At 33.0% G+C, this 72,089-nt stretch overlaps 3 protein-coding genes and 1 long non-coding RNA gene across 5 annotated transcripts; 3 read left to right on the forward strand and 1 right to left on the reverse strand.

The window, feature by feature from the left end:
• Window positions 1–20,115: 20,115 nt before the first annotated feature.
• Window positions 20,116–20,487, reverse strand: LOC105767230 (uncharacterized). Its single transcript, XM_012586738.1, has one exon. It carries the CDS (start codon window positions 20,485–20,487, stop codon window positions 20,116–20,118), a length of 372 nt encoding a protein of 123 aa, XP_012442192.1.
• A 9,059-nt stretch (window positions 20,488–29,546) lies between these two features.
• LOC105767765 (uncharacterized) lies at window positions 29,547–31,049 on the forward strand. 2 transcript variants are annotated; one of them, XR_008195439.1, is made up of 3 exons: window positions 29,550–29,997; window positions 30,089–30,225; window positions 30,619–31,049. It is a non-coding gene; the product is annotated as an uncharacterized LOC105767765 (long non-coding RNA). The 2 variants fall into 2 exon arrangements; XR_001125602.2 differs by having other exon boundaries at window positions 29,547–29,997; window positions 30,089–31,049.
• Window positions 31,050–35,169: 4,120 nt separating this feature from the next.
• LOC105767764 (germin-like protein 9-3) lies at window positions 35,170–35,736 on the forward strand. The gene has a single exon (XM_012587331.2). It carries the CDS (start codon window positions 35,170–35,172, stop codon window positions 35,734–35,736), a length of 567 nt encoding a protein of 188 aa, XP_012442785.1.
• Window positions 35,737–55,356: 19,620 nt separating this feature from the next.
• On the forward strand, window positions 55,357–57,861 carry LOC105767229 (uncharacterized). The gene is made up of 2 exons (XM_012586737.1): window positions 55,357–55,408; window positions 57,299–57,861. Exons 1-2 carry the CDS (start codon window positions 55,357–55,359, stop codon window positions 57,859–57,861), a joined length of 615 nt encoding a protein of 204 aa, XP_012442191.1.
• Window positions 57,862–72,089: the final 14,228 nt, after the last annotated feature.

A 72,089-nucleotide genomic window follows, 5' to 3' on the forward strand; every position in this document is an offset into this window, starting at 1 on the left:
AGGCAAGGAAATTGGTGTAGTAATGGTGGCTAATGGTGGTGGTGTGGTGGCCAAAATGTGAAAGGTGGTGGCATAAGTGGAAGGGGAGAGAAAAAGATGAGAGGAGAGAAAGAAATGAAGGAGAAAACAACATAATTGTTTCCCTTAGTTGTTAGGTGGAAACACGAAAATATACACACTTTTTCATGCCCTTTTTAACTCAAATTTATGCAGTTTTGATAAATTTTTTGTCGAAAAATATATAATAATTATAAAATAAATAAATTGCATTTAAATTCTTAACATGTTGAAGTTTAATTAATTTTATAATAAATTTTGATTAATTTTGATCATTTTTCGATAGATTCGCACAAAGGGTGAAAATTGGCTCGGCAGACACTACTAGAAGCGCAAAAATGAGAAGCGATTTTGAAGCGTCAAGGAAAATTAATTTTTCAGCATAAAACAGTCCAAATTATGAATATTAATTCATAATATAATTATTTTAATTTTAATCCAATTTACTTTGGGTTAAATAAATTATTATTAATTAATTATGAAAAGAGGCCTAGTTGAGCTGAACCGAGAAAATCGATCCAACCGAGCACTGGGTAGCCCAAAATCGTCCCACATGCTGACCCAATCAGCTTGTTTGGCTGATTATTTTGCTTGCAAAATAGCACTTTATTACCCCTTCAATTTTCATTCAAACCCCTCCACTATTTATGCCTTTCTAGATTTGCCCCTACCTAAAAATAGCATGTTTGAAACCTTCAAACATGCCACATGTGTGGCCGGCCATGGGGGGACTCTATGGCTGCTAATTTTTGCTAATTTTAGCAGCCTACTCAACCTATAAATACCTCATTGGTTGCTCATGTCAAACACATCTCAAAAGCTCTCATCCTTTCACTTTTCTATCACTTTCTCTTTTCAAATCCCCTTCCTTTGTTATTCATTTTCCTTCCCATTCCCTTGTTGATTTCACCTCTTGAAAAAGAGACCTTCAACCACCATTTGTAGAAGCATTTAAGTGTTCGTGGAAGTCTCGGTTCAACAAGAACAAGCGGAGAAGGAGGAGCGGAGGAAACTATTCAAGCCTCGAAGAAACATCGGATTTGATTCTTGTTCCTTATCTTTTTAATTTTATTGTTGTTGTTATGAACATGTCTATGAATAATTGTGATGTTGATATGTTTAATTTAATTAATATGGCTTAAATTTAATTTGTGTTAGGTTGATTGCATTTTGTCCACTTAATTTATTTAAATTGTGCTTTTGTTGTTACAGGCCTTGGTAAGATGTTTGATTAAGTAAAATCAGGATTAAGTTATTCTTGCATTAAAATTCTAAGGTAACTAATGAATTAATTATTTTAACGGATTGAAATTGTAATTAATTGACACGATACTTAATTAGTACGTGTTTAATCATCTAAGGTAGCTGAGGGTTGAATTAGCAACGGTATCTAATGATACATTAGCCTTGCATAACTTGCAAGATTATTGTGATTAAACTATTTCAAGGTAGGAATACATTGTTACCTCACGTAATCTGTTATGTGCTTATGAGATTGAAGTAATTGTTTGAATTGGCATAGATATATGTACAAGAGATTATTTTTAATTTCATAACTATGTATGTGCATTAATGCATTTGCTTATTAAAATGTGTTTAATCGATTGAATTGCCATAGAGATATAGTCAAGAGATAAATGGACTTTGGTAGGTGAGTATGTTCATAAGTTAGTAAATTACCAAGTTGCTATGAAATTATTCGTAACAACATGAACATGAGTTTAGTAATTTTAAGTTAAGAAATATAATTAATCTAACACAATTATGTCATCTTTTTAAAACCATCTTTTGAAATCGTGCATTAGAACTTTTATTTTCTCTTTATTTATTTTACTTAGTTAAAAATCTAAGTTTTTAATCACCTCCTCAAATCAAAATATTTTTCTTCACCAAAGTGTTTTTAATTGCATTCATAAATAATTCTTTTCAAAGACTCTGTGGGCATGATAACTTGACATTTACTTGTCACTTTATTACTTGTTGCAATTGCGTACACTTTCATATTTCCATCATTCTAAGTTTTTAGCACCGCTGCCGGGGACTGTTTTAAAAAGTCATTATTCGTTAATTTTTCATTTTGGTTTATTTTTCTATTCAATTTTAACTTAATTAATTTTTTGTTTGTTTGTTTCAGTTGTTTATGAGTATTGATCGAATTATCGATTTACTCCTATTAGACCCTAAGATTGAAAGAACTTTTCGACAGCGAAGAAGACAAGCAAGTCAGAGAAGGACCGAAGAGATGAACTACGAAAATCCAAATTAAGGAAATGGAGCAAACCCTGCTCAAAATCCTATCCTTATTGCAGATGATAGGGATAGAGCTCTAAGATAGTATCCCGTGCCAGTGTTTCATGACCCTAATTCGTGTAACAGCTTATTTACAGTGAAATTGGAACAGTGGTTTTGGGACAACAAATTGAAAGTCAAAATTTATTTTATGATTATTTTATTGCCTACAGTATGATAGTAGTACCGTATAAAAAATTTTGTTAAGAAATTTTACTGTTTACATGCTCAATTTGATGAAAAGGACTAAATTGTGTAGAGTGCAAAAGTTGAGTTCTAGTGGCTAAAAGTATTAAGTAGCTATAGAACTATAACACCCCTAACCTGTATCCGTCATTGAAATAGGGTTACAGAGCATTACTGGAGTTTACATTTCAGAACTATCAAATATTTTAAAACATTTAATTCATATCATCAATCACAGCAAAACCAATCAATAGCATACATTTTGTCCCTTATACGAGCTCTCAAGGCCCTAAAAACACATTAGAAACAAATCAAGACTAAATCAGAAACATATAGAAATTTTAGGGAAAAGATGAAAATTTACAAACTGCAGGGGTCACATGGCCGTGTGGCCAGGCAGTGCGACTTACACAGCCAAGAGACACGCCCGTGTGGGCATTCGAATAGGGATACGCGACTGTATCCCAGCCCGTGTCCATGCCTGTGTAACTCACTGACTTGGGTCACACGGCCAAAGTATCGAAACAGTATCGATAGCAAGAAATTAAATATCGATACCGACTTTAAAATGTTGAAATTTTACAATCAACCCTATTTCATGCCTAGATTTCAAGATTATGTACATAAAGATTACAAATTATTATATTTGATTGTATGTGATTTAATTATAATTAATTAAGATTCTAATTAATAAGTTACATGTAACTTGTTTGGTTTTCGTTCGTGGCATCCTATTACTCGGGTCCAACGATCGAACCGGGTAAGGGGTGTTACAGATTATACTACCCAAACCTTGCTACACCGAAAGCCTTGGTTGTTGATCTTCTAAATAATTTTTTGGGTCATTCTAGTCTTTCAAAGCTTCATAAGATTGTTCATGGTCTTTTGAAATCATCTTCTTTAGAATGTGAGTCGGGTCCACTTAGAAGACGTAGTCGTGTTTCCTTTCCAAAGCGAATAAACTCTAGAACTTCCTTTTTATTTAGTATTGTTCATTCAGACATTTGGGGTCCTAATCGTATTAGTTCAAATTTGGATTTCAATTATTTTTCATCTGTGTTGATGTTTTTTCTCATTACACTTGGTTATTTCTTATGAAAAATAAATTTAAACTATTTGATCTCTTTAAAACTTTTTATAACGAAGTTCAAAATCAATTTGGTGTTTTAATAAAGATTTTATGTAGTGATAATGCACGAGAATATAATGTTTTTATTCCACTACAAGCATTCATGAAATCTAAAGGGATCATTCATCAAACAACTTGTTATTATACCCTTACAAAAAGAGAGTAGCTGAACATAAAAACCATCATTTCATTTAAAGAACTTGAACTATGCTCATTATCATGGACAAAAGGATATACAACATGATGACATTATCATGGAAAGGTTATCTCGAACCACGACTTCTTGTAACTTGGTTACCAGTGGTGCATTGCTAGATGCTATTCACTATTTGTACCATAAAAAATGTTCTAATATTACTGCCAACGTTTCAGTATCCTAAAAGGTTACACCCTATGGTTAAAACAATTGGAATATGTAGAAAGATGAGGTTATATTTAACTTGTTGCTTGAATTTTATTAATTATAGAATTGTTCTCATAATTAATTTAATTCGATAAAGTTAAATATTAAACACGATGTATGTGCACGCTTGATGCATACACGTAGATAATCCAATTTAAATAGTGAGAAATGGGCTTCAAATAATCTTAAATTTTTAAATCCTATTACCAAAATCACTAACTATAGTTAGTGATTTTGGGGTAAGGATTATTTTAAAATATTTTAAAATATAGATATTCTTTTAGAAAGAATATAATTTTATGAAAATCCCTTAATAATTGTTATGCGTGATTGTGAGCATTCAAAAAATATTTTTTTGAATAAAAATGGAAAGTTATTTCAATCCTTTATCCCAACCCCTTTACTTACCCAAATAAAGCCACAACTAACACTTATGTTATTCGAATTTTAGCAAATCTCTTCACCAAGGTTTTTGAGAAAAATTTCTGCTATGGTTGTTGGGTGGATCATGTAGAGGTTGGGATAGTTTCATTGTGACTGAGGTTTGCAACATCGACAGATGTTTCAAATCCGCACCGATTTCCATATTGTTTAAGGTATATGTCTACCTTTATCAACCTAAATTCATTACTTGAACATGGATCAATGAGTTTTGATGGTCAAAGTTATTTTTTCGTTGCTCCACGGGGCCTATTGGGAAATAAAATGGTAACTAAATAAAAATTAAATGGTTGAAATGATTGAACATGAATTGAATTTGTAACGCCCCTAACCTGTTTTCGAGGCCAGATTAAGGTTACAGAGCATTGTTGTTCAAATCGAAACAATTGACATCACATGGAAATAATTTACCAATTTAAATTATTATCGTTCCATTTTAACATTTATTCAAGGCATAAAAACCTTCACAGACCTTAAACTGAGCCTATGGGGCCTTAAAAATAGTTTGGAAACAATTGGGGACTAATTTGAATCAAAGCAGGAGAACATGAAAATTTTGAAAATTCTGGAAACTGAAGTCACACAGCCGTGTGAATCAAAACATGGACATATGGCCAACCGTGTAACATTTGAACTATGGGATACACAACCATGTCCTAGCCCATGTGCACGTTCATGTGGGTATTCGGAATACTATCACACGACTGTGTTGAAGGCTGTGTGTCAGACCGTGTGTGCATTCAAAGTAAGGTCACACGGACGTGTCGCCAGGCCGTGTAAATCTCTGTGACCGTGTGGAACAACCTACACCTGAAAATCAATAAGACAAATGGTTATGTCAGTAGGTCGTGTGTGGCACGCAGCCGTGTGACAGCCCATGTCGCAAGCTGTATGCACCAAATATGCCTTCCAAAACAAGTCCAAAACAATTTAATTTCATAGGTATCAAGACATAACCAAAAACAACCACTTTCATGCATTTAAAACTCAATCAAACAAACATATACCATACCAAGAATCCAACCTAGGTGCCTAACCAATATGCCCTCATTGACACCACAAATTAAACATTCAATCAAATCCATACACAAAGTTTACTTGACATTACCTTTAAGACATACTAAAACCTCTATTTCAACATATCCATTTACCATATATCAAGCTAATCACAAAAGGCATTTAGCTAATGACCAAAAGCACTTTAAGACTCAAACATAACCCAAAGATACCAAACATAGATATATAACTACAAAGCTTAGTCAAACTAACTTATAAACAACATCATTATAAATAAATTAACTTAAAGGCTCCTAGTACATGCCATTTACAACCTAACAACAAAATAACTAAATCATCTTCCAAAATGAAGAATGGATAGTGTGAATATACTCTTACTAAATTCCAACCGATCGAGCTTTTCGATGACCTACAAGACAAAGATAACAACTTCAGAAACAAATAGTGCTTAGTAAGCTCATATAATCTTAAACTTTCACTTGCCAAAAAGGATGTAACTTAACCATTTTACAAGATAATTCAATATCTCGGTCGTAAGTTCATTAAATATCTATACACATCACAAATCTCACACGGTTAGTGAGTTCATATATAATACATGTAAATTTATTGTGTTGTCAAATATATATACCCAAAACACATTTGGTACATAACTTAGCCATCACATATTCACTTAACATTAATATCTTTTATTCAAGTATTCATGTCAATTATTCCTTTCCACATATTTATATTCCAACAAATACTTCATATAAAAACTTCATACCATTCATATATCTATTTCTATATAAACATTTTGTATATTCGTTTCATAAAACCATTTATCACATAAGCATTATGTATAAATTAATTCATTAGAATATGTATATATATTACTATTCTATACATACAAACCTCACAAGGTTAGTAAATGTAACAATGAAATATACTATTTCCAACAGATCATAGATCCTATAATAATAAATATGCCATGTACACATTTCATTCTACATGTAACAGCTTAATCATCACTTTTCCGTTTAAAGTGTTCCTACCATCATATTCCAACTCACATATATAAATCATATAACCTTTATACTTATTTATAAAACATACAAATCATGAAACTAACAATTGTTGCCAACATAACATGGTTTCAACTTTCTAAAACATTTAGTCCTGGAGAATTCTTATCATTAAAATACCATATGATAAATGATCATAAACCAAGTCATCGTTATAATAACATCTCATTTCAGATAATCGAAAGGATAACACCCATTCGAGTTAACTTTAGAACTTTAACTGACTCACGATGCTGCTCACATAAGCTTCGGAGCATCTGCAACACATGTAGGATCTCAAGCCATCACTACAATCCGTATCATCGGTACATAGTACCTGCTAAATATTCACCGGCTCAAAGCCATCTAAATAAACACCAGCTCAAAGCTGCTAAATAACCACTGGCTCAAGGCGTGCTAAATAAACAATGGCTCAAAACTTGCTAAAGAAACACCTGCCCAAAGCCTACTAAATAAACACCGGCTCAAGGCTTGCTAAAGAAACATCAGCCCAAGGCCTACTAAATAAACACCGTCTCAAGGCCTACTAAAGAAACACAGTTCCAAGGCTTGCTAAATAAACACCGACTCAAGCCCTGCTATTCAAGTACGTCACGTACTAACTATTTTTCATTTATTATTTATTTTCTAATCATTCACTAGGTAAATAACAACATTAAATATATTATAATAAAGCATGTAATAAGTAAAAATCATTATAAGCATAGGAATAGTAGTACGAACTCACCTAAACTATTCTGCAATAAACACGACTCCAAAGTCTAATAGGCAATTTTCTTCTTTTCCACGTTTGTCTCGATTGGTCTATTTCATGATCTAGATAATAATAATTTTATTAAATTAACCAATTAAACATCATAAAATACTACAATTCATGTATTTAACCCTTAATCATCATTTTACACTTTCACCCTAAAATTTTACTTTTTATTCAATTGAGTCCCTAAACTCGAAACTTTCAAATTAACCAATTTAATCTCAATTCATGCTAGCCAAATTTGCTATAATCCCCATTCAACCCATATTTAAAATATTTTACAATAATTTCATATGATTTTACTATTTTAACAACTTAGTCCTTAAACTTTAAAATTAATTAAAATCACTTTACATAATAGTCCTATTTAATTATCAAGTTTACAAAACTATCATAAAAATTCAAAAATCTCAGAAATTCAACAATGACACATGTCAAAACATTTAACAATTTTGTAATTTAACACCCGGGTTAGCTGCACCTAGTTGCAATGATCACAAAAACATAAGAATTACAAGAAACGAGATAAAATTGCACTTCCATGCACACCCAAAAAACTTGATTGAAGCTTTTATGTTCTTCAATAATGGTTTTCAGTTCAAAACCACAAAAATGAGGAAGGTGATGATAATGACTTTTGTTTTATTCATTTATTAATATTTTAACATCTAATATTTTAATTAAAACATTTAACACATAATATTTCTTATTTTCCACCCACTAACCGACCATCATGGAAATTAAGGTCTATTTGCACTTTAAAACTTTCATCTCATACTTTTATAACCATTTAATACAAATAAACCTATAACGATTAACTTTGACAGCCTTTACGATTTAGTCCTTTTTCTTAATTGATTATCAAAACATCAAAATATCTTAACCAAATTTCAATATATCTATATAATCACTCCGTAAATATTCAGTAAAAATATTTACAAGCTTGGTTTACAGAAACGAGGTCTTGATACCTCATTTTCGAAAACCACTTGACTTTAGGAACATACTACTTGAACCTAATGATTCTTTCAATTAACAAAATTTGTTAAACTAAAATTTCAATAATATTATACTTGACTCATAAATATTAATTAATAATATTTTCGTACTCACTCGTCAGATTTGTGGTCCCAAAACCATTGTTTCCGACACCACTGAAAAAGAGGTTGTTACAACTCTCCCCCTTAGAAAATTTCGTCCTCGTAATTTCTTACCTGAAAATAATTCTGTTACTGTGCTCTAAAAATCTCTTTCATTCTCCACATCAAATATGTTCCAACTAGTTTGTTCTCACTCTAATCTGTTCAGCGTAACAGGGTTCTACGTTCCGTCCGTAAAAAACTTCAAAAAATATCATTTAATATATGACTGATAATTGTTATTATAATCGAATTCAACTAACTGTAAACATTTTCCCAATTACCATATAACACTATATTATGTCTTCCAGAATTTGAATTTCTTGTGTTCGACTGTCTGTTTGTTGGCGTCATAGCTTCGTGAAATTTACTCCGGAATCTAGGAGTAAAACTCAAATACATGCAACTCAACTAGCTTTTCAAGTGAGTATTCCGTTCTAACTAAAATAAAATGAGTCGACTTCATCAGCCTGATAATAACAATTTATTTCAAGTCTTCCTTTCTCATCGTCAAAGGTAATTCAAATTCAAAATCTACCGTGACTCGCTCTCATTCCCATTCAAAAATCATAACATACTGTAATAATTCAAACAAACTTGATATTTATCTTTGACCTATTGACATATTAGTCATCTCGGTACAAAATTTGAAATTTCACATTTTATTCACGGCTATAAGTAACTCTGTCTCAAGTCAATGCTTGATTTAAATCAAATGGACGCTGCTAGGAAACTTGTATAAGATGTCTTATAAATAATCTTTCTGAATTGTTCAACATACAAATTCAATTCCGAAAATATAGACTATCATCATAATAATACTAAAATTAGTGATCTGATCATTCTGAATATGTTCCCGTATAGCTAAAAAATTCAAATATGTTCTCTGTAACACACGAGTTCACTGAAGAAATAATGATTTAACTCTCAACTCTGTAATAATCAAACTAGCATAATTTAAGATCATCTAAGTGAAGCATTATGTTAAATAACGAATTGTTCTCCGGACTTAGGCTGAAACAGTTGTCTGTTTTGATTTAATTAATTCACCATTTTCCTGTAATAGCTTCGTTATCCTCATTATAATTATCGAGAAATTCCTAATGAATCATCTGTCGAGATATGGCCAAAACTTGGATCATTAGATTCATAAACGTTGCAGGGTATTAGTTAATTCATAAAGCTTAGTTAAAACTCATAATATCCACAAAAGGTTCCAAATGTTGTTTCCAGCACATCCACATTTGTAACTCACAACTGATAATAATCAGATCGGTAATTTGTCTTCGAGAACCTTATACAATTTTCAACTAATGGAATAGGTCTTCAATATGAAGCAACAAATGTTTATTCTTTATCGTGACTTTATTCAACTACTAGAATTTAAATACAAACTCATTGACCCGCCTTTCATTTTCACAATGCAGTGCAAGTGTGTCCCAAAGTGGTACACTTAGTCGAAAACCTCATAGACTTGTAACTATCAGTACCTGATCAACTTTTATTTCTGATACTCTGGAATCCAGGACATACACAAAAGAATGCATCACAACATTTTCAGATTAAATTCTATATAGATATCACTGAAATCATTTTCGAAACAAATCAGACTTAGTTATCACTGAAATCATTTTCGAAACAAATCAGACTTAGCAAATTCAACTGGAACTAATTCACCATTCTAGCATCTCCAATCAATCCATTTCTGTCAAGAATTTACCATAGCATCATGAACAGTCAATCAATTCATTCCTAGGATAACATCAAATTCATTAAAAAGCAGCAACATCAAACTAACATAAAAGTCATAACCTTGAATTTTTAGTGGACACTATTTGTAAATCAGGTCATCTATCAATTGACTCAACCAGTAAACTCTTTTCTGCTACTAACATAGTGCATATATATACAAATGTGTCATGCTAGTGTCAATTAATGCATACATAATAACATCAGAGATAGAAAAGGTACCAGTAATATCGTCAAGAACCTAGGCTTTCTCGCACACTTTGAGTTCTTTTACATAACCGTAACCTTTCCTTTACATCATTGCTCACACGAGCTGTGAAATGGGCCTGCTCACACGAGCTATGGAGTATCCGTAACAAATGGAGGACCTCAACCATCGGTAGAACATTCAAGACCAGCACCCAAACATGAAATCCCTAATGACCTGTCATTTGTATCCTACGAATTCCTAAGGTTCAACCGGGACTCGATAATTTTCATTGCATTGATTTAATTATACATCGATCATTTAACAGTATAATTAACATAATAACATATATGTAAATAACATGAATGTAACAACCGTTCATACGAACTTACCACGATAGCTAGGGGCATAGAAGTTAAAATGAGCTATTCCGAAGTTTTAGCTTTTCCTCGATCTAGGTCTGGACAGGGTTTATCTTGATCTAAACAGATAATTATATTTAATTAAGTGCTTCAATTAACCTTAAACATTCAATTCAATCCACATTTCACATTTATGAAAAATTACCATTTTGCCCCTAACATTTTATCTTTTTTACAATTTAGTTCTTAAGCTCGTAAATTGAAATCTAAGCGTTTTAATCCCCCATTCAAGCTAACTGAAATTATTAGGGACTTATATCAACCCAAATAAACCATCATTTCATAAATTTAACATGAATTTCTAGCATTTTTACAAATCAATTCCTAAATGCAAATTTCATCAAAAATCACTTTACAAAACTTGTTTATTTATCAAAAAAGGCTCATAATCTTGAATTAAACATCAAGAATCATTCAAGAACATTCATGGAATAACCCCCAATCGTTAACAATTTTACAAATTAATCCTCGGGCTAGCTAGATTAAGCACAACTATCTTAAAAACATAAATACCAGTAAAAACTAACCTAAAAAATGACCACATGCAAGAACAATGCTAGCTGAATCTTTAAAGCACCAAAAATGGTGTTTTTCTTCAATAATTCAGTGGAGAAAGATCATTGAGAAAGATGATACCATCTTTTCTTTGTTTAGTTTAGATTTGTTTATCTATTTACTAATTTAACCTTAGTGTAAAACTTTAAAAATCACTTAAACTATGTCCATATATGTCAACTAACTTTAAGAATGGTACAATTACCATTTAAGTCCATTTACTTCCATTTCCATAGTCATTTAGCCCTTTTAACTAATGAAACTCTACTTTTACACTTTTTACGATTTAGTCATTTTCACGTAATTAATCATGCAAACATTAAAATTTATTAACGAAATTTTAATACGGCCTTAATAATATCCGTAGACATTAAAATAATAATAAAATAAGAAATTTACTAATCAAATTTGTGGTCGCAAAACCACTATTTTGATATCACTAAAAATGGGTTGTTACAAAATGACTATGTCTTTTGTTCCACTTCTACTGATTCTAGTTATGTTTCAAATTCCTAGCCTTCTGCCTCTCGTAGAAGTAACAATAAGTATTACATTCCAACTTTTGTTCAATCAACTCGATACGACAATCTTACTCATAATAATCTTTAAATCTACAAATGAATTAGAATCCATCTTTGAAATGTATACACAATTTCTTTCCAACCGGAACTATCATTATGAGCATATTTACAGAGCTGAACAAGCACTCTTTCATATTTTACAACTGATTTGTTACCTAGCTTCAACTTAAGAAATTCCTTCTTCTTCCTGTCTAAATATCATTTGTTGACATATTTCTTTCAGAATTCAATTTGGAAGAAATCCTAGTTAATTTGTTTTGTCGATACCAAAGTAGTTAAAGTCGATTACTAGTGAAAAACCTACTTCTTTTAACACTGATACAACACATCTTAGTAAATCTTCGAGAAGACCAAACATTTCATATCAAACTCTTTATATAATTTCTAATTAGTACTTAGCTTTGGTCGAATCATCACCCATTTTACCTCTAAAATCTTCTGCTCCATACTCTCAGGCTTTGACAATAGAAATCTTGTGAATATTCTATTATAAGACTTTGAGGACGAGGGGATGGAAGTCGTAGAACCACAAAATTGATCCTCACACACATTAAATATATTATTCATTATTAATAAAAGTACTATGAACCTTTTTCTCCATGCTCTTGAAATTTTAGCACATTAAGAATAACCCTTTGATCAGAGGCTTGAACATTGCTCTCAACTTCATTGGAATTAGCTCGGTTGGATGACATTTTTTATCTATGTGAACAATAAAATCCACTTGAGTCAAGAGACATCACACTATCACAGGTTATAAAATGACATGTATTTCTAGACTCTATACATGCTACGTTCAGTCCGAGAACTGACTAAATCGTAGCTCTGATACCACTAAATGTAACTCCCCTAACCCGTCTTCGTGATTGGATTAAGATTACAGAGCATTATCGCTCAAATTGAAATAATTGACATCACATGGAAACAATTTACCAATTTAAATAATTATCATTCCATTTTAACATTTATTCAAAGCATAAAAACCTTAATAGACCTTAAATCGAGCCTATGGGGCCTTAAAAGTAGTTTGAGAACAATTGGGGACTAATTTGAATCAAAGCAAGAACACATGAAAAGTTTGAAAAGTTTGGAAAATGGAGTCACACGGTTGTGTGAATCAAAACATGGTCGTGTGGCCAACAATGTAACATTTGAACTATGGGATACATGAACATGTCCTAGCTTGTGTTCTCGCTCATGTGGGTATTCAGAATACTATCACACGGTTGTGTCGTAGGCCATGTGTCAGACAATGTGTGCATTCTAAGTAAGGTCACACGGTCATGTAACTCTTTGTGACTGTGTGGAACAACCTGCACCTGAAAATCAATAAGACACACAACCGTGTGAGTAGGCCATATGTGACCGTGTAATAGCCCGTGTCCTAGGTCGTGTGCACCAAATATGCCTTCTAAAACAAGTCCAAAACAATTTCATTTTATAGGTATCAAGACATAACAAAAAAGAACCATTTTCATGCCTTCAAAACCCAATCAAACAAACATATAACATACCAAAAACCCAACCTAGATGCCTAACCAATGTGCCCTCATTGACACCACAAATTAAGCATTCAATCAAACCCATACTCAAAGTTTACATGACATGGCCTTTAAGGCATACTAAAGCCTCCATTTTAACACATCCATTTACCATATATCAAGATAATCACAAAAGGCATTTAGCTAATGACCAAAAGCATTTCATATCTAAAACATAACCCAAAGATACCAAAGGTAGATATACAACCACAAAGCTTAGTCAAACTAACTTATAAACTACATCATCATAAACAAATTAACTTAAAGGCTCCTAGTACATGCCATTTATAAACTGACAACAAAATAAATAAATATTCTTCCGAGATGAAGAATGGATAGTGTGAATTACTCCAACTAAATTCCAACCGGTTGAAATTTTTGATGACTTACAAGACGAAGATAACAACTACATAAACAAATAATGCTTAGTAAACTCGTATAATCTTAAACTTTAACTTACCAAAAATTATGTAACTTCACCATTTTACAAGATAATTCAATATCTCGGTCGTAAGTTCATTAACTACATATACACATCACAAATCTCACATGATTAGTGAGTTCATATATAATACATGTAACTTTATTATATTGTCAAATATATACCCAAAAACACATTTGGTACATAGTTCAACCATCACATATTCACTTAACATTTAACATCTTTATTTCAAGTATTCATTTCAATTATCCCTTCTCACATATTTATAAATACTTAGTATAAGCACTTCATATAACCGTTCATATCTCTATTTCTACATAAACATTTCATATAGCAATTCTGAAAACCATTTATCACATAATCGTTATGTATAAATTCATTCATTAGAATATGTATATATAGTACTATTCTATACATACAAACCTCATAAGGTTCATAAATGTAACAATGAAATATGCAATTTCCAACATATCATTGATCCTGTAATAATAAATATGTCATGTACGCATTTCATTCTTCACGTAACAAATAAGCATCACTTTTCTATTTAAAGTGTTCATACCATCATATTTCAACTCACATATATAAATCATATAACATTTATACTTATTTATAAAACATACAAAGCATGAAACGAACAATTCTTGCCATCATACCCTGGTTTCAACTTTCCGAAACATTTAGACCTGGATAATTCATATCTTTAAAATACCCTGTGATAAATGATCATAAACCAAGTAATCGTTATAATAACATCTCATTTCAGATAATCGAAAGGATCACACTCATTCAAGTTAGATTTAGAATTTTTACCGACTCACGATGCTGCTCACACAAGCTTCAGAGTATCCACAACACATGCACGATCTCAAGCCATCGTTACAGTCTATATCACTGGTACATAATACCTGCTAAATATTAATCGGATCAAAGCATGCTAAAAAACACTAGATCAAAGCCTGCTAAATAATCACTGACTCAAGGCCTTCTAAATAAACACCAACTCAAGGCCTGCTAAATAAACATCAGCTCAAGGCCTACTATTCAAGTACATAACCTACTCACTATATTCATTTATTATTTATTTTCTAATCATTCCCTAGATAAATAACAATAATAAATCTAATTATAATAAAGCATGTAATAAGTAAAAATCATTATAAGCATAGGAATAGTAGTATAAACTTACCTAAACTAATTTTGTAGCAAACACGACTCCAAAGTCTTGTCAACAATTTTCTTCTTTTCCACTTTTCTTTATCAATTAATCAATTCAATATCATAAAATATTCAAATTCATATATTTGACCCTTAGTCATTATTTTACACTTTTACCTTAAACTTTTACTTTTTAAGCAATTTAACCCCTAAACCCAAAACTTTCGACTTAACCACATTCAATCTCAATTCATGCTTGCCGAATTTCCATAATCCCTGTTCAGCCCATATTTAACAAAATTTACAATAATTTCGTATAATTTTACTATATTAACAACTTAGTCCTTAAACTGTAAAATTAACTAAAATCACTTTACAAAATATCCCTATTTAATTATGAAGTTTACAAAATTATCATAAAAATTCAAAAATCTCACAAATTCAACAATGGCACATGTCAAAAAATTTAACAATTTTTTAATTTAACACTTGGATTAGCTAGACCTAGTTGCAATGATCATAAAAACATAAAAATTACAAGAAACAGGATAAAATTGCACTTCCTTGCACAACCACAAAGCTTGACCGAAGCTTTTATGTTTTTCAAAAATGGTTTTCGGTTCAAAACCATGAAAATGAAACAGGTGATGATAATGACTTTTGTTTTATTCATTTATTAATATTTTAACATATAATATGTTAATTAAAACATTTAACACATAATATTTCTTATTTTTCCACCCACTAACCGGCCATCATAATAATTAAGGCCTATTTGCACTTTAAAACCTTCATCTCATACTTTTTTAACCATTTAATACAAATAAACCTATACCAATTAAGTTTTGCAACCTTTACAATTTAGTCCTTTTCCTTAACTGACTACCAAAACATCAAAATTTTTTAACCAAATTTCATTATACCAATATATTTACGAGCTCGATTTACAGAAACGAGGTCCCGATATCTAATTTTCTAAAACCACTTGGCTTTAGGAACATACTACTTGAACTTAATTATTCTTTCAATTAACAAAATTTATTAAACTAAAATTTCAAAAATATTATACTTGAATCATAAATATTAATTAATAATATTTTCAAACTCACTCGTCGAATTTATGGTCTCGAAACCATTATTTTCGACACCACTAAAAAATAACCTGTTACTGAATTATTTATGATTCCATTGAATATGAATTGGATAGTATGTGATATAAGATGGAATTGTTGTATATGTATAAGATTTGGGTTTTAAGTTCTTGTTACGCAATTGAACTAACCTACTGGTTATACGGTTGAATTGTATATGAAAGTATAAGGATGCCAAAGGATGTCATTTTATATACCAATGTGTTTTAATTGCTTAATTTGTTTTAATGTCAAGGTAAGTTAAGTAAATTTCATATGGATTTACTAAGCATTCAATATGCTTACTCCGTTGCCTCCCTTTTTCCATGTAGATTGCCAACCTGCAGAACGTGTCAAGCTGATCAACGAGAAGCTCACATTATCCTGTTTTTGACTCGATAGTCTTTCAAACTTTGTAAACCTCAATTTTGTGGAATGTATATAGGTGTTAAGTAATTGTTGGATCTTGAATGATAGTTTAGTTTCAAACCTTTCCAATGCTTGATTTTAGCAATGTGAATGTTTAGTTGAAAATGGTATGATTTGGTAAATGGTTTGGTATGAGTATGTAGCATTTGAAATGGACCTTGTGAATGTAAATTGGCATGTTTTGAGAAGCTTTGAGTTAAGTAAATGTTTGATAATTTTTGAGTGGATTGGTTCAATGCCATGGTACTGGAATGTTATGTTTAATGATTGAATTGGTAGTATAGTTGATATAAAGATGATTGTGGATGTTTATACATGTTCTGGTATGTGTTTGTAATGATATTTGTGCAGGTGGTGTTGTGCAAATATGAACCAAATGTGAAGTTTGAAAGGTATGCATGAAATAGGTACCAAATGACCTAAATTTTACCAAAAATAGGGTCTACGTCTCGGCGAGCAATCTTCCTTGTCACAATGTCGGCTAACAATATGTGATGTTGCGATGTCGAGTGGCCTGACGTCGTGATGTGACAATATGTTTGGCAATGTCACGACGTAGTGGAAGTGACATCACAACATCAACCCTAAAATTTCAAAACTTTATAATTTGGTCCTATTTCATGCTTGGGTCAACAAAAGAGCTTTTGTAAACTCAATTAAGGCTTGAATTTAATTGCATATCATAACTGAGGATGTATTTATGACATGTTTGAATGTTTGATTGATTTATTTACGGTATATTTGACAGTAGTTGCTCTAACAATAGTTATGGCATCTTGTAGCTCAGACTCGGCGATCGGGTCGAGTAAGGGGTGTTACATCTAATCATTCTTTGATAACAACCTTCAACTGATCACCAATTCATGACATCAAATATCTCTTCTTGATTGTCAGCTTACTCAGTTGTTGATAATCAATACACAGTCATATCGACCTATATTTCCTTATTTTATTGACAAATAACATTAGAGTTCCGTAAAACGATGTACTCGAACGTATAAAGTCACTGTCCAAGAGATCTTGTGATTGAATTTTTAGCTCTTTAACTCTGTTGGTTCAAATGATATGGGGCAATAAACACAAGAGTTGTACCCGAGTAAATCTTTATTGCAAATTCAACCTCACTATTAGGACGCAATCCTGACAATTCTTCTGGAAACACTTACGGGAACTCACATACTATCTAAATCTGGCTTAGTTGGCTTCGATCTAAGTTCAATTTAATAACATAAGCTAGATATGTTAGACAACCTTGATTCAAAAGCTTTTTAGCACGAACTGATAAAATGATACGAGTAGAACCACTCGATCTTATGCCCCTGACTTTAATAATATTACTTTCAGGACTTGGTTAGAGACCAAACCAATTGATTTGGAACCTATCTGGAATAAATGACTGCATTACTACCCGAACAAATAATGTTTTCAATGCCTTTATTTTCTTTTGGATCTTAATTGTTTTTGTGTTTTATCCTAACTTTTTAAAGTTTTTTTGCAAGTGACTTAAAAGAGGGTACTCTTTTTCTTATTCTAATATCTCACATGGGTTAACCGATGAGATATACAAGGCTAAAATGATTTTTTAAATATTTTTTCTAGTTTTTAGAGTTAGGAAAAAATTGATAGATTTTGTAAATGTTGAGGTCCAAATTGATTGAAATTTTAGAATTAGAACTAAAATGACAAATTTTGTAAACATTGAAGGCTAATTTTGTTACTAAACCAATAAAAAAGCCCGTATCCACTCGAGTGACTAAAATATTTAATTTTGAAAAGTTTAGTGACTACATAAAAAATTAATAGTTAAGTGACCAAAATAAAATGAAAGGCATAAGTGGATGACCATTTCAATAGTTTACCCTTAAAATAAATAATATTTTATGAAGGAAAGAAGTTTGTATCATAATTTAAGTTAATAATAAAATACAAAGTAAAAATAACAATATATTGTAGTTAATAGTAACATTATACTTATTTTCTTTGTGCACTTTCAAATTATAAAAAAATTATAAAATAAAAGAAAATATTAAAATGATATTAAATATCTCTTTGGTGCTTGTAGTTCTAGTATTATTTGATATTTCCGCTTTCAAGAACTGTTACTTTAATGCTCCATTTTTTTATTAATACTAAAATTTTTTACTTATTTTTTACCTATGATTTTTCTTAGATGCTATTAATGGATGTAATTTATAAATTTAAACTTAAATTTTAATTGATATATAACTCAAAGACTAATTAAATAATAATTAAAATAAAATAAATATCTATTATATATTTAGACTTTTATTCAAGTTATAATTTTATCTTATTACATTAATAAATATGAAAGTAGAAAATTTTACTTATAAAAGAATAAAAATAATTCAGAATTTTAAAATATTTTTACCTTATTGGTAATGAGTATGTTTACAGTTTTATTCAACTTTAAACTCTATTTTAGAGTCAATAAAATTATCACAACTTATTTTTAAATAGAATTATAATTAATAATTTTAAATTAAATTATAAATATTTTTAAATATTAATTTTATAATGTAGTAAAAACAAATGATATTGTCGTTAGTACATTTATATTTCTATATCTATAGATTATAGATATCTACACAATGTTTGCAAAATGTAATTTCCGCCGAATAGTGTTTTACCAAAAAATAAAATAAAGAAACAGCTTCTTAAGAGTAGTTTTACGTATTAATTCCATGTTTAATCCATCCATTTTTTTGAATGAAATATCACTTTTACATTTGATCTATTTATTTTAAAGACTTAATGTTCAATAATGTTGTGGTAAACTTTAAATAATTTTTTCATAATAAAACCACTTATATTATCATTACAAATTATTTGATAAATTTATTTATGTGATTTCATATACTATTGTTATTGAAGTAACTTATCCAATTTACAAAAGTATTTTATTTTATAATTTTTTCTTTTAATTATTTGAAAGACTCGTGGATAATATTATTATTATTATTATTATTATTATTATTCAAAAGGTATTATTAACTATAATATACTATTACAATATTAATATATTTTATTTTATTTTTACTTTTACTTTTTCAAATATTATACGTGTGATTATTTAAAAAAATAAATTCGCCACTTTATTATTACAGTAAAACCTCGATAAATGGATATTCAATAAATTAATAATCTCGGTTAAATAATAACTTTTGGGTCCCGACTTGGACCAAGGGATAAAATAATAACCTCGTTAAATGCATAAAATAATAATTTTAGAAAAATACTTAAGGGCCCAATGAAAATATAAAATAATAATTAATTAAATATATTGAAATTTTTATATACAATACATCAAACTAAAGTGCTTTCTAGACAACTCTTATTTTTTCAATTTTATTCTTTACTAAAATATGCATCTATAGTTAACTGCTTCTTCTTTGCATGTGAATCAAATACAATTTCATCTTTAACTTTTAGAAGGGCATAAACCAAATCTGGTTAAATAATTCTTCAAGGTATCCATAGCTAGAAAAGCCTCTTTTGGAGAAACATGTGGTAAAACTCTACTGTCATTTTGATCTTGCTCGTCATCAGCTAGCACATCCATTACTCCTTGAATAATTTCTTCATCCGTAGGTGACTCCATCAAAGATTCATTTTCACTTGGATAATTCAAAATCTGCTCAACATTCATGACATTTCTATAGTGTAAATCAGAAATTACTTCTTTTAATTTATGAATGCCTTCAACATCATCAATTTCTTGTTCGAGAGGCATATCTTTCTCAGATCGAATTTTGCAATGTTGGAAACAATTTGCAATAGTTGTAGGCTTCATATCAATATCCGAAGCATCATTAATAAAATGGATTGCATCCAATACATTAATCTTTTCAGGATTTATTCCTCCTTTCTCGTAAGCTTCCAAGATGCAAGAATAAAAGCGACAACGGTAATAAATATTAATTGCTCTAATAATTCCAGCATCACATGGTTGAATTTTTTATGTTGAATTTGGAGGCAAAAAGAATAATTCAACGTTTCTCAAGACTTCAATAACCTTGGGATGGTCTGGGTAATTGTCTACTAGAAGCAACACCTTTCTACCAGTCATTCTAGCATCAAACCAGCGAAGAAAATCTTGAGTTTGAATGTTACTGCAGGGGTTTCTCGATTTCTCATTAACTGTTCCTTTTGCTTTCGTTAGGCGAAAATCCTACGAGGAGTGTTCCTCCGACAATTTAATTTTGGTTTAGGGGTCGAACGATCGTTGGTAAGTAAATGTTCTCCGTTTCGAGGTTTCTGTGTTGAAGTTTTTGACATAGTTTAATTTGACTGTGAATTAGCGTTTTGGTTCAATTAAGTTGTTAATTGAGTTATTGAATGGTCGTTTTAGGATTCGAGAGTCTTCTACATTGTTCCTACTTCGAGACTACTTCAGGTAAGCACCGAAACCCGATTTTCTAAGAATTTTAGATGCTGGAAAGCATGGTCATCGACACCACACGATCATTTAGTAAGCCATGTGAACCACACGACCGTGTGCCAAACTGTGTAACTCACTGTAGGACACGGGCGTGTGTCTAAACCATGTGTGGGAATGTTTTGTGCAGGGCTCACACGAGCCAAGGACAGAAGTGCATGTCCAGGTCGTGTAACATATTATTTGTGCATTTAGACCATGTGAACAAGTGACACGAGCGTGTGAGGCACACAGACGAACACACAGGCGTGTGCTAGGCTGTGTGGAACCACACGGGCTAGATATTCAGGCCGTGTGAAACCACACGGGCATGTAGACTACTACTTGGAATTTTCCCTTGGTCTACAAGGGTCGTATGACACGAATAGAGGCCTTTTATAGGTCCGTATGAACTGAATTAAAGTGTTTAAACTATTATTCTGTGATTTGAGACTGAGTACTAAAAAATTCGTATGTGTATTACATGTGAAATTCATTAATGATATTGATTTATCCTGTACAAGTATGAATAATATCTGAATGGTCGTATAGATCTTTGTATTAACTAACATTTGAAATCTGCATCTACATTTGGGTAGGAATATGTATAAAGGAGGAAGTGCTCTATTCTGAATCATTGATTAAACCACGATATCTGCAATCTTATCTGGCAGCTAGCCTGCAATTTCTGAAACATGTCATACCAATAATATGTGTTGCGTAAGGCTGGATGAGTTTTAATTACTCATTTTGGTATGTTGGGTTGGTCGGAGATGGTGTGTAGCGGATGAAGGTAGGATAATTGCATTTGTTCTAATCTGTTTTATATTTTACAATGATTTGACTTGTTATCTGTTTGGTCTGTTCCAGTCTATTACTTGAATGAATTGCCTTCTGAGTTTGATTCAGAATTTAAACTTGGAACTTTATCGATTACTCACAGCTCTACTGAATATGCAATTATTTTCCTTATTGCATTGCTAATTTATTTTGTCTATTAATTAAATTACATGTAACACACAGACTTGATCAGGTTGGCAGATCAGGAATTCGATCACATTATGTATTAGTTTTTATTGTCATCCATATTAGTGGTTTATTTTCAGTATATTCAAGGAATTCGACTTACTAAGATGATGAACTCAGATTAAACTTTATGTTGTTAAATTCCTTTAATTTATGGATGACTTTAAAAAGACTAAGTTTCAGGAGTTATGTTTTGAGAAATATTCGATGTAGCTCTTCAGACTTGGCCTTGTCGTCTAGGCCAGGTATGGGGTGTTACATTTAGTGGCGTCACAGCCAAGTTCATCAACACTTGGGTTGTGCACTGGGCTCTCAATTGGTGTAATAGGGTGTTTAAATGAAAAAAAGCTATCTAATTAATTATAAAAACTGATTTTATAAAGGACCAAGTCTCCAACGCCAACCTTGTAAGTATTTCTATTCAAATTGTATGATTAGTAGCAATATTGTAGTAATTGAACTGTTGTTTTGTTAATTATTTTAATATAAACTGACATGAGAACTATAATGAGGATTTTAAACTGATCTATGCACTTCTGATATTGTAGTTAAAGTGGAAAATGAGTTCACACGGTAGTCGTTGATGGGGTACTCATGGATGCCGCGGGCGTCGAGGAGGAGCTCAAGTAGAGTCAACCTCTATGGGCAGTATGCCTAATCTAGAACTGACGAGACTGTTGGTACTCATACTACTGAGACTGGATCTTAGACCCCGATAGCTGGGGACGATACATTGTCCCAGGCTATGATTCAAGCATTAGAGATGGTTGTTAGGACCCATTCTAGATATAAACGTCAAGTGTCGGATATTGAGCGACTCTGGTCAAACAGTGCTGAATTATTCAGGGATGTCATTGGAGTCGCCCCTACCATGGTCGAGTATTGGTTAGAGGCCACAAAGCATATTATAATTGATATTGACTACACTCCAACTCAAAAATTGAGGGGTACTATATCTCTATTCGAGGACGAAGCCTATCAGTGGTGGCCAATAGTTGAGCAGGGTGCTTAGCCCGAATAGGTTAATTAGGACCACTTTAAGAATGCCTTCAAGAGTAAGTATGTGGGGGCGAACTACATGGAAGCTCACTGATGTGAATTTATGAGTTTGGTGTCGGGTGAAACATCTGTGGTCGAGTATGAGGCTGAATTTATGAGATTTAGCTCTGTAGAGATCTGCAGCGACTGAGGTTCAGCTCTGTAGTGACTGTAGGAGGTGCCATCTGGGCGAGTGCTGGAGAAAATCAGAAGCTTGCCTCCGTTGTGGGTCAATGAAGCATCGTGTTCGAGATGGCCTTCATCGACCAGATCAAGTGCCTACCATAGCACAAACTCCAGCTCCGGGTCCTATTCAGCCACTGAAAGTAGCTCAGCAATCACCTAGGGGTCGTGGTATGGTTAGAAGTGGTAATGGTTCGGGTAGAGGTCAGAGAGCACTAAGTCAAGGTGCGAGTCAGACTGAGGCACGACAATCTGTGTTGGTTTATGTGGTGAGACGTCATGAGGATAGCAATGACCCCGACATTATAGCGAGTACGTTCTTTATTCACTCTGTTCCGTATTTCGCACTAATTGATATTGGGTCTACTCACTCCTATATAGCTAATACTTTTTTCACAAATCTAGGTATATCTGTTGAGAATACTACTAGAGAGTTTTCTGTGACTAGTCCTTTGGGTTAGTTAGTCCGGGTTGATAAAATATATAAACGGGTTCCATTAGAGATTCAGGTTGTGGTATTTCTGGCTGACTTAATAGAGTTACCTTTTGGTGAGCTTGACTTGATTCTAGGTATTGATTGTCTCGTGGAACATCAAGTCAGTCTAGATTGTGCCTCTAAGAGGGTTACCCCAAGAACTGATGAAAACAATGAAATTTTTATGATTGGTGAGTGTCAAGATTACCTTTCTAACATAATCTCCACCTTCATAGTTAAAAAGCTAGTTTGAAAAGGTTGCGAGGCATACCTTGCTTATGTGTCTGATTCTACACTTGCGAAGCTTTCTGTAAAGGATATGCGTACTGTAAGGGAATTTTCAGATGTATTTTCTGAGAAGTTTCTAAGAGTACCTCTGGATAGAGAAGTTGCTCCTGTGTCGATTACACCCTATCGCATGGCACCGAAGAAACTTGCAGAGCTAAAAGCTCAACTCTAAAAACTTCTCAATCGAGGGTTCATTAGACCGACTGTGTCCCTATAGGGAGCATCAGTTCTGTTTATTAAAAAGAAAGACATATCAATGAGAATGTGTATAGATTATTATCAGATAAAGAAGATGACAATAAATAATAAGTATTCGCTACTAAGGATCAACGATTTATTCGATCAGTTCTAAGGAGTATATGTGTTCTCTAAAATTGACCTCCGTTTCGGTCACCATCAGCTTAAGGGTTAAAGAGATTGATATGTACAAGACTGCCTTAAGGACTCGTTACGGACATTACGAGTTCCTGCCTATACCTTTCGGTTTGACGAATGCTCTAGTTGCATTTATAGATTTAATGAATCGAGTATTCCAATCGTATTTTAATTTTTATTAATGAAATTTTGATTTATTTCAAGACCGAGTCTCAGCATGATGAGCACATTTGTATTGCCCTGTAGATACTCCGTGAAAAGCAGTTGTATTCTAAGTTTAGCAAGTGTGAATTTTAGTTGTAGGAGGTTTCCTTTCTGCTACATGTAGTGACTACCATCGGTATTCAAGTTGATCCCAAGAAAATTGAAGTTGTAGTCGAGTGGAAACAGCTAAAGAATATGCCTAAGCCCCGGAGTTTTCTAGGTTTAGCAGGTTACTATCGGAGGTTTGCTGAAGGATGTTCTTTGATTGCGTCTCTTCTGACTAAGCTATTGCGTAAGAACATCTCGTCTGTGTGGTCTAGCAAGTAGCAGTCGAGATTTGAAAAGCTCAAGTTAGTTCAGACTCAAGCTCCTGTATTGGTTCAATTTGAGTCGGGTAAAAAGTTTGAGGTGTATAGCGATAGATCACACGTCGGTCTGCAATGTGTTTTGATGCAGGACAGTAAAGTGGTAGCTTGTATGTCGTGACAGTTGAAATTGCATAGGGGTAACTATCCTACTCACGATCTTGAGCTAGCTGTAGTCGTGTGTGCTTTAAAAATCTAGAGGCATTACCTGTATGGTAAGAGGTGTATCATTTACACCAAACATAAGAGCCTCAACTACCTATTAACTCAAAAGGATTTAAATCTTAGGTAGCATAGATGGGTCGAGTTGCTTAAGGATTACGATTCTACGATAGAGTACCATCTAGGTAAGGCTAATGTGGTGGCCGATGCTCTTAGCCGTAGAACGATGATCGATCTGAGGGCGATGTTCACTCATTTGAGTTTGTTTGAGGGTGGGAGTCTGCTAGCTAAACTGCAGGTTAAACCAACTTGGGTTGATCAGATTTGAACTGAATAGTTGAATGATGAATCCCTAGTTCAGCATCTGCGACAGATTGATACGAGTGAAACGTTAGATTTAAGTTCAAACGGTGATAAGGTCTTATGTTTTAGGGGTCAAATTTGTGTGCCCAACGAATAAATAGTTGAGGCGATCGATTCTACAAGACGCGCATAGTAGCCCACATGCTATGCATCCTAGTGAAATAAAATGTATTGGGACCTCAGAGAACTTTACTGGTGGCCTAGTCTGAAATGGGAAGTGACTACCTTTGTGTTACACTGCCTGATGTGTCAAAAGGTAAAGGATGAGCATCAGTTACCTTTTAGGTTGTTTCAGCCAGTTAAGATCTCTTTGTGGAAGTTGGAGTATGTAACGATGGACTTTGTTAGTGGGTTATCTTTAATACCCACTAAAAAAATTTAGTTTGAGTTATCATTGATCGATTGACCAAGTCTACTCATTTCCTTCTTATCAAGACAGATTACTCATTGTAGAAGCTCGTTAAACTGTATGTTTCTAAAATCGTAGGACTGCACGGAGTTCTAGTCTCAATTATTTCAGACAGAGATCCATGTTTTGCTTCTCAGTTTTGGAAAAAGCTTTACAAGGTGCTAGGCACTCGATTAGATTTCAGTATTGTGTATCACCCTAAGACCGTAGACTGTCTAAACGAGTTATTTAGATTCTGGAGGATATGCTTTGGGGTTGTGTAATTGAGTTTTGGGGCAGTTGGGAGGGTTATTTGTCGTTGGCTAAATTTGCATACAACAATAGCTTCCAGTCTAGTATTCAGATGGCACTTACAAGCCTCTGTATGGTCGTAAGCATCGTATTCCTCTATGTTGGACTAAGTTAGGTGAATGTCGTGTTTTGGGTCCCGAGCTAGTTTTTGATACTGAAAATACCATTAAATTGATTCGAGACCATCTTAAAGTCACTTCTGACCAATAGAAATCATATGCCGACTTAAAGAGAAAAGATATCAAGTTTTTTGTAGGTGATCGGGTATTCTTAAAAGTGTCTCCGTGGAAAAAGTTTTCCGATTTGGACGTAGAGGCAAGTTGAGCCTCAGGTTTATTGGGCCTTACTGTATTCTAAAACATGTCGAACTTCTTGTTTATCAGCTAGAATTACCGCCTGAGTTAGATCGAATTCATAATGTGTTCCATGTCTATATATTGAGGCAGTATCGGTCTGATTTGTTACACATCGTTCCTATTGAGGAGATCGAGGTTTGACCAGATCTGACTTTTGAAGAGGAGCCTATTCAGATTTTAAACCGAGATGTCAAATCATTGAGGAAGAAAATTTTCCCTCTGGTTAACGTATTGTGGTGGAATCATGGCACCGAGGAAGCCACTTGGGAACCCTAGGATTCCATTCGTCGGTAATACCCTATTTATTTGAGTCAAGTAAATTTTGAGGTTGAAATTTCTTTTAGAGGGAGAGAGTTGTAACACCTCAAAATTTGAACGTTTCACTGCTGAATTTTGCTGTTATTAAATCTCTGTATCTGTGGCTATGAGTTCTGTTTGTGTGTTTGAGATCAAGGGTTAGAGTTTCGTCTTTGAGAAGTTTTGTTATTTTAGTCTAGGTTAATCTCTATTTTTGATTGACCGACTTAAGTTTAATTCCTTGTTAATTTGTGTCAAGATGAGCCTATTGGTTCACTAGTTAAGCATCTGTTTATTCCCTGATCTAGTGTTAGAATCTCTACGTAGTCAATAGAGAAATAATCTTTTGTGTGTTATATGTTAAACATTTTAAACCTTTTCTTAGTTGATTTTTTATATTAACATTCCTTCTTCTTTTTTCATTTTATTTTCTTTTTGTTTTTCCTTTTCTTCCATTTCTTTTTCTTTCTTTTTGTTTGATTACCTTGGTAACTTTGATACCAAGTTAAATCAAGGTTGTTGTGTTGTTCATTGTTTCAATTGAAGGGTTCTAAGTAAGTTTCTTGTTGTTTTGTTCTGTTTTCGTTGTTTTCATCGTGGCATTGTGAGTTTGAATGTTATTGTAGGGGTTTCTCAAGTTCTTGTTAACTCTTCGTTTTGCTTTCGTTTAGGCGAAGATCCTGCAAAGAATGTTTGTCCGATAATTTAATTTTGGTTTAGGGGTCGAATGATCATTGGTACGTGAATGTTCTGCGTTTCGAGGTTTTTGTGTCAAATTTTTTGACATAGTTTAATTCGACTCTGAATTAGCGTTTTGGTTCAATTAAGTTGTTAATTGAGTTATTGAATGGTCGTTTTAGGCTTCGGGAGTCTTCTATGTTGTTCCTACTTCGAGACTAGTTCAGGTGTGCACAAAAACCTAATTTTCTGTGAATTTCGAATGCCGGAAAATATGGCCATCGACGCCACATGGTCGTCGATGCCACATGGCCGTGTAACTCACTATTCATGAATTCGAGACTCACGGGCTAGGACACAGACGTGTGTCAGACTATGTGTGGGAATGTTTTGTACAGGGTTCACACAGGCCAAAGACATGGGTGTGTGTCCAGGCCGTGTAACACATTGTTTGTGCATTAAGACCACATCGGCAAGTGACACGAGTGTGTGTTGGGCCTTGTGAGGCACATGGGCGAACACATGGGCGTGTGCTAGGCCGTGTGGAACAACACGGGCCATATATTCAGGACATGTGAAACCACACGAGCAAGATATTTAGGCCATGTGAAACCACACGGGCGTGTGAAGTAATATTTGGAATTTTTATCTCGGGCCACAAGCGTCGTATGACATGAATGCAGGCCTTCTATGAGGTCCATATGAACTAAATTATACTGTATAAAGCGTTATTCTGTGATCTGAGACTGAGTATTGAAAATTTGTATGTGTATTGCGTGTGAAAATCATTAAAGATATTGATTTATCCTGTACGAGTATGACCTGTGTATATCTATGTATGAACTGATATTTGAAATCTGCACCTACATTTGGGTAGAATTTGTGTAAAAAGTGCTATGTTCTGAATCAGTGGTTAAACCACCGGTATATATAATCTGATCTAGCAACTAGCCTGCAATTAATGAAATGTGTCATATCGACACTATGTGGTGTGTAGGGCTATATGAGTATTAATTACTCATTTTGGTGTGTTGGGTTGGTCGGAGATGGTGTGTAGCAGATGAGGGTAGGATAATTGCATCTGTTCTGATCTGTTCTATATATGACAATGATTTGACTTGTTATCTGTCTAGTATGTTCTATTCTGTTAATTGAACAAATTGCCTTCTGAGTCTGATTCAAACTTTAAACTTAGAACTTTATCAGTTTACTCACAGCTCTACTGAACATGTAATTATTTTCCTTATTGCATTGCTAATTCATTTTGTCTATTGATTAAATTATAGGTAACACACAGACTTGATCGGATCGGCGGGTCAGGAACTCGATCATATTATGTATTAGCTTTTATTATCATCCATATTAGTGGTTTATTTTCAGTATATTCAAGGTATTCGACTTACTAAGATGATGAACTCAGATTAAACTTTATGTTGTTAAATTCCTTTAATTTATGGATGACTTTAAAAAGACCTTTCAGGAGTTATGTTTTGAGAAATATTCGATGTAGCTCTTCAAACTTGGCCTTGTTGTTTAGGCCGGGTATGGGGTGTTACAAAAAGATTATATGAATTTCAATATTTTGATACTTACATGTGTTTATTTATAATAAAATTTTTAATTTATCCAATGAATATATACATATTAGATTTTGAAAACGTTAACTCTTTTTCCTTTTTTGTTACATGAGCCAATTAACTTTGATTCATTGTACCTACATGCATATTAGATTTTGATAAAAACCATGCATAAAGTATGAATATTCTCTAAATTAATAAATATTAATTAATAAATAAAATTTTTTTTAGGTTCCAAGGGTATTATTTTATAGAGGTTTTACTCTATAGGGAAAGCCAAGTAATAAATACAAAATCCTAAAAAGTAACCCTAATCCACCTACCATTGCCACCTATCGTTCTATAACTGCAAACCTTGGGTTGTGCCTCGGTTTTGCATTTCCTAAAACTTGAAACCAGGCCCCTAACTTCTGCAATGAGAAAGTAAAATGTTTCTAGATAATACTAAAAAAAATATTTGAAAAAAACCCTAATCCTAACTATCCCTTCCCCTTTCGTTCTGTCACTATGTTGCTGAATCTTTGCTCGTCGATGGACCTGGTAACCATAATATTTCAATCTTCATCCTTTTTCCCCAAATCCCACCATTTTCGGAGTTCCTCGGAGCTCTAATCACACCTTTACTTTCTCCGGGCTCAGTTCACCACACCATCGATATTACTCCCTCTAAACAAATCAACGTTGTTCTTTTAAAACTATGGGCTCAAACTCCAACGACGTTTCTTCTAACTAGTAAGTCAGATAGATGCTTCATTTCCCCCAAGCAGCCACCTGTGCACCGCCCCGTTGGCTTCCCATGGTACGCAACGAAACGCAAAATGTTTGAAGTTTCATGTTTTTTCTTGTATATCGTTTATAATACCCCCAATTACTAATCTATCATATTCCAGATTTTGTAGCTTTTTATGACGGTCCTTGAATCGCCTTGAATGATAACTTTGTCAAATCCCATTTCTCTTTCAAAAACCACTCATTGGAGACATGCATAAGCTTCAGCGGTTGTCTGGTCATGGATATTATTTATTGCGTAAGTACTTGAACCCATAACTAGCCCCATACGATTCCTGATAATTTTTCCCGGAACTACTTTGTTGCTCTGTTCGTTAAACGTGATATCAAAATTCACCTTTACATGACTTTCTGTCAGGGGTTCCCACTGTGTTTTCTCCATATGAATTTGCATGTTGTTGCTTCTTGCAGCATGGCAAGCTCTGTAATGTATGCTTTAATAAGAGCCACAATCTCGTATGAACTTTGTTAAATACCTTCGTAATAGTATTTGTTTTTGTTATACCATATTGCCCATAGTGAACTGCTAGACATGTACAACTGTATGCATTGTTGATATTGAAAGCCTCAGCTAACCACTGTTTCCATGTTTGATTGACATGTGTGTGCCACTGTTATTGCCATTTGCTAGAGGACTCGTTTCGCAAGGGTGCAATCTCTAAATAGATGGCTAATTGATTCTTCTTCTCCGCATAATGGGTACAGGGCATCATACCTTAGTCTACGAGCTTTTAAATTACTTATTGCTTGCAATTCTCCATAGATTAATGGGTACCTTGTTGGGGACTTTTAAGCTCCATACCTTTATATAATATTTTCTAGTATTTTCCGAAAATGTTGTAATTTCATTCCCCAATAGGTGTAGTTCTTCTGTAACACATTGTTTGTAATCATTTTCTACCGTATACTCCCCTAGTCTGTCCCCTCACCAAATCTTGATATCTGGTTGCAAAGAGTTCCCTAGGGAAATGGACTCAATTATTTTAACTTGTTCTTTTGGGAACAACCTCCTCAAGGTCTCCTCCCTCCAAGTATTAGATTCATGGTAAATTAGATTTGCAACTAATGTGTACTTGTAAAACAATATTTTGAAACTGTAACTTTTCTTCTCTAGGGAGCCAAGGATCATTCCATATATTAATTGACTTTCCATCTCCAATTCTCCATCTCATGCCCGATTCTAGAACACTTCGAGTGCCCCATATGGTCCTCCAGATAAATGAAGGGTAAGCCCCTAATTCGGCATTAAGAAAATCACTTATTGGGTAGTATTTAGACTTCATTACTTACGCGAGTAAACTTGTGGGGTTGGTGATTACCTTTCACCTTTGTTTTGCCAACAAGGCTTTATTAAAACTCGATAAATCTCTAAAACCAACCCCCCATTGCGCTTTAGGGATACATGATGATGCCTAACTACACCAATTAATACCCTTATTTGTTTTCAAATTTTGCCACCAGAATTTTCACATAATGTTCTCTAACTCTCGACATAATAAAACTGGTAATTTGAGAACTTGCATAGCATGTGGAATGGCTTGCAAAAAATTTTTGATAAACATTTTTTTTCCTCCAACAGATAAATTACAAATACTCAAATTTTGTACTTTTGTTAAGAGTTTTTCTTTAATTTCAACAAAGGCGTTTCTCGTCCTCCTTCCCACCGTCGTTGGAAGTCCAAGGTATTTTTCTGGGTTGTTGGTTATTCGAACCCTCAAATCACTCCCTATCTACCTTTTGACCGCATCGTTAACATTGTTACTAAAATAAATTAATGACTTCTTGAAATTTACCATCTGACTTGATATCTTTTCGTATTCATTGACCATTGACCTTATGACTAATGCTCCCTCCACTGTTTCTTTTCCAAATAAGATGCTGTCATCAACAAAAAATAAGTGGGTTATTGATAAACCACCTCTCTCAATTCTTGCTCCTTTTATTCTTCTTTCCCTTCGTGCATTATTTAGAAGTCTTCAGAACCCCTCCGCGCAAATGATGAAAAGATATGGGCTTAAGAGGTCTCTTTGCCTTATTCCTCTAGAAGGTTTGAATTCAATCCCTTTCACACCATTAAACACAACAGAATATGAGACACTTTTAATGCAACGAATGATTAAAGAAACCCACTTCTCACAAAAACCAAGCCTTCTCATTATGTTTTCAACGAAAGTCCACTTACCCTATTGTATGATTTGCTCATGTCTAGTTTTAGGGCAAAATTTCCAATCCCATATCGTTTCTTCTTAAAGGAATGCAACAATTCGTATGCCACTAATATGTTATCAGTAATCTGTTTACTTAGGCAAAAGCACCTTGTGTTTCTTCAATGCAATAGCTATGAGCCTTTCTATATTGACGATAGTTTTCGAGATTATTTTATATGCTACATTGCAAAGGCTGATTGGCCAAAATTGGCTCACTTTTTTGGATTATTGACTTTAGGGATTAGAACTATGTTGGTATTGTTAATAGTGCTTGGCTCTTTCTCATTGTTCAAAATTTCCAAACAAAATCTAGCTACATCCTTCCCTATAATATGCAAATATTTTTGAAAAAAGAGAGTAGGGAACCCATCCATACCTGACGCTTTTAAAGGAGCCATTGTTTTTAAGGCTTCCCACAACTCATCTTCTTTAAAGTTAGCTGAAAGCTCCTCATTAAGATGTCCAGGAATGCAAGGTTGAACTTCTGCCCTTAAATTTTAGCAACCTTGCACAGGTTTTATGGAGAAAAGATCCACAAAATATCTTGTTGCTAAATTTAGCAATTCGTTATCCCCCTTAATCCATCTGCCATTCTCATATTCAAGCCCTTTAACTGTGTTCCACTTCTTGCGATAGGATGCATGGTTGTGAAAAAACGCTGTGTTACGATCACCCATTCTGAGCCAATTTGCCCTTGCTTGCTATTCCCCAAAAATTTATTCTTTATCAACTTCCATATTTAAAGCTAGCTTGACTTCAATGATCTCTGCTAATTGCTCTTCAATGACGCAAACTTTTATTGGTTTGGACCCATTCTTTTAAGGAATTACCCAAATTTATACGTGTGATTATTAATGTCAAATAAACTTTTTCAATGAAAATGAAAAATAAATGAAAAATATATAAAAATAAAAAATCATCAATTTTATGTAATTAATCATTTTAACTTATACACTTAAAATTTTCAATTTTAATTTTATATAATTTTGAAATTTGAATGTTGCATATGCTGTTAACTAATGAGATCATGCTAAAAACAACCGTGTACCCTTATGCAACAAAATATTTATATTATTAAAGCACAAATTTAGAGACTAAATAGAATATATTTCATTGTTAATTAAATTATTAAATTGACATTAAAAAATTGATTGTGGAGTTAAATTTTAAAAAAAGTAATATACTTTAAAAGTCTTATAATTTAATGTATAATTTTGCACTTGATAAATTAATATATAATATAAGTGAACTTAAGTACTACAAAATTATTAAAATAATAATTAGATAAATCTAAATCTTAAACCCTTCATAAAACCAACTATATTATTTGTAAAAATAGAATGTCGATAATGACAATATACCACAAAGAAAAGAGAAATAAAATAAAGAACACGCAGATTTTTACGTGGAAACCCTTTTGGGAAAAAACTACGGGGAGAGGAGAAGAAAATTCACTATGTCGAATTCGAATAATTACAAGAGTAGTAGACTATGTCTATCTATAGGCTTGTAAAACCATATTCTAATAGGAGTGTAGTAAGATTGAAACACCTTATTCTAACCAATATCAAATAGATAGAGTTTAATAAGGTTTAAAAACATTATTCTAAAATAAAATAAAAGAAGTATAGTTCTATAGAGATTTTACTTTTATTTTATTTTACCACTGTATTTTATTTAAATAAGGATTCGGTCACTTAGTTTTAACATTATTAGTATTAAATCAATAATAATTCATACAAACTAAATAATTACAAAAATAACTTCAACTTAATTAGTTTTTCCCCAATACGTTTGGTTTTGCTTTTAGTAAAACTTTCACCAATATCACTTTTATCTTTTGAATTGAAAGGAATTCACAATTCGTCATAGCGGGTTAATGATAAATATAATCCTTTTCACAAAAATAAAAATAACTTAATTACCTTTTGGTGCCATGTGGCACATAAATTAAAATAATCACATTCTAAATAAAATGCTAAATTTCTAATTAATATTCAAGGATTTGTATTAATTATCCTTTAAAAAATTTCCTAATCAAATTATTAGCAATTTCATACAACATCAATATCTCAAAATCATTCATCTAATAAAAATCTATTTTTTATGTAAAATATTTGATCTACCACAGGCAAAGTCACCATCTTCATTTTTAGAGAATAATTAAAAAGAAAGAAGAGTTGTTACCAAATTAATGAGATATATTTGAAAGTATTGAAAGTTTAATTATATATTTTGTAAAATTTTTAGAGATAAAGCATAAAAGAATTTTCTTTAAAGAAGATAAAGATTAAGGCAGATGGAAAGAGAATAATTTAATTTTATATAAGATTCTTATTTTATAAAATTATTAGTGATATAAATTAAAATTTCTTTCATAAAGAAAATTTTTAAAAAATTATTGACCCCACAACCACCGGATAGAGTGGAAACCCCACATTTGGTTACAGTTTTTATTCAGAAATTATGGAAATATTTTTCTTGTGCAGCAGCAGCTTTGTAGTGTATACCTGTTTTCTACCCGAAATTGGAATTCTACTTTCCTTATATCATTAAAAATTGTGACGAAACCTTAATGTCATTTTATCGTACTAACTACATTATTTTAAATCACATTTTTCCAACATTTTTTAGTCATAGTTCGGCATCCATGTCTTCCTTTGATCGTCTTACTAGACCGTATCATATTCTTAAATAGACGCTTCAGTTAACTGTCTTGATGCATATGGAATATCATAAATTTGAGCAAATTGGCTTGCAATATTTGATCCTTTGGTGAAAAGTTCAAGAAATTACATACAAGACAAATATTAGCATTGTATTTCTTCATAGCTGCCGGCCATTTGCATATGGTGAAGAATTTGTCAAGTTACTATTAAGCTTCAGCTTCCTTTTTAATATATACAATCCTTTAATAACTAGCTTTTGTTTTACCATCTTTTATGTACTTATGAGATTATCTGAAAATTGCAGGTATGGGTATCATATCATGCATTCATTCCATTTTATTTGTACTAATGGTTGCCCAGGTGATACATGGTAGTGAGATAGACCTTAAGCTTGACTCTGTGATCCCTCCAAATATCACCACCGATTATGCAAACTTCTTCACACACTCTGCCTTTCGTGTCCTGATCGGGGCCGATCCACCGACAGCTTTCAAGTTTATGAAAGTGAGCGAGGCAGAATTTCCAGCCTTAAATGGTCAGGGTGTTTCTTATGCTGTTCTGCAATTCCCTTCAGGCTCCTTAAATCCGTCCCATCGCCATCCTCATTCCGCCGAGCTTCTTTTTCTTCTTATAGGCTCTCTTAAAGTCGGATTTGTAGATGCAAATGATGTGTTACATACTAAGACACTTCAAGCTGGAGATCTTTTTATTTTCCCCGTGGGAGTTGTCCATTATCAGTACAACTATGGGCGGGACTTGGCTTTCGCGATTTCCGCCTTCGGGAGTGCAAATGTTCGAACCATAACTACTCCGGGTCTGTCGAAAAGATTACCAAGTCTTGCAAGATTGATGCATCAAATGTTGAGAAGATGAAGGCTTCTCTTATAGCCTCAAGGACCATAGCAGATTGAAACAACCTTGTAATATTTAGGTTTTTCTCCTTAATTGGATTGGAATTCAGTTGCCTTGCATCTTGCAATTTTGATTTCCAGTTCCATTAAATACTCAGTTCTTACTGAAATTAGACAAATTAAATGCATATACACCTGAGGCAGATGAATCTTGCCATACGAATCTCCTAAGAGAAGAGGTAGTTTTCTTATATAATAGGGGATGAAACTTAATATAACGAGGGTTTAGTAAATAAGACTGTAAGACCCAATTCCCTGAGCTAGTAGCTAAATCCGAGTAAGGAATGCTACATTTCAGTATAAATATTAATATTTTTTATACATTTTTAAAGTCATTTAAGATTTTATAAAATTTTTCTAGGTTTTTTCTAAAGTTTGATTGCATTTAGAGTTGGTTCGAGATTTTTTTGGATAAAAAACAATAAGGTAGAGGAAACAGGGCCAGTGTTGCGACATCATGGGGCCAGTATCATGACATTAGATTTTCTAATGCTCATGTCGAGACATCTTGTGGCTAGTGTTGCAACTCTAAATCCTTTTATCCTAAACAAGTCAAGACTTCTTTATATTTAAGTAAAGATCAACACCACATAATCCAACACATGTACCATTCAATTTAAATCCATATAATACTTCAATTTATCAATAAATATCTTTTTTAATTCATCATATAACAATTACAAACTTAGGCTCCGTTTGTTTTACTGAAAATGACTTTCAGAAAATGATTTACGGAAAATAACTTACTTTTTGGAAAATCTAATATTTTACGGTGTTTGGATGAATCATGTAAAATATTTTTGTTATTTTGCGATTTCTTGAAAATATTTCATAAAAGTTGTTTTCAATTAAACAAACATACATTTGATATTTTCTTATTTTTCATTGTTTAATTGAGTTTATTTATATCTATAAATAATTCCTAATTGTGTTATAAAAAACAAATATTGAATAATAAATTATTTTCCAAACCACAATTAGTGGTATATAATATTAAATTAATAATATTTTCTAAGTGCATAATTAGTAGTATACTACATGATGACTACAATATTTGTTTGAATAATAATAAATTAACTTCAAAAAAAATTGTAGAATAAATATTAAATAAAAGCTAATTTATTATTATTCAATTAATAGAAAAAGGGGCTCAGATCTATGAGAAAATCGTAAAAAATGAAGATAATTAGGGAGACGCCATTCTTAGGTATCTAAGCTTTTAACTTCAAAATCTAAGTAAGTCTTTGGTTATTTTCTTGTAATTTTTATAGATTTGAAGTCATGAGAGCTTGATTTAACTAGCCCATGTACAAATTCGTAAAACTGTTAAAGTTTTAAAAAGTTGTTATTATTAATTTCTTAAAGTTTTAGGTGTTAAATTGATCGATTTAAAAGGTTAGATGTGAGAAACGACTAAATTGTAAAGCTTAATTGATAGTTTCATACACTATGGACTAAACTGAATAAAATGTAAAATTGACTGTAAAAATAAGAAATAGGAGTCCCTAATGTATAATAATGAAATCGAATTCAATTTGAAGCTTTAAATCAAAAGTTATGTTAGTTCCAATTTTAGGGACTAAATTGAATAAATTACAAAATTTGTATAAATTGATAATTGAATGTGAATTGTTTGATTATTGATAGTGTTATATGTTTTATGTTAATCCATAGTTAATGTCGATTGGAAAATATCTTTGGACATTTTGGTAAATAGAGCCTTATTCGTTTAGAAAATGTTTTATCAAAAAAAATATTTGGTAAGACATTTTATAGGAATAAGGAGGTAATTTTATGTTGACTGGAAAATGTTTTACGTTGACCATCCTATTTTACATGAAACAAACATTAGAAAAGATTGAAAATATTTTCCGTAAAAGCTTTTACGTGAGACAAACGGAGCCTTAATGTTTAAACAATTTCGTTTAAACTTCTTACATATTAGCATTTCCCTCACTTCTATCAACTTCTTTGCATTATAACTCTTCTATTATTTTCCTCCTCCTCTCCATTCCACATCCTATATGAACATGTATATATATATGAGAATCTTTGGCTTTTGGTATAACATTCCTACATGTAATATTAATTATTCTTTCACTAATTACACATACTTTTAACAAGGTTGTCTACTTGAGTAGCAGTTCCTAAATTATGTATATCATTATTTAAAAATTCAAATTAAGATCTACTTGTTGTTTTTGAAAGCAATCTCAATGGAATTTTTACCATAAAAATTTAAGAATTTTCACATAAGCCGCTTAATACAAATTATTTTCTTTATTTCTTCCCATGTTCTCATTGCTAGGTAGTTCGATCCTTCTTCACTAATAAATATTTATCTTTCAAGACAAGATTTTTATAACGTTTCCATTTGTTTCTCTTGAAAATAGACTCATTAAGATTTTATACATATAAATTTCACCCTAAATTTATTTGTACAAATTTTCAAAGCCGTAACAAGGAAACCTAGAATCAATATGATCTTGTCTTGCTTAAATTTATTTATCTCATAATCTACAATTCCATTGCTTACACTGTTTCTTCTATACAAAATAACTAGACTTAATAAGCTTTTAATTTCATATTTGGTTCAAGCTCTATCTCAATTTCTATAATTTTTGGTTAATTTTCAAAGGCGAGTTACAATTATTGTCCATAAACTGTTTTAGTAAAAATATTTACTTTTCCATGATTCTTTGCATTAACTTTCAATTGGATGTATATAATCATTATACTTTTGATTATTATTCAATTTAGTCATATAACATTTCTTTGTACCTCAAGGTCTAGAGAAAGGCCTATCGTTGGTGGCTGTTTGTGGTAAGGGGTACGCAAATTGAACGTATAAATTAGGAATACCTCCAAGAGGCCTTCCAGAAGAAGTACGTGGGCACTAGGTATATGGAAGCCCAAAGGCTCAAGTTTTTGAGTAAATCCAAGAAATAAGACCGTGGCAAAATACGAGGTTGAATTTATGAGACTCAGTCGCTATGTGCAAAGAATGATCGTCACAGAATAGGATAAATGTGTGAGGTTTGAAAATGAGCTGCGATTCAACCTTAAGATACAAGTTGCTCCACACCAGGAACAGGTGTTTGAGGCCCTAGTGAAGAAAGCCAAAATTGTTGAGGAAATCAAGCAGGTGAATCATGAACAATGGGAAATGAGTAAGGTCTCGATCAAGAGAGATTCTGATTCAATTAGCTCGAATGCTCATCCCATAAAATGAGCTTGAGAGGGTATACCACAGTAAAGGCTTTCTATGGGTAAATTTGGGGATAAGACTTTCAACTTTGCACACTGTGGTAAATGCTATTTGGGCAAGTGTTGGAGAAAATTGGGTGCATGATTCAGTTGTGGGTTGAATAAGCATAGGATTAAGGATTGACCTCGACGAACCGAAAATACAAAAGCTCTAGCCCAATATTAGGCCCAAAATTAGAGAGTGGGGAAGCTACCTCCGAAAGGCCATGGGCAAAATAGAGCTGCCAATGTTGTAGCAACTAGAGCAAACTAAATCGAGGCTAGACAACCTACCCTTATTTATGCCATTAGGGGTTCTATAGACAGGGATACATCCGATGTCATTGAAGGAGTTGAACTTGATGCAACATATGTGGTTAGAGCTATTAAAATATTATGATTGTGTAATTTAATACCACCCCGAAAAAGCCAATGTTGTAGCAGACACTCTAAGTAGGAAATAGATGATTAATTTAAGAGCAATATTTGTTAGGTTAAGTCTAGTGGATGATGGAGACTTGCTAGTCGAACTACAAGTGAAACCCACCTTAATCGATGAGATCAAAGTAAAAAAAACCCTTAGATGTATCATTGTTGCCACAGATTAAGAAAGTGGAAGATGAAAAATCTAAGGATTATTGGTTCAATAACAACAATATTTTGTGCTATCATGGAAGATATTGTGTACCAAACGATGTGGACCTGCGATTCGACCTCAAGATACAAGTTGCTCCACACCAAGACCAAGTGTTTGAGACCCTTGGTCTTGATCAAGAGAGATTCTGGTTCAACTGGCTTGAATTCTCGTCCCATAAAATGAGCTTGAGAGGGTATACCGCAGCAAGGGGTTGTTATGGCTAAATCTGAGGATAAGACTTTCAACTTTGCGCATTGTGGTAAGTGCCATTTGGGCGAGTGTTGGAGAAAATTGGGTGCATGATTCAGTTGTGGGTTGAATAAGCATAGGATTAAGGATTGCCCTCAACGAACCAAATATACAGAAGCTCTAGCCCAAAATTAGGCCCAAAATCAGAGAGCGGGCTAGTTACCTCCGAAGGGCCGTGGGCAGAATAGAGCTGCCAACGCTATAGCAATTGGAGGAAACTGAACTGAGGCTAGACAACCTGCCCTTTTTTATACCATTAGGGGTTGTAAAGAGAGGGATACGTCTAATGTCATTGTAGGAATTGAACTTGAGGCAACAGATGTGGTTAGAGCTATTAAAATATTATGATTGTGTAATTTAATACCACCCCAAAAAAGCCAATGTTGTAGTAGACACTTTAAGTAGAAAATAGATGATTGATTTAGTAGCAATATTTGTTAGGTCAAGTCTAGTGGATGATAGAGGCTTGCTAGCTGAACTACAAGTGAAACCCACTTTAGTCGATGAGACCAAAGCCAAAAAACCATTAGATGTATCCTTGTTGCCACGGATTAAGAAGGTGGAAGATGACAAAATTGAAGATTATTGGTTCAATAACAATGATATTTTGTGCTACCGTGAAATATATTGTGTACCAAACAACGTGGACCTAAAACATACCATACTTCGAGAAACGTATGCTAGCCCTTATGCCTTACATCCCAAAGGAAATAAGATGTATCAGGATGTAAATAAGTTGTACTGATGGCCTAGACTAAAGCGGGATGCGACAAAATTTGTGGCTAAATGGCTAACATGTCAGCAAGTGGAAGCTAAACATCAATTACCCTCTAGGTTGTGACAACCTATCAAAATACCTCAGTAGAAGTGGGAGAGAATAATGATGGAATTTTTTAGTGGGTTACCCTTAACACCCATAAGAAAGATTTAATTTGGGTGATTGTAGACCGATTAACTAAGTCAGCACACTTCTTACCCATTTGTAAGGATTATTCATTGTAAATGCTGGCTAAGTTATATATTTAGGAGATTGTGAGGTTGCATGGGGTGCCATTATCAATTATCTCAAATCGAGATCCTTACTTTATATCTCAATTTCGGAAGAAGCTACAAGAGTCACTAGGTACTCATTTTGACTTTAGCATTGCCTTCTATTTGTAGTCTGACGGTCAATCCGAACGGGTTATACAAATAGTGGAAGACATGTTAAGAGGTTGTATTATCAAATTTTGAGGCAGTTGGGAAGAATATTTACCTCTACCTGAATTTTTCTACAATAATAGCTTCCAATAGAGTATCCAAATGAAACCTTATGAGGCATTGTATGATTGTAAATGTCGAACACCTTTGTGTTAGACCAAACTAGGTGAAAGGAAAGTTTTGGGTCCCAAGTTTGTGCAAGAGTCTAAAGGTAAAATCAGATTAATACAGGATAGGTTAAAAGTGACTTCAGGTAGAAAGAAGTCGTACCTAGATTAAAAAAGGAAGGATAATGAGTACAACATCGATGATAAGTCTTTCTGAAATTGTCCCCATAGAGGAAAGTATTGAGATTTGGTCGAAATGGTAAGTTAAGCCTCAGATTCATAAGACCATATCGAATTCTTAAAATAGTCGATCCCGTGGAATACCAACTAGAATTACCTTATGAACTAGATCGAAACCACGACGTTTTCCATGTCTTCATGTTGAGACAATACCTATCTGACCCTTCCCACATTGTTCCGATCAAAGAGATCGAGGTACGACTGGATTTGTCCTTTGGGGAGGAACTTGTGCAAATTTTAGATCATGAGATAATGGTTCTAAGAAGAAAATAAATCCCATTTGTTAAGGTTCTATGGCAGAACCATGGCATCGAGGAGGCCAAATGGGAACTAGAAGATGCAATTTGTCAACAATATCCTCATCTGTTCGAACCAGGTAAATTTTGAGGACAAAATTTCTTTAAGGATGGGAGAACTATAACACCCCAAAATATATAGAGTTAATTGAAATAAATAACTAAGAAAAGACCTAGACCTGATGGTTAATTAGTTAGTACACTCCCTAGAGGTCCTCGATTCTATCAATACTTCTCCTATTTCTTTTCTTTTCATTTTCAGCAAACTAGGAAAAAATCCACATTAGAACATATTTAAAATGGAATAAAAACTTAGTAAGTATGGGAAGCATCCTAGTGGTTAAGGATATACTCCCTTCTCCCTTTTATACCAGGTTTGAGCCACTCAAATCCCATTTCCATTTCTTTTTTTTTTCGGCAGAAGAGGTAATTTTACCATGCAACCCTCAAAACATGAAAACCCTAACTACTTAGTTCTATTTTTCCTAATTAGACATGGACATTGTGTTCTCTTCAAATCTTAATTAGAATTTTTTTCTTATTTTTCCTATTTTTCTTTCTTTCTTTTTCATCATCTTCTTTACACAATATTTTCTCTCCATTGTTGAAAATATTTCTTGTGTTCTTGAATCAAAATCGACCTTTGTTAATTCATTTTTCTACCAGATTGTCAAACTCATCATTCCTAGCCCATATCCTCGTTAAAAGCTTGGTAAGTACTCCCATTTTAATTAGTAGAACTCATAAAACCTGAAATAAAATCGATCCACATTAATCTTGTAATCCAATTACTTAATCTTTCTCGATTCTTGCCGAATCTTTTGATAACATTAACAGATCTTGAAATTAAACATTAATTCTTGTATAATTATTGGTTGAAGGACTCATTTTAGGTACCTCGGATAAGATTTTAACATGATGAACATTGTGCAAGATCCTGGTGACAAGAGTGTTTTCTTTTACAAGTGAATCGGGGCAAATCGTCTAACAGGCCGTTTAGTGAAGTATTCATATTTTGTTACTATTTGGTGTATAGATGGTAAACTAATTATATATTTGAGGAGTTAAACTATTTGTTCTGGTTAAGTATAGAATTCTGTGTCCTACGCCAGTTGGAGAAATCCTAGTTTGGCGAGCTCTAAGGTTTGATGAACCCTTTCGTTAAGTACCAGCCCAACCCAGGTACTTTGGGCAAACTCGTTTAGTTCGCAATTGTTTAGATTTATTTGTTATCTTTGTATGGTGATTTAGTTAGTCAGGTTGAAGTCTAGTTAGAACAGAACTATACTATTATAGATAATAAGACCTAAATTTTGTTAAGTGCACTTAATCAAGCGAATCAAGAGAGTTAGTAAAATTATCTAATTTTTCCAGTAATCATTGTCTCCGTGCTTAAGTATATAAGGATAGCGGTGGTCTTTCTGAACACCTTTTACATCTTATTATTATTCTTCTTTCTTAATTTCTTTTTAAAGACTCTGAAAAACTTAAGTTCAGATAACTTCTTCAAAGTGAAGGTTCGCAATACTTAACTAACATATACGTTAGTTCCAGCTCACTGGTAATTACTAATGAACCCTTAGGTTATCATTGAAGTCATTTACGTGTTTTTTGTATTGCATGCATAGATGTTAGAATGGTGTGTGAGGAAGGAAACTTTATAATTCTGGATTAAGTTTTGTTAATTCTTGCATGCATGTTCAGATTTGATAGATTGATGATCTAATATGGATAAATATCTTTATTTTAGCTTAAGAAGCTAATAAGGGTCCAAGTGATAAAAGCAAATGACCTGCTTTGTAAATTGTGCTAGAGTATCTGGTGAGTTCCTTTTTACTTCCACGTATTATAAATTTATTATTTAAGTAATTCGAGTAAGGTAAGTAATCCTCCTCTGTAATGGATGAAAGGTTTATATGTGGATAATGAATATCTAAAGTCATCAGTCCGAGTTCAGTCTGTCTGTGAAATAACGTAAGTGACATTCTTCATGCTTAATCCACTGCCATATGCTTTTGATATGTGAAATAAAGTAATCCTTCTCTGTATGATATGATCTGATCTGTGGTGATGGAGAAGAGGAGATACGTTTTTGTAGCCTTCGGTAGGACAACTATATCACAAACCAGATTGACAGATAACAATAAAACATACTATTCTAAATGAAAATGATACAAGGTGTTAAAGTGGGTGAATGTATGAACATGAGAATGTATTATATGCTTCTGATTCTAAATTCTGAGTACGTAGTTGGCATGAAGATGGGTTGTCTAAGCTATGTTAAGTTGGCATACAGTATACGCCCATGTGTTAAACAAGTTGGCGTCCTCAGTTTGTCTGTGTTTTAGGCGTGCTATGTTCATCGTGTGTGTGTGTCCCTGAAAGGTTCGGTTGTGTTGTAAGAAATGTTATGTATGATTTCTTATTGGAACTCACTCAGTTTGTAAGAACTTATTCTGTTACCTTTTCCTTCTTAGGCTTTCTGACTGAATGAAGACTTTGTCAGAAGGACTACGCCAGAGTGTTGCTATTGTGAGTTGGCTACTTGTTCTGTATCATGCATGACTCTTGGTGGTGGCGTATAAATGTATTTTGGAAATGAATTGTATAAAGAATTTATATTTTGACAAAACTCTATTTTTACAAGATTTCTATTAAGTATTAATGTCTGGATTTGAATTATTTCTTTATGTTTAATGAAGTTATTATATTTGAACTTATATGCCAAATGACTTAAACTTTATTTCAAACTATTAGTGATTTCATTCCAACTTCAGGAAAACAAAAACTATCATATGTTTATATGTCAAACTTTGTAATAATTTTATAAAGCTTCCGCCAAATTTTTTTGCTATAAGTTAGTCCAATTTTGAGTAGTGACATATCAAGTTCGGATCCTATCATATGGTTGGGTATGGTGTGTTACAAACCATGCATTGAATTAGGGCCATACGGGTGTATGGACCACACGACCCTTCACACATCCATGTCCCCCTAAAACCCTAGGATATTTCGATTCTCACATGGCCTAGGACCTTCTATACGATCTTGTCTCCCCTGTACCTTGATTTTACAATTTGTACATGGCCTCAATCCATTACACGGTCTAGCCATACGGCGGTGTAACCCTCCACACGGTCAATAACATCCCACACGGCCTGAGCACATGACCTGTGCCCCTTTTTTTTAGATTTTACTGTTTTTCCTAGAATTTTATGATTCGTTTAGTCTAGTCTCTAAATGGTTCCCAAACTATTTTTAGTGTTTTATTTTATTCGATTGAGTCTTTGATAATATGAATAATGTTAGAATTCATACTCTAATTGATTGAATTATTATTACATACATGCATGAGTGAAATATGAATGTGTGTCGTATCTATATTTATGATTATACGTACAACATGCCTTATTTTTACTGTTAAATCAAATCTATGATAAGCACATTTTTGTTGCTGTAGTGAGTAAATGAGAGCATATTTATTACTGCCCCATTGATTTGTTATAAGCATATTATTGGTTACCGTTTTTATCTGTGATAAACATGCCATATTGCATTGCATGGGGTGGGTTTCTTTGAAAAGGAAGAAGTTCTAGTAGATTGATAGCCTACAACTCTAGTGGTTTACCCACAGACTATCTGGCAGCTTTTATCTGCAAACATGTTGTGGATTCACAACCAACTGGCCGCATACTAACCTGTAACACTAGTAGTTCACCCACCCATTTGGTAGCTCTTATCTGCAACTATGTTGTGTGCTCACATCCACCTGGAAACGTATTAACTTACAACTTTTGTAGTTTATCCACAACCCGATGTGTAGGGATGGACGAGTTCTGTGAAACTATTACTATGGTTTATAGTGGAGGGGTAGGATATTTTCTATTAAATCTAAAACTGTGTTTCATTCTCAAAGCATGTGCAAACAAATTTAAGATGTCTTAGATAGTATTTATGTATATATATGTTGGTTGTGATAATTTGATATTCCGAAACTGTTATTGTGTATTATTCTATGTGATGTGATTCTGTATGACTAACCGGTTGCACTGGTTTTCTTGTTATTAAACACACACTGAGTATCATAGCTCACTCCCTATTTAATTTTCATCCTTATGGATAACCTAGTAGGTGAGGACACACACTCGGCATCTGGAGGGTCTCGTCTCGATTTTGTTGAAATATTTTAGAAATACTATTTGATATTTTACTATTTAGAAATTGTATTATTTTATTTTTGAACTGTGGCATAAGACTTAGGATTTGGTTTTTGTTTTATATTACATGACATTTAATTTAAATTTTAGGATGCTTAATATGATTATGAAGTAGTTATGAATGAACCCTGATTAAAGACATACATAAATATAACTTTTCCACTACTAAACTAAAATCAAAATTTTGAGTGATAAATAAATCGATAATTAACTAAGTTTTCTTCGAAATTAATCAATTGCTTTGAAACGTCTATTTTCAAAACCCTGATAACTTACTGAGCCATTTCAATGGCTAATTTATTCTTTTGAATTCGGGCCTAACGTCTAGGCCAGGTTGGGGAGGTTACATTTTAAATACTATAATTTTATATGTACAATAAATAAATAAAATTAATAATTTTTAAAATCTATAAAATTAAAATTTAATGATAATATAATAATATATTATATAACTTTTACCGAAACTAAAACATATTACCTAACTTGACCTTAAATCGATATATTAAATTAATATACTACTAAAACATAAAATAATAAAAAATATATACTATTAATAATCTAATCTAATCTAATCTAATATATAACTATTACTAAAACTATTAATATATATAACTATTATTACAATATAGATTATAATAAAAGATATAGTATTACATGAGATTATATTGTTTTAATTATTTATGCAAATATATAAACTATTAATCTATTATATGTATGATGTAACATTACAGTATACAGTACGGGGATAACTTTTAAATGTAGGAAAAGTATAGGGACTTAGAGTGAACACCCCATAAATGACCTGATCGCTAGCTCCAAGTTAAAGATGCTACGACTGCTAATGGAGCAATTATAGACCTTTATGCAACATCCTATCATTCAAACATGTAAAATAAAAAACATTCACATACATAATATGCTACACAACCATTTTTGGATCTCACATGTGTAACTACCCGTTTTCAATGAAATCGAAATAGTGGTTTTGGGACCACGAATCCAACGTTGAAATATTTATTTTATTATTATTTTAATTTCTATAGCATGTTAGTATCACCGTATAAAAAATTTGTTAAGAAATTTTATTGTTTGCATGCTTAATTCAATAAAAATGACTAAATTGCAAAAATACCAAATTAGAGTTCTATAGGCTAAAAGCACTAAAATAGCTATAGAACTTAAATGTTTGAACACATGGATAGTAAATAGGCCAGTTTTAATTTGAGTGGACATTTATGGACATTATACAAGTGTTTTCAAAGGCTAATTAAAGGTTAAATAAGTAAATAAATAAATAAACTAAGTAAAAATAAAGTAAAACAAATTGTCATCTTGTAAACTAGGTTAGTCCACTAAAATTTAATCTTAGAAACTCCATGGGAGGAGCTTAAAGGTTTGTCCAACACATATTTTCTTACATGTGAGTATTTTTCATCTCATTTTTTATGATTTCTATGTTTTTGATATCGTTGTAGCCCGGGGACTAATTTGTAAAACTGTTAAAGGGTTCAGGTTTTTCCATGGATGGTATTATGTTATTTTTTGTTTTATGGAAGAAAATGATTAGTTGTTGATAGATAAACAACTTTTGTTAAGTGATTTTTGATGAATTTGTCAATTTGGGATTAAATTGAAAACTATGAAATATTCATGGTATAATTTGTGAAATAATAAAATGTGTGGGCTGCTATGAGCTTGTGTGAAATTCGGATAGGCATGGGTAGGGGTGAAATTGCATGAATTTCATTTTACGAACCTAAGGACTAAATTGTAAAGATATTAAAAAATTAGAGGCAAAAGTGCAATTTTGTAAAAATGTGAATTTAGATTGAATTCAATATAATATTTAATAAATTGATTGAATTTATTCATTTAGATCAAGATAGACCACGTACGACTGTAGATCGAGGCAAAGAAAAAGCTTCGGATTAATCGGCTCTATTTCTACGTTTATCGTCGGGGTAATTTCGTAAGTTTAAATAGCATTTCAAATTATGTTATAAATGCTATTATTTTATATAATATCAAATTGTTTCTTGGTGGAAAAATTCAATGGTGTATCAACGATCATTGACTAATGAAAATGGATAGCTTCGGCTATCAAATTATGAAAAGGGATGGTGACGACCATTAAATAATGAAAAGGGCTAGCTTCAGGTATCGAGTTACGAAAAGCGATAGCTTCGACTATCGAGCCACGAAAAGGGATAGCTTCAGCTATCGAGCTATGAAAATGGATAGCTTCGACTATCGAGCCACGAAAAGGGATAGCTTCGACTATCGAGCCATGAAAAAGGTTGGAATAACCATCGTGACTTTACTCGTGTAAGCTTCGGTAAGAACTATCAATGCAATTTACCTTATTACTATGGAAGGTAGGAAGTATGTGTTATCGATGGTGATGAGAAGTATAATTAACTTGATATAAGTTTATGAATCATTTATTCTTATGTTGGATTGATACATATATATATTTTAAAATTATGCAACACTTTGATAAGCATATATTATATGCTATGAACCTACGAAGCATAACATGATTACCCTATGTTTATTTCTCTATGTTTTGTAGTTAATCGGAAGCTCGTTCGGGTTGGAAAGTCATCGGAGACCTATCACACTATCCATCAACTATATCGGTAGATTTTGACATTTTTAAGTCTTTGTTATAATGGTATGTATAGGTGTTTTGGTTGATATTATAGCCAGTATGTATTGGCATGTATACTTGGTATTATGATTGTTAATATTTTGGTATTCTAGTACTTGAATGGTGTGTGTTGGAATGGTTAAGTAAATACATGTTGTGAATGACCAATTTAGTGTGTTTGAATGTATCTAATGTGATATGAAATGGTACGGAATTTTGGTTTGCCAATGTTAAGATATTAATGATTATATAATGCTTGTGTTTGGATATGTTTAATGTCAAGTAAATTAAGGTGATTTAGGGCATCTTGGTTGACTGAATTAGTATTTTATTGTAGTGGCTTGATTATGCACATTTTAGGTACACTTTTGAAGCTTTAATTGGGTGTATTTGAGTTGCACAAGTGTGCACATTTTTTGGTGAAAGAATTGGCTTGAAACTAGCCTAATTATTGTCCACGCGGCCTAAGACACGGACTTGTGTCTCAGCCATGTGTGACGCAATGCCAGCCAACACGGTCGTGTGTCCCTTGTAGCTTACAAAGGGTTGTGGCACATGGCCGTCTGGCTTGGCCGTGTGACCCAAGTCAGAGAGTTACATGGGTACACACACGGGCTGGACCCCTACAGTTTGAAAATTTTCATATTGTTTTGAAAAATTCTATATGTTTCCGATTTAGTCCCGACTTGTTTCTAACGTGTTTTTAGGGCTTCAAGGGCTCGAATAAGAGAAAATATGTATGTCTTTGTTTGGTTTTTCTATGATTTATGATGTGATGTTAAATGTTTAAAATATTTGATTGTTTTGAATTATAACCTCCGGTAATACTCTGTAACCCTATTTCGACGACAAATACGGGTTAGGGGTGTTGCAACATGAGCTTACAAAAGCTATTTTTCTAACTCGAACTTGAATTAGGACCAAGTTGTTAGGTTTGAAAAATTTTGGACTGACGTCGCAACCTCACACTCTCCACGCCTTGACGTCACCATCTCAGTATGTCACATCGCGACTTTATTCATACCAACATTGCTACGACAGTTTGCTTCAGCACCACGTTGCGACGTTAAGTTTTGGTGGTCGTGATAAGGACCATGTTTTTGGAAAAATGTGTCAAACATCCCTTTTACAATAAAAAAGAATTCAATTCTATACCATTTTATGTCAATAAGATCACATAACCATCCCCACTAAGCATATTTCCACTTTCAAACATTTTTCATTTCTACTTATACCATATCATTGATTTGTCATAATTTGATATGTCAAATTAGGCTCTCCAATACACTAGAGAAACTTATTCTCAAGCAATTTAAGTCATTTATATGTTTTTTTTATTGATTTTTAGTTTCAAGTGTTAATAAACATTTTTACTCAGTATTGCCCATTTTCAGACCCAAATTGGTCAAACGGTGCCATGGGGAACCTAACAATGTGATTGAGTTCGTGTAGGGAGATGATAATGGTCTAAACTCGAGGAAAACCTCCTTCGGAGTGGGTACTGCGACACTAATGTCATGAAAGTCGTGATATCCCTAAAGGTGCTGAAGTGAAGAAATTGAGGAAAACTCAAATGATGTTGCAACATTGACTAGTGGGTATCGTGACACCGAGAACCCCAAGACCTACAATTTCATTATTGTTTTAGGTGTCGTGACATGGGCTCCTGGGTGTTGCGACACCACTACCTGATGGGGGGAAAACTATAGAGGTATTATTTTACTGGTTGTTTGATGAGTGGTTACTTAGTTAAGTTATTATCAATGCCTTGATTGGTTATTTTTTCAAGTGTATTAAATTTCATCTTAAACTAGAATTGACATCTCTAGTGGAAGATTTAGATATATGAAGCCAAAAGGAGACTCTATCGTGTAAGACTTTGATACACTTGTGCCGAATAGTGAGATCGAGAGGAGATCTATATACCAAAGTGAGACCGAGAGGAGAGCTTAAGTGGTACCTCTTAGTTTAGGATGAGACCGAGAGGAGATCCTTAGCTAGGAGTAGAAAACAATATAATCATCATAGGTTTATTAGCTTAGTTAGTAATCAATGACTCATTCAACCATCATTTAAATCCATTTGCATTGTTTCTAGTAAAAAGGAAAAAAGTTAGTTCGATATTCTTATTTGTAAATTTAGGTATAGCTTAAATCTTATTTTCATTGAACTTGCACTAATAATTTTTGACTCAATTAGATTAGTAATGTCACATCCTAAAACCTAGGTTAGAAGAAATTGGGTTTGTGAAACAAGAGTGATCACATCCTATTTTTAAATTAAAGTTGTGGAAAATTTCTCAAGTAGTTTGATCTGGTTTAGTAGATAAGTGTTGTGAGAAAAGTGTGAGAGGATTTGTGTTCGAATCTTCCCCCCTTGAATTTTGTTAAAATTTTGTCTAATTCTCATCTTGTGCCTTCTGGCTTAAGTAATATTTTCACACAATTAATAACAGAATGAGCTAGTTGGTTCAGTGGCAAGGTTTCAGCTTACCCTTTGGTCTTCTGTTTGAATCCTTACGTGTGGATATAGAAAAAAAATTATTTCCCTTTTTACTATGCCGCCCATGTGGTTAGTAGTTTGGTCAAATTCAAATTCTGGAATATCTGATAAGTTATTAACTAATCTGTTTTGGTAGGATTTTATTAGATATTTTTTTATTTAAAATATAAAATAATTATCCCCAAAAATTTTCTCTAACTCACGTCCCACTCCTTCCTCCACTCTGCCATTTTTCTGTTTTGTGCATTTTGCTACTGGAATATCTTATTTTCATCAGTTTTTTTCTCTATTCCTAAAGTTTTCTTCTTTGTGATTTGTTTTACATACTCATAATTAGCCTTTTGATGTTGCCATTTCTGTTTCTCCTTCTATTTTATTATTTTCTTTTCTTTCTTGGTTTTCATCTTTTTGTTCTACCAAACGATAGTTTTTTCTTCAGGTAAGTTATGGGTGTTCCTCTTTTTATGACGCAGTTTCTTTTGCTTGTTCTTGCAAGAGTGAGAGGATTATTTGGGTGATGGTTAGCAGTTTTAAACTTGTCTAAATTTTGATCTTGTTAGGTGCAAATCAGGTAGCGCATAATATCCTTTCGACAAATAAGGTTGTCATTGATTTCCATCAAAGGTAAGGAACATTTTGGTATGTTTAGGCTAATTTGCTTGCGTTTAAGGACTGAATAATTAGTTTTAACTTGGTATTGTTGCTAATTTGGTTCGTTCGAAATGTCGTTTTTAGGTTCTGAAATTACTGCTATTATGTCGACATCGAAAAATGAATAGGTGTATGACTCAAACTCGTAAAAATAACATTTGATAAAAAGTTTAAATACTCACTATCAATGCCACATGGCCGTGTGTCAGGTTGTGTGAGCCACATGTCTGTGTGTCGAACTGTGTGGGTCATTCGGGCTGGGTTATTTGGGTCGTCTGGGCAACACGAGCATGTGTTAGGCCATGGGTCAGCCCGTGTGGGCCCAGTTTTTGAAAATTGCCACCTAGGGTCGTTTGATATGTGATTCATAATTAGACTTTCCGTAGGGTTCATACTGCTTAATTAAGACTTGGAAACAAGATATCTATTAATATGCTTCTGTATATGATTTTTTAGGGTATGCAAAATATATTTGCATGATCTGATATTGATTGTTTTGATGGTATATTTTGATTTGCTATGTTTGTATATGTGAGTATGATGTGCGATTATGTTAATTTGTATTTTTGAATCTGCTATGTGACCATGCATGTGACGTTATGCAAAAATTAATTTTTTTGTTGTATTTGTGATACGTCTGTTTTGCTAAAGTATGGAATGCCATGCCTTTTGATCTTTGATATTGTACGATTGCATGTTTTACATGCTTTTCATTCTAATTCAGTACATGCATCCCATGTCACATTGCATGGGGTTTGGGATAATATGGAAAGGAGACAGTTCCACAGTTTAATGATCTGCATTATCTGGTGGTTTATCCACATTTCTGATGGTAGTTTGTCTGCAACTATGGTGGCTTGACTACTCATATCTATCTTGGTAGCTTTGCTGCAATATAGTGGCTTGACCACATACATTTGATATGGAAGTTTAACTGCAACTCTGGTGGCTATGTCTACAATTATCTATTGGTGTAATTTGGTTGGACGAGTTCTGGGGAACTTTATTTTGATGTGTAGCAGAGTTGGGTAGAAAGTTTTTTGAAAAATCTTCATTTTGATTTCTGAAAAATACTGCATTGGCATAATCATGCATTCCCAGTTCTGCTCAATTGTTCGTGATGAAATTCTCTGTGATACTCTGATTTGTACATTGTGATATATGTGTTCTCTGTTTGATTTTGGTTATACATTGACCTTCATAGCTCATCGCTTTGTTTTATTTCTGATTTTCAAGTAATCAGTAAGTTTAGAATCGGACGGCGTGCGGGAGCTTGGATTGATTCTCTCATAAAATGGATTGCTCTGGTTAATAAGTGGATTTTTCTGGACATTTGGCTTTTGATTTAATTTCTCAGATTTAATATTTCCTTTGGGTTTCTTTTACTTAGTTAAAGTTTTTTTTTTCTACATGATTTGTGTTAACCAACAATGAATGTTGGGTTTTCAAATTTATACAAATCAAGATTTTTCCGCTACAAAAATACGAATTGGGATTTTACGAAAGATAATAACGTAAGTTTAAAAATATGTTCAATCAGCTAAATAAAGCGTTTTCACTTGACGAAATCACGATTTACGAATATTAGCTCTGGAATTTTAACTGCAAAGTTTTAGCCAGAATTACAAGTTTTACGAAGCAATTGATTTAAGCATTATGATTGTACAAGGTTGGGTTTTTAAAGTTGTAATTAATATGTTCACATTAACGTTTTAGAGAATTTATCAATTTTCCTATCGACAAATCGTGAGGGGCTTATATAAACTTTGGTTTTCAATTTCGTAACAAACACGCTTTGGAAAAGCAAAATCTCTACGTACTGATGGAACCTTCTAGATTTGGCCATAACGTTTAGGTCGAGTTTGGACTGTTACAAGTAATTGCTTAACTTATAATTAACTTGATAAATGTAGTTACCAATTTGGCAATCTCATAGGTTCGATCCTTGGAATACTTAGGTGTTCCATTGTAACACTACAAATATTACAATTTGACACTGTACGCTTGCAGTTAAAACCATGTTTTTAAATTGCTTTATAAATTTTTTTGTTTTCTATGCACGCGAGTAAGCGATCAATCACCCCAAGCATACTTTTGATACCAAACCAAACATGTTTCACTATGCCCATTTTTGAGAAAAGCAACTAAATAAATTGGCATGCTCTTGTCAAAATATATACTAAGCCATGAATGATGCATAATTCTTCAATACTACCATTTCTAGCCATTCACTTAAGTTTATTAACCATGGCATCTAAGTTCACTACATGCTTAACTATATGCTTTCATACTTCACTTATGTTTCAAGCATAACATTCAATTATACCGAAAAAATCAAGATTATAATGTCATTCATATTTGCATGAACACGTTCCTTTCTACATATATATAAAGTCATAAAGAAATCATGTTATACTTAATTAAACAATTATCCAAGGTGACCATTTCATACACCTTATCCCTATTCACATGCCACAAATTTGATAACCAAAATAAACACAATACTACCAATTCGGTGATAGTGTGAGCTTCATGATGATCCAGTTTGGGAAGTTCCACAAGGTGCCGGTCTATAAGGAAAGGAAACAACTAGAGTAAACATTTAGAAATATTAGTAAGTTCTAATGGAAAAAATACTATGCTTACCTTGTTTTTACCTAAACATTTAAAGCTACCTTAGTTTGACATAACTTTGGCTAGAGCATGATACTCAAAACATCAACAAGGTGTGCAACTATTTATAACCAAGATCGTTAAATGCTACAAGTAACTTAACATACCAATTCATGTTACTTTCATATAACTTATCAACATTGTGTATTCAATCAACAAGCATAAGATTTTAACAAGTATACATGGTTCAATTTGATAACCTTTGCTATTAGCAATAAAAAAGATATATCATTCAAATTGCAATCCATTCAATGAATTTCCAATTTGGACTTCAAATTTGTTCCACCACATTTCAAATTTTAAATTTCAGTTATACCATTTCGCCCGATGAACCCTAGTAAACGGACTCAAATACACAAAACTAAATTAGTTGGATCCGAATCCTAGTTTAGTTAGTATGGAACTGACTGGTTCCATAGTGAGAGACAAAATGATTAGGATTGAGTGGTAGCAATGGTCTATGGAGACCGTGCCGATAGAGTACATATATAGGTGTGTATGGAAACGAAAATCCTCTCAATTCTATATCTCAAATATTTCTCTCTAAGCATCGTCTTCTTCAGTCGCTCTGAAGAAGAAGAGGATGTAGCTAAATGAAGCTCTACATGTTACAATCATTGTATGATTTTGAATCTGGAAGTAGAGAAATTGGGAATCACTATAAGAAAGAAGGAGGCACTGGCGTTTGAACAAGCTAAGTTGTCAATGATAAGAAAGCAATGTGAGTTTTTGTACCTTACCTTTGGATGTTAGATAATTGCGTAATGTTTTCTAAATGATAAATTGTTTGATGTGCTTGAGTATTTTATGCATGTTGTGATGGGAGAAATTATTGGTGCTTAGATGAAGTTACGATAGGAATAGGGTGACTCTATTAGATACCGCCATACAGTATTCTTGAGTGCAACCGTGATATGCGAAGCTCTGAGACTTGTAGGAGGAACACTATGGTGTTCGAGCATCAAGGTTAGCAATTGTGTAGTGGAGGAATGGGCAGACGAATAGGGAAATTGGAATTTTGCTAAGATTTTGCCATTCAAGATTACTGGGAGCAAACCGTGATGTGCGAAGCTCTGAGACTTGTAGGGGGAACACTTTGTTGTTCGAGTATTAAGGTGAAATGCGAAACATGTACTTCAAGATGACACCGTGATGACAATTAATAGGTTTCATAGAGCAAAATTTCGATTGCGGTCAAAAGGCTCTATGGGGTGAGACTGTGACAATGATCAGGTCTTACGGGGTGACATCTAAAAACACAGGGAAGTCAGTTGGGACAGTAAACATAGGGCAGTCCACTGGATTAGTAAACACGGGGTAATCTACCAGAACAGTAAACATGGGGTAGTTTGCTGAGACAACACATACAAAGTAGTCTGCTAGTACAATGATTATGGGGAATGTTGCGTAAGACCATGGCTCGACCATGGTAATAAAGAGGGTCTGCCAAGACCTTAAACCCGGGATGATTGCCATGACATTAGACATTGGGAGGTAATGTGGAGTCCACAGATCAAGGTACAAGAAGAACTATCGAGGTATAAAGCATAAATTGTGGTTTGATTGGGTAGTAAGGCACTAAACCAAATGGACATGGTTCAATTGGAAAACTCAATATAGCAGAAAAAAAGGAGGGGATTCGCCATAGGCGAGGATGAATGACGTCAAGGAAAAGCCTCAAGCCAGTTAGAGTGAAAAGAGGAAAAGGCTCCTTAGATAAACGTATTGTACCTCAAACAAGTCCGTTAATGAAGCTATGTATCCCATACTGTTTGAATAGATACGATGTAGCTAAATCAATACACAAATTTAATTCATAACTCAACAAAGGGGGTAATTGAAAGTTTAAGTATGTCGACCAGAGTACTCGTGAAAAGATAATGTTAGCCCAAGGAAAAATTTTTAATAGAGTCCTCTAGTGAATAGTGAAGAACGATAGGCTATTAGGACCGTGAAATATAATAAAGATCTTATTGATCTATTAAAGGTGAAAACCTTCAAGAATTACATTGGTCGGAACCAATACATTGGGTATTACATCTCTAAAGGACTATCCTTGAGAAACAGGCTGAAAGTGCGGTCATTTTGGTGTCGTAGTTATGGCAATTACTGGATAAACACCAAACAATGCCAACTAGAAGTAATGACACAAGTATCAGGGAGTTAAATTTTGAGATAGAAATCAAAATTTCTTAAGTTTTATGTATTCTTACCCGCATTTTGCATACAGATCTTATTAAGTTTTCCCAGACTTATAAAGTGGTTGCTTGAATGTAAGTTAAATAAAGAATAAAAAATTCAAAAGGGACCAAGTTAGACTTCACTAGAACTTGGCAATGTGTGGTAACTATTCATGTATATATAAAAGGGCATCCACAAAGGCCATACCTCGAGGTGGAAGTTTGTCTGAAATTAAATGGAAATTAATTTTGTAAAATGTAAATAATGGTTAGATCATTTAAAAATGTTGGATCGTAAGAAATTGATACTGATATAATGGGTGCATAGATTCCAGGATGAAAATTTTGAGGCATAAATTGTCTATGGATGTAACTGGATTAGATTCGATGTACGTTACGTTGTTTTGATTGTTGTAGCATTCGGTACTCGAGATTAACGATTAGATCGGGTATATGATGCTGAATATATAGTCCAACAACTAAGACTAAAGTGTGATAATTTTACTGTATAATGTAAAAAGAAGAAGAAAAGAGAAAGAGAGGTTGATCTATGTGCCAACATGGAAGTCTTTTTGATTTTTTATTTTTAATTTGTATTTTCCTTTTATATGTAGTTATATGGATCACTAGTCGTTATGCTGATATATACTTGGACATAAGATATCTATTAGTGTAGGTAACCTCTCCTCGAAACTTCAAAAGTTGAATAGAGAAGTATATGGGCACATTGGTAGAAGGAAACAAGATCTTACGAGGCGTATTGGCAAAATCCAAGCCGCATTTGATAGGAAGTGTTCAAGATTTCTATTGGAGCTAGAATTGAAGCTAAAAATTGAGTATGAAAATATCATTGATGAAGAAGAATCTTTATGGCGGCAAAAATCAAAAATTGAGTGGATTCAACAAGGAGACTGGAATACTAATTATTTTGACACTAAAACTTTGAGACGGAGGAATTTCAACAAAATTTCTACTTTAAAAGTTAATGGTGATTGGTGTTTTAAGGATGAGGCCCTTCAACGAGAAGCAATTAGGTTTCATAAATCTCTCCATTATTTGGATGATCAAAGCCAAGTATTTCTTTCCCTTGCCTGGGATTTCTCAAGGATCGATATGGAGGGTTTAGAGACTATGACTAGGGAGGTGACCATTAATGAGATTCATAGTGATCTTTTTAATATGGGTCCACTGAAGGCCCCAGGTTCAGATGGCTTTCATACGTTGTTCTACCAGAATTAGTGGGAGACTGTTGGGCAGGATGTGTTCTCTTGGGTTTAGGGAATTTTTGTGGGCGGTTCTATTAATTGTTTTGTTAATAAAACCTTGTTGGTATTTATTCCAAAAGTCAAAAGCCCGGAATCCTTACCCAAATTTCGTCTCATTAGCCTTTGTAATGGTTTGTACAAGATAATCACTAAGATTATTGCTACCCGATTTAAGCCTCTGTTCCCTAGACTTATTGCTCAGAACCAAGTCAGTTTTGCTACAAGGAGACAAATTATTGATAATGTTATTATTTCCCAATAGGTAGTTCATTCTATGAGAAATAATAGAGGAATAAAAGGGTAGATGGAAATCAAGGTTGATCTGGAAAAGGCTTATGATAGACTAAAATGAGACTTCATCGAAGACACTTTAGCTGATGCAGGTATTCCTTACTCTTTGTCTAGGATCATTATGGAATGCATTTCTACTGTTTCTATATAGATTATCTGGAATGAAAGCCTTACAGAGGGATTTATATCGAGGAGATGAATCCATCAAGGATGCGCTCTTTCCCTATATTTGTTTGTTCTTTGCATGGAGAGATTGGATCAGCTTATCCATAAAGAATTTAAAGATAATTCTTGTAGGCCTGCTTCCCTTATTAAAAATGGCCCAGCTTTGTCAAATATATTCTTTGCTGATGACCTTTTCTTATTTGTGGAAGCGGATGTGAATCAAGCTTGCATGGTGAGAAAAGTTATTGATTTGCTCGAGCCAGCTTCGGGTCATAAAGTAAATGCTAGTAAGAAAAATGTTTTCTTTTCTAATAATATTCGACTTCTTCTTAAAGGTGAAATTTGTAGAACTCTTGGTTTTGCTGGGGCGAATGACTTAGGATCTTACTTGGGTATGCCATTGCTCCATCAAAGGGTTACAACCAGCCCTTTTAAGTTTATTGTTGATAAAATCAGGAGGAAGTTGGACAGTTGGAATGCGAAAATGTTGTCCATGGCAGGGAGAGTCACTCTAGCAAGGTCGGTCCTCTTGGCGATCCCCAACTACTTTATGTAAAATTGTAGAATCTCTGTTAGTATTTGTGTTGAGATTAAAAGAATTGCAAGAGGCTTTATTTGGGGAAAATATCTAAGAAGGCATGGGATGTCCTTAGTAAAATGACCCAATAATGGAGGTCTTGGACTTCAAAATCTTAAGGAGCAAAATGAATCATTTTTGCTTAAGCTAGGTTTTAATCTGCTCACTAATAAGTAAGCACTGTGGTTTAAGATCCTTAGAACCAAATATAAGGTTACGGAGGTTTGCCCTAATGATATATTAAGATCATGTTCCTTTGTTTGGAGATCCTTATCCAAAGTCTGGCTAATCCTTCGCTAGAACCTTACTTGGTCAGTGAGAGATGGTAGTCTTATAAAGGTTTGGACCAACAATTGGGTCACAGAGATAAGGCCTTTAATTAATTTTTGTCACAACATTGGAAATTTGGATATGAGTACCATGTTAAAGGAGATCTTTTTTAACTGATTGTAGCTGGGATTGGAATTTTCTTAGCCTGTTTGTGGATAATAGTATCTTGCCTTATATTGCGACAGTTCAACCACCAAACCCTTTAAGTGGTAATGATGAGTTGATATCTACATGGTCTGACTGTGGTAAGCTCACTGTTAAATCTACTTATAGTTTTCTCACGCAGAATTATCTTAATCTGGAAGATAGCAAATGGAAGCTCATTTGGTCTTTTATTGGACACTAAAGAGTAAGACATTTTTTATGGTTGGATCTTGAGGAGCGGCTGATGACCAATGCTGAACGATGTAGGAGAGGGCTTGCAAGTGACCCATAATGTGCAAGTTGTATTAATGTTGAAGAATCTATTACTCATGTTTAACGGGATTATGACAATGCACAAGAAATATAGAAGTAGGTAGCCTCTTCCAGATTTTGGGGGAAATTTTTTGTCGCTCATTTGATGGAATGGATTTCGATGAACTTGAAAAATGAATTGGGGTTGGTGATTACAGAAGTTGACTGGCAGTCCTTTTTATGGAATTATTTGTTAGAATCTTTGGAAGCAAAGGTATCTATGGGTGTTTCAAGGGGAAAGTTTTAATAGCACTCATATTCTTCATTCAGCGTGCTGTTTCCAGAGGGCTTCAGAAAGATAAACACTGACGGAGCAAAGGATCTTGATTTGGGGGATGGTTCGACAGTTGTCGTCGCTAGAGATAATCTGGGCTCATTACGTGGAGGTGTTGGGAGGAATATTGGGAAATGTAGTGTTGTGCAGGCTGGACTTTGGGCAATCTATGATGGATTACATATGGCGTGAGAGAATAATTGGGTGAATATTATGGTCGAAACTTATTGTGCACAAGCTATAGAAGCCATTTAGATAAGTTGTGTGTACAATTGTATAGGGATCTCACTTCAAGAATTCTTGAGCTTTATAGAATGCTGTGGGGGGTAATCATTAAAAAGATTCCAAGGGAAGTTAATGTAGCTGCTCATATGCTGGTAGGGAGGATGAAAGGATACCCTTATATCCCCATAGTTTGCCAGGAAACCCCCAAAAGAGATTCTTGATCACTTAAGGAGAGATAGTTATTTTATGCACGATGATACTGAAATAATGTTGTAATTATTTTGGGCGTTCTCTACCAATAAAAAATTAGATTAATTATATTATAATCATCGTACAAATTAACTCTTTCCCTATTTCTTTCTAACAATTTAAAAAGCATCAATTTGATTGATTCCTTCTTGTATATTCAAAGAAGATTTGCTATGTTTTAATAATTTAACTTTTTTTCTTGAAAAGGCTCTTGGGACACCTTTAGTAAAAAATAAAAAGTAATAATTGATCCCTTAAAAATAAGTTTTAATGATGAAAATTTTAATTAGATTATTCTGTTAATAAAAAATTTTCATTGATTGATATGACAATTAATGGTGCTGACGAGATTGGTGGCAACTATTAGAATATGACACATGGTATGTCACTTGGAAAGTTGTTGACGAGGCATGCCTCCTCAAAAAAATAAAAATAAATTATTTTTAAAAATAAAAATATTAATAAAATATATACTTGTAATAAATTTCGCAAATGGCTGTTCAAATATCATTTGTCTAGATTTATTCTATATGAGTGTAAAACTATAAATAAATATAAAACTAAAAATCTTAAAACTTGTTAACAATTATTTAAAAATCTAAAAATTCCAAAAATTCAAATATGAGAAATTTAAAATTTTAAAAATATTTTTATTCTAATTTCAATGATATTAACATAAAGATATCATTTAAGTTTTACAATATTTAATAGTGAAATGGGTTTATAAATTTTTTACAATTATTAATCTTTTATAATTTTAAAATTATAATTTTACATTTATCTAAAATGAATTTAGATAAATGGTTGTCTTAATTCAATAAACATGGGCAACCATTTGTCCACATTTTTTCTAAATGTATATTTTTATTATTTTTAAAAAATAATTTTTTTAAATTTTGCCGATGTGACATGCCGCGTTTTGTCTCCTGATGGTTGTCTTCATTAACGGTCAAATAAGTCAACTAACAGTTCCCGATAATGAAAAGACCTAATTAATTTTTTTTTATTCCTTAAAGACTCAATAAGGAACTTTTTTTTTTTTAAGTTGAATTGATTTTTTTTTCAATTTTTACTAATAACTTTACTGTTAGATTTTAAGTGTTATCTTTTAATTGGCATCGTTTTCTACACACAATTTTATACTAACACTTGAAAAACTTGCAAGGCAAAATGAAATTGTTGCACACTGAAATTGGAAGTTTTGTTTACGAAATGTAAACTTCAATATGTTCGATTGATATTATTTATTAGTTTATGTTTATTTTTATTTATCAAGTATTATGTTTTTAAACTGAGTGTATTTAATATCAACTATCATTTTTAAAATTAAATTGATATAGTATTATGTTTAAACTTTGTAAAATTAAATGGATACACTATTATGTTTAAACTTTGTAATCATAATATTTGTGAAACCTTATAAATTTTTTAATAAATTATAAGAAATAATTTCATGTAATTAAATTGATACATTGATGCAGGGTAAAACAATTAGTTTATAATTAAACAGACATTAACAATTAATATAATTATACCATAAAATTTGAAATATAAATTAAAAATAATAATTCTTTAATATATGAAAATGTATTTTAAATATTATATAATTATATTAAAATTTTATAATTGATAATGATTTTTGTTGTTGTTAAAGTTTAAATTAAAATTTATTTTCAAAATTAATTATGAATATAAAAATACTTTTTGAAAGTATCTTAAAATAAATTCTAATAAAACCGCTATTATTCAAATTTAATAATTAATACGTGTATAATAAACATACAAAGTTAATAGTTATTGAAATTTACAATTTTAAATTTAATGATTATATGAAATATATAGTGATATAATATATTAATTTAGTTATGTTATATACGATATTTCTATTAAAATAAAATATCTATATCAAAATTTTGCTTTACATGAAACAGACCATTATGTAAAACTAAATTAATGATTAAGTTGAAAAAAATATTTATAACTTACAAAACATTAAAATTATTTGAATTTATCTAAACTCACCCAATCAAACGGATAAAATTTAAGAAATTTCGAAACCAAAAAATTAAATCCAAAAGTGTTGGTATATAAGAAAATCGTTGCATGGAAAAGTTCGAATTTAAAAATATTTGAGCCAAAAATGATCCCATAGTTTCTTTTAGTTTTACATAACCTAATCTGGTTGTAATCCTAAATATAGCCGAATGCTATAGAAGATTTCGGAATCGGAAGGAGTAGTACCTATAATAATTTGTACCTCACTAGCTTGGCTTTTGCAATTAGTCATGGGTTTATTATTAATCTAACTAGCAACGAAATTAATCATATAAGACATTTAAAACATGACGTTACTAATAATCAATTTTCATTTATTACACAGTTGTCTATAACACTAGCAATGACCCTTAATTAGGGAATTGCCTTAATACTACTTGTCACGTGGTAAATCATATTATTACATTAAAGTAATCCAATCAGTTGATGGAATTGATTTTTAAAAAGAAGGAATTTTTTAACTCTCACGTGCTAAAAGTAAATATTTTAAATTTTAGTGAAGAGAAAAAAAAGGAAGAAAAACACTAAAGGAAAGAAAGAGAGAATCAGAAAATTGTATATTTGGGTAAAAAGAAAATGCCATTTTTGAGTTTTTTATCAACAATTTTTTTGTGTAGGCGGGAATCTGGTATTTTTTGAATCCTTGTGTAAGGAATTACAAAATAAATTCTTTCAATAAAGATGTGAATTAGGAAGGATTGGTCGACGAAATATGAACCAGAAATATACCTCAAAACAATACATTTTTGTTACCGCGAGATATATTGGTAGTTGTGGATCGTTTGATTAGAATAAAATTTGGAGTGGGTACACTTGACGATATGGATCATTTGAAAAATAAGCGTAATCGTTCTGTAGCAGATCTCTTACAAGATCAATTCGGATTGCCTTTGGTTCATTTAGAAAATGTAGCCAGAGGAATTATATGCGGAGCAATTAGGCATAAATTGATACCGACTCCTCAGAATTTGGTAACTTCGACTCCATTAAAAACTACTTATGAATCATTTTCCGGATTACATTATTTCAGAAACTCAATAACTCAATCGTAGTGATATGTAAAATACAAGATTTCCAATTTATCGTAATCGATTAGTTTACATGTTGGTTAACCGTATTCTGAAACACGAAAAAAATTATTGGCTTGTCAAATTATCTATCGAGCCTTGAAAAAAAAATCAACAAAAGACAGAACCAAATCCACTATTTGTTTTACATCAAGCAATACGTGGAGTAACTCCCAATATAGCAGTAAAAGCAAGACGTGTAGGTAGATCCACTCATCAAGTTCCCATTGAAATAGGATCCACACAAGGTGTTGGTAACTTTTTTTTTATTCAATCTATTATGTTAAGGTCATTATTTGATACATAGTTATGAAGTTTTTAAAACTCTACAAATAAGTTGAGGATGTGACAAGTGTTACATTTATTTATATATATTTTTAAAATTTTTGTACTACATCCTATAATACACTTGTCAAATTCTTAACCGCTTAACTAATAAAAGGTTACTTAAACTATACCTTTTTCAAATTGGTATCAAAACTTTTTTTATGATAAGTAATATTTAAACTAAACTTTGTTACTTTTAAATTAAAAATCTAAAAGGTTAAATATTATTTCCTTACATAATTGCTTAAAACATATCCATCTATTTTATTCACACACAATGAAGTGACAAAAATTTAAGAATCCGTTGTAAATCTCATCCAAATCTAGTTTCGACAATAAAACATAAATTTAGTAAGATTATTTTCCATTTTCACCTCAATTTCAATCCCTTTCTTACCCCAATTCAAAATATTTGTATTATTTTTAAAATTAACTTTCTCCATTCTTTAAGATATTGATGTATCAAAGTTATCTAACAATTTTTTTTAAATGCATTGAAAGAGAAGAAAAATCGTAGTGGAAGGAGAGAGTGTAAAATATATAGAAAATTTTAATTTAATTAAATTTGATTTTTATAATTTAATTTAATTTAAATTTTTATTTAAATTTTAATTTAAACGTGTCATGTATCATAAAATTGTTGATTAAGAGAATTTTCTTTTAACAGTTAACTTTTAGAATAATTTAGATAATAAACTATACTTAAAGTATCACTTGTAATTTTGTACCTTATTTTTATGTTGAATCATATATTAATTGTTTTAACTGTTGTGTTTGTCTTATATAAAGTAATACATTCGGAATTATTAGATATAATTGACATTAATACTCAAATAACTTTCGATTTTGTGTCAAATGTCATATTTGTGATCTCATGTTACTTTTCCACGTCACAATAATATTTAAGGTATTAAATTTTATATAAATTTTACACATTCATAATTATTTCATATAGATTTTCACATGTTATTTTCATGTCTTAATGTTTTTTAATTATTCTCACATGTTTTTTATGTCTTACAATCATATTATATAGGAACTATAAGATCTAACTCATGTTATTCAAACTAGATTTATGCTAAATCCTAAACCTTAATTAATTAAGTTAATGTATTAATTGAAAAAAATATGTTCTTATTAGTTCTTTAAGATTATCTCCACGATAATCTAATTTAGCGGGTGTAGGGATTATCGTTGCAGTGGCTTACAATGTTTTCAAGAGTTAATATAAAACGCATGCATCATCTTCACTGCATATCGTATGTTGCAAAATAAGTTTTTCATATATTAGCTCTGTAACCTCTCCAACCTGGCCTAGACATTAGATATGAATTCGGAAGATTATATTAGTCACCAAAATGAGCCAATAAGCTATCGGAGTTTTGAAAACAATCATTTTAAAATATTTCATTATTTTAGAAGAAAACTTGGTTAATCATTGAATTACCTATTACTCAAAATTATAATTATGGTTTAGCAACGAAAAAATTTATATCTATTAATGTTTTTAATAAAACCAAGGTTCATGCATAACTTACTTAATAATCATATTTAAGCATCCTAAAATTTTAAATTCAATGTCATGCAATATAAAAACAAAACTCAAATCCTAATCCTTATGCCACAATTCAAAATTTAATGCAATTATAGTCTCTGAATAATAAAATATAAAAAAATAAGTCTCAAATATTTTAATAAAAATAAAGTCGTACTGAGACCCTCCAGATGCTAAGTCAGCGTCCTAACTTGGTTGGTTATTTGTAAGGATGAAAATTAAAGGAGTGAACTATGAAGCTTAGTCTAACTTCTATCACAAGAAAATCAGCGCAACCGACTGATATACAAAATCACAACACTTAGAGTAATTCGCAGTAGCAGTTTCGGAATATTACATCAACACAAAACACATATACATATGCATATATAACCTTTTAGAAATCTCAAAATCATTTGCACATGCTTTGTGAATGCAACACAGTTTCTGATTTAATAGAAAAGATCCTACCCTACCGCTACACGCCATAGTAGGAGTTCCCTAGAACTTATCCATCCCTAATCATCGAGTTGTGGATAAACCATATAAGTTGCAGGTTCATACGCTGTCAGATACTTGTGAATGCACAACATATTTGCAGATAAGAGTTGCTAGAGGGGTGGGTGAACCACCAGTGCTGTAGGTTAGTATGCTGCCAGATGGTTGTGAATACATAACATGATTGCAAATAAAAGGTGTCGGATAGTTTGTGGGTAAACCACCAGAGTTTGTAGATTATCGGTCTACCAGAACTTCCTCATTTTCAAAACGTCCCTCCCGAAGCAATGCCTATAACAGATAAAATGGAAACTAATAATATGCTTTCAACAGAATAGTGTGGCAATAATAAATATGTTCTTCATTTAATCACTACAACAGCAAAGCATGCTTATCATTGATTTGAATTAACGCTAAGAATAAGGCATGTTGTATGTATAATCATAAATAAAGATACAATAAACATATATATACATAATTCACAGTTCATGAATGTATGTATTAATAATTCAGTTAATCAGGGTATGGATTCTAACATTATTCATATCATTATGGCCTCAATTGAATAAAACTAAACACTAGAATAGTTTAGGAATGATTCAGGGACTAAATTGAATAAAATATAAAATTCTTGGTAAAACTATAAAACCTAAAATAGGGGCATAGGGTCGTGTGATCAGGGTGTGTGGGATTCAATAGACCGTGTAGACGAGTTACACGACCATGTGGTCAAGTCGCGTAACAGACTGATGCCATGTGAAAATTGTAAAATCAATGTACAGGGTAGACACGATTGTGTGGAAGGTCCTAGGCTGTTTGAGAATCGAATATCCTAGGGTTTCAAGGGTACATGACATGTGATGGACCCATGTGGTTAGACGTGTGACCCTATTCCGAGGCACAATTAGCCCCAAATTGCTTGTAAAAGAGCACACACCTTTCACCAGGATCTCAAACAACATCCCTCACGTTCAAATCTAGTTTGATGCACCTGTAATGGGTCCTTCAAATGACATTTATACACGGTTTAAGGTTTGTTCTCAAGATTTATTAAGATTTTCGGGAGTTTCGACAAGAAACCGCAAAAGATTGATTAATCAGATGAATGATTGGTCTCGGGATAAAGATATTACAAAATACAAAATTCGTTTGACAAAAAAAGGGCACTTACCGATTCTTGGAAAAGTGAGAGATGTGTTTGATGATGATTGGCTAAATCGATAAAAAATACGATGTTGTGGAAGATGATTTGATTCGAGAACAAAATAATTATCAGTAATGGATAAAAGTGTTTGATGCAAAGGAGAGGATGAAGAAAAATATGAGAAGAAATAGGGAGAGGGAAAAACAATTCTAATTAGGGTTTGAAAAGAAATTTAAAAAAAACTATCTAATTGGGAAAGATTGAACTAAATAGCTAGGTTTTACAAATTTTAAAAGGGTTGCATGGTAATTTACCCATGTTGTCGAAATTAAAAGGAAAACGGGGGAGAACGACATGGCTTGGACTTGGGAATACAAGGGGAAAGGGAGAATGCTTAACCATTTGGGCTGCTACCCATTCTAGTTAGGTTTCTACTCCAAATATTCTTTATTTTGGTATGAATTTTGTCATGGTTTGTTGAAATTAAAAAGAAAAGATATAGGAGTGGAGTGGATAGAACCTAGGACCTCTAGGGAGTGTCCTAACTACTTAAGCATTATGTCTAGGTTATTTCTTTATTATTTATTTCATCTAACATTATATATTTTAAGGTGTTATAGTTCTCCCCTCCTGAAAAAAATTTCGTCATCAAAATTTACCTGGTTCGAATAGAATAGGATACTGTTGACAAAATGTGTCCTTCGGTACCCATGTGGCTTTTTCTGTGCCATGGTTCCACCATAGAAATTTGACAAGAGGATTTGTTTCCTTTTTAGAACCTTTACATCATGATCTAAAATTTGTATAGGTTCTTCCTCAAAGGACAAATCCGGTCGCACCTCAATCTCTTCGATCAGAATAGTATAGGATAGGTCAGATGGATATCATCTCAACATGGAGACTTGGAAAACATCATGAATTCGATCCAGTTCAAAAGGTAATTCAAGCTGATAAGAAACTAGACAAACTCTCTTAAGGAATTTATAAGGTCCTTCGAACCTAGGACTTAATTTGCCCTTTCTTCCAAACCTTAATATCTTTCACCATGGGGACACTTTTAGGAGGACTGAATCTCTAACACTATACTTAATGTCTTTTCTTTTAAGTCCGCATACGACTTCTGCCTATCTGAAGTCACTTTCAGTCTATCCTGAATCAATTTGATTTTCCCATCAGATTCTTGTGCCATTTCTGGACCCAACTTTTTTCTTTCACCCAGTTTGATCTAACAAAGGGTTGTTTGACATTTACAAGACTTCATAGGGTGCCATTTGTATGATTGTTTGGAAGTTGTTGTGGGCAAGGTCTGCTAGAGGAAAATGTTCCTCCCACCTACCTCCAAATTCAATTATGCAGCCTCTTAGCATATCTTCAAAAATTTGGATAACTTGTACGGATTGTTTGTCAGTTTGCGGATGGAAAGCAATACTAAAATCCAAACGAGTACCTAATGCCTCGTGAAGCTTCTTCTAGAATCAAGATGTGAAACGGGGATCTTGATCTAAGATAATTGTTACGGGTACCCTATGCAACCTTACGATCTCTGAAATGTACAACTTAGTCAGCTTTTGTAAAGAATAGTCCATACGGATAGGTAAGAAATCTGCTGACTTCGTTAATCGGTTTACTATCACCCAAATTGAATATTTCCTAGTGGGTGTTAAGGGTAACCCACTAACAAAGTCCATCGTTATTCACTCTCACTTCCACTGCGGTATTTTAATAGGTTGTAACAACCCAGAAGGGAAATAATGTTCAGCTCTCACTTGCTGACATGTTTGGCACTTAGCTACGAACCTTGTTACATCTCGTTTCAGTCTAGGCCATCAATACAGTTCCTTTACATCCTGATGCGTCTTGTTTCCTCTGGGATGCATGGAATAAAGGCTAGCATACGTTTCCCAAAGTATGGTTTGTATTAATTCGTTATCATTTGGCACAAAAAACCCTATTAAAAGCACAAGATTCCATCATCGTTAAACTCAAAATCTTTAATTTTTCCATCCTCCACCTGTTTAATTCGTGGCAATAGGGATATGTCTAAGGGTTGTTTGGCTTTGACCTCACTAGCTAAGGTGGATTTCACTTGTAGCTTGGCTAGCAAGCCTCCATTATCTACTAGACTTGGCCTGGCAAACATTGCTCTTAATTCGATCATTTGTTTTATGCTTAAAACGTCTGTTATAACGTTGGCTTTTTTGAGGTGGTGTTGAATCACACAAATCTTAATCTTTTAATAGTTCTAACCACATTCATTGCCACATATTCAACTCTTTTTGGGTGAGAAGGTATTTGAGACTCTTATGATTAATATACATATAACACTTCTATCCATATAAGTAGTTCCTCCAAATTTTTAGCGCAAAAACTACTACAGCCAACTCTAAGCCACGAGTCTGATAGTTGCACTCATGCTATTTCAATTGCCTCGGCGCATAGACAACTACCTAACCACCTTGCATCGACACACACCTAATGTCAGTATAGGATGCATCATTATACACCACATATTATTTCCCTAGTTTGGGCTGAATTAATACAGGAGCTTGGGTTAACACCACCTTAAGCTTTTCAAAATAGAATTGTTGCTCCTTAGTCCATTTAAATGGGATACCCTTTCTCAACAACTTATTTAGGGGTACGAATATTAATGAAATCGTTTCAAAAAATCTACAATAATAACCAGCTAAGTCGAGGAAACTTCAAATTTCAGAAACATTTTTGGGTTGTCTCCATTCCAAGATGGTTTCTATCTATTTCAAATTACCCCAATACCCTTTGCGGATACTACATATCCTAAAAACATGACCTCCTTAAGCCAGAATTTGCACTTGCTTAATTTGGCATACAACTTCTTTTCTCAGAGGATTAGTAGAACCTTCCTAAGGTGTTTGACATGTTCAGATTCAATTTTGGAGTAGACTAAGATATCGTCGATGAATACAACAATGAATTAATCAAGAAAGGGTTGAAACATTCAATTCATTAGATCCATGAATGTGGTAGATGTGTTGGTTAAACCAAATGGCATTACAAGGAATTCATAGTGGCCACAACGGGTTCTGGATGCATTTTTAGGCACATCCGACTCTTCTACCTCTAATTGGTAATACTCCGACCTTAGATCTATATTTGAAAACACTATTGTATCTCGAAATTGATCGAACAAGTCATCTATTCTTGGTAGAGGATATATATTTTTTACAATCAATTTGTTCAGTTGCCGATCGCCAATACAAAGCCCTAGAGAACCATCTTTCTCTTTCACAAATAGGGCCAGAGCTCCCCACAGGGAAACGCTGGGTCTAAAAAACCTAAGATCCAAAAGCTCCTGAAGTTAGATTTTTAGTTCTTCTAGCCTTTTAGGTGCTATGCGGTAGGGAGCAATGGACACTAGAGCGGTTCTTGGCAACAATTCAATGTCAAATTCTACCTCACGATCTGGAGGTAACCTAGGGAACTCCTCAGGAAACACATTTGGAAATTCTCTTACGGTTCGAATGTTATCTAAGGCAAAACTATTGGCATTCTCATCCAACACATAAGCTAAATAAGTCTCACACCCTTTTTAAACTAACTTTTTAACGACCACGAAAAAAATCACATTGGACAAATAATCTCATCACTCTCCAACCATCACAATTTCCCTATCCTCGGTTGCTTTCAAGGTTATTCTTTTAAAGCACAATATTGGCTAACTTGGTGTTCTACTAACCAATTCATACCCAGAATTAAATCGAACTCTCCAAATGGCTACTCTATGAGATTTCCTAGAAACACTACCCCTTGAACCTCCAAAGGACATCTCCTATAAGTTTTATTTAAAATAACTAATTGTCCTAATGGGCTTACTATTGTAACATTCATGGTGGTTTCCTTTACCCCAATACCCAATTTTCCAGACATATTACAAGATACATAAGAGTAGGTGGATCTTATGTCAATTAGGGCAAAGTATGAGATAAAATTAACGGTAAAAATACTTACGATGACATTAGATACATCCCTATCTTTACGACCCCTAACAGTATAAACAAGGGCAGGTTGTCTAGCCTCAGTTTGATTTTCTCCAGTTGCTATAGCATTTTTGGCCTTATTCTACCAACGACCCTTCATAGGTAACTAGCTCGCTCTCTGATTTTACGTCGAAGCTTGTGTTTGTAAAGTTCGTCAAGGAAAATCCTTAATCCTATGCTCAATCAATTCACATAGACACCCAAATTTCTCCTGCACTCACCGAGATGGCGAGTTCCATAATGCGCATAGTTGGAAGTCTTATCTCCAGATTTAACCATAGTAACCCCTTGTTGTGGTTTACCCTCTTTGGCTCATTTTATGGGACGAGTATTTGAGCTAGTGGATCCAGAATCTCTCTTATCCTAGACCTTACTCCTTTCTGTTGTTCATGATTCACCTGATTTATCTCCTCTACAATCTTGGCTTTCTCCAATAGGGTCTTAAACACCCGTTCTTGGTGTGGAGCAACCTGGATTTTATGGTCAAAATGTTGCCCATTTTTTAACCTCACACATTTGTCCTATTCTGTGGCGATCATACCTTTATCATATCAATTGAGTCTTAGGAATTCAGCATCATATTCTGCCATGATCTTATCTCCTCGTTTTAGCTTGATAAACTCGAATTTACGGGCCTTCACATACCTAGTACTCAGGTACTTCTTTTGAAAAGCTACCTGGAAATACTCCCAGGTTATTCGTTTAGCCTACATACTCCTTACCACAAAATGCCACCAATGATAGGCCTCTTCCTTAAGCAAGGACACAATGCCTTTCAACTTCTGCTCTAGAGTACAGTCTAGGTCCTCTAAAATTCTTTCCGTTGCCTCCATCGAATACTCAGTCATAGTGGGAGTCGTTCCAACAACATTGTGAATCTTTTCGCCCCATTCGATTGGAGTCTCTTCGCAATAGAACCACGACTCCTCGATCTATTTTGGGTTCCAATAACCCTGTGTAAAACCCACAGTATCGTATAAGTCACTGCATCATC

The sequence above is a fragment of the Gossypium raimondii genome, chromosome 4, assembly GCF_025698545.1.
Source record: "Gossypium raimondii isolate GPD5lz chromosome 4, ASM2569854v1, whole genome shotgun sequence".
In the NCBI taxonomy this organism is placed as follows: domain Eukaryota; kingdom Viridiplantae; phylum Streptophyta; class Magnoliopsida; order Malvales; family Malvaceae; genus Gossypium; species Gossypium raimondii.

Coding starts and splice junctions, on each gene's coding strand:
- LOC105767230 (XM_012586738.1), bottom strand. CDS start 20,487: ATGAAGCCTACAACTATTGCAAATTGTTTCCAACATTGCAAAATTCGA.
- LOC105767764 (XM_012587331.2), top strand. CDS start 35,170: ATGGGTATCATATCATGCATTCATTCCATTTTATTTGTACTAATGGTT.
- LOC105767229 (XM_012586737.1), top strand. CDS start 55,357: ATGCGAAGCTCTGAGACTTGTAGGAGGAACACTATGGTGTTCGAGCAT. Junction 55,409..57,298: donor TATGGTGTTCGAGCATCAAG/GTTAGCAATTGT, acceptor CTATTAGTGTAG/GTAACCTCTCCTCGAAACTT.